The sequence below is a fragment of the Echiichthys vipera genome, assembly GCF_963691815.1.
Source record: "Echiichthys vipera genome assembly, chromosome: X".
NCBI classification, from domain to species: Eukaryota; Metazoa; Chordata; class Actinopteri; order Perciformes; family Trachinidae; genus Echiichthys; species Echiichthys vipera.
In genome coordinates, this window is record NC_139825.1 from 23,042,609 (window position 1) to 23,096,046 (window position 53,438).

Sequence of the window (53,438 nt, forward strand, 5' to 3'; positions counted from 1 at the left end):
CACACACACACACACACACAAAAAGGTTGTGTTCTGATTCGGCCCTAAACGTTGGCATGAATGTGATGAGACTCTGGCACTGAAGTGTGATGATGAAGGGAAAGAGAGGATTGTTGGAAGTGTGTTTGCTGATGAATAGTCTGGCCTTCCCCCCCTCTTCTCTACCTCTCTCATATCCCTTCCTTCTCTCTCCATCTGTCTATTCAATCCTGCATGCAGTGATTGTGCTGAACACTGGCTGCCATTGTTGGAGAGACACCTGGGCCAATCTTACTTTGATTTCATAATCCATGTCTCAAGCTCCAGATTAGGGCCCCCATGTAAAAGACACCTCTGGCTTTTTACTTAATTCACTGCTAAGAATAGAACTCTGACTCGCTCGCCTACTAGCTTACACCGTACACAGTATTTACTGTGGAGCCGCTCCTGCCTGTATGAGCATGCCTGCCTGCCTGCCTGCCCGCCTGCGTGAGTGCGTGAGTGCGTGAGTGCGTGAGTGCGCGCGCGTGTGTGTGTGTGTGTGTGTGTGTGTGTGTGTGTGTGTGTGTGTGTGTGTGTGTGTGTGTGTGTGTGTGTGTGTGTGTGTGTGTGTGTGTGTGTGTGTGTGTGTGTGTGTGTGTGTGTGTGTGTGTGTGTGTGTGTGTGTGTGTGTGTGTGTGTGTGTGTGTGTGTGTGTGTGTGTGTGTGTGTGTGTGTGTGTGTCTACCTTTTAGCGCATCTGTAGCTGTAAAAATGCACGTCTGTCATATGTTTGTGCATGCTTCTATGTACGAGGATGAGATGTGACTGGGTGTTTGTCTGTGACGGTGTGTGCTTGAGTGGGTGTCTTCACTCTGGGGACTCTGGGGTCTGCATAAACCACTGAGCAGTAGGTTTTGAAATCATCACACTTTATGGGTGAGTGGAGTAAAAATAGATTGCGGTGAGAGACTTAAGGCTAAAAGCCTGTTTTATGACTTCATTACACATAACATTTATATTTCTGTGGCGCGATGTTTTTGATTAGCATCGTAGGGCTGAGTTTGTAGACGATGTTTAAGCCTTCGGTCTTAGCTGCTCATTGAGTTCCCCTTCACACTAATGAACACTGGAGCCAAGCCCACACTGAGTGGAGGAAGGCTAGAGTTGCCTAATGAGCTTCTCTTACTACCCCCTATTCTCCTCTCCCTCAGCCTCACCCCTCTTCCTTGTACAGTGTTGCCTAGATTCAGCATTTGCGCTCTGCTTTTTTTAAAATTGCATTGTTTCTATCTCATTCTACCAGCTCAGGAGCCAAGCGTTATATTAACAGCTTAATGTGATCGCAAGCTCTCACTCCGCATGTGTGCGTCCTGGAGTTGTACCAGTGTGTTAGTCAGCGAGCAAATCAGTTAGAGCAGAAAAGGCATTCAAGGCTCCCTGGGTTTCCTTGCCTCCTCATGGCCTCTGTGGTAGCTCGCTGCACCTCAGCAGAAAGACAAGAAGCTTCAGTCAACTGCTGTTGCTGAGAGGCTGGGTGCTGGGCAGGGCCCGGCCAATCTGCCTGCCTGAAGGCTGCTGCCACTGCTGTCTCATTGTGCTGAGCACAGAGCCCACTCTGTTCCACTCACAGTGATGAGCAGAAGCCACCATGCTGCACTCAGTCATGGACGGACACACACAAACACATGCACACACACCAAGCAAGCAACACCATCAGTGCATTACTGCCATTCCTTTCTCACAATACAAAACTCAACACATGGACAATTCTCTGTGGGTATCATTATTATTCATTATCTGGATCGTTCTTCTAACTATTGTCTTAATTGTCTGACAGTGCACTTTATTTGGGAAGGGTGGGAGGGCTAAACCTTGTTAGACGATAATTAAGATTGTCATCCTGAAGTGCTTCGGCTAGTTTCGCTGCTATATTGAAAGGTCAGTGTCTCGGCTGCACTGAAATCCTTTGTTAGTTGTCCCAAACGGATTTGCGCTCGGTGAGCAGATGTGGCCGACATCGCCAGTAGTGTGACCTTTAGTGATAGGAATGTCTCAGCTGTCTCCAGACCCCTTCACACATTCAGCTTGAACCCCTTAGTGGCTGTGGTGGATGTTCAGCAGCACATTGTGTCTGATGCACACTCTCAATAAAATGAGAAAGCAGGTAGTCTTCTATTGTGACATGTCATTGCGTGCAGCATGCACACGCACGCTTTACATTTCCATACTAAATTCATTGTATGACTTTACACCAAAATTATTCAAATGAATGCTTACATGCTACACCATCAGTTTGCCTGTGTGAGTGTCTGAGAGAATAAGCTAATGTACATGTATGTGTTTCAGGTGGCGTTGTACAACACAGACCAGGAAGGGAGCGATAGTCCAAGAAGCAGCCTTAACAACAGCCTGTCCGATCAGAGTCTGGCCTCCGTCAATCTCAACAGTGTGGGCAGTGTGCACAGCTATACACCGGTAAGACCAAGGACCTCTCCTCTTCATCAATCTACACTTTGCACTAGTACAAAGACAGAACAAATAAGGTCCTGCTGTAGCCTCATCGTTGCCTTTCTGCAAATATACTGTTGCTTTGCCATTCCTTAAAGGACACAGGTAATTCTGGTTGTTGATGTTGCAGCTTAGCAATGTCTCTTACTTGTATATTTGTAACAAAGTATTTATATAAATGTGGTGTAGTTGATGATTTGTTTAGCACTGAGGCCAATTGATACATTCTCATTTTATCCACATTTTTCAAGCTGTGAGGGAGCCACAGTAAGAAAATGATTGAAAATGAAACACCGCCCGACTTGGAAAGTTTACTGTATCCCATATTTCATCTGATCAGAAAGCCCCAGGAGGCTTTCTTCAGAGGAGCCAGCCATAGACAGCAATAGACCGAGGTTCAGGGTGGACATGCTCTGGAGTACAACATCAGGAAGGGGGTTAAGGGAAACAGAGAGAAATGTGCATGCTCCTGGAAGCCAGACAAAGAAAAGCGCTTCCTCTGATGTCCTCCCACCAGAGATGCCCCCTCTTTGGTGTGGTCCTCCTGCATCCTAGAGCGCTCACTGCTCCAGGCGCTGGGCATCGATCGGCTCAGCCTGATGGATGTGCTCTCTCTCTCTCTCACAGCCAAACCAGCAGCTCACAGTAAACACTCTGGCTTTATTATCACCTCTTCACTCTTACCCAAGCCAGACTGTGAGCTGTGCACTTCAACAGCCTGCCCACTTCTTGGAAGAGGAAGATGTTATGATCAAAAATTGGATGTGACCTCTCTTGTAATTCTAGCCCCACTGAGTTGACTCTGGTCAGGTCTTGCTTTGTGAAGTAGTGATGGTTTTGCATCGCAGCCCTTGCTGTGTTGAATCTCGTAGACAAACCGGTTGCTGGGGGGAACGCTGCTTGCCGTCTCCCACCTCGGGTAGTGCATAACATTGACTGCCCACACAAATACATGGATGAAATGGCTGTTTATTTGTACAAGCTATTGCTATTGATTTTGTTTTAAATACATTTTGCTTGGCCACCCGAGTATTGGGTTTGTGTCCATTCGAGTTGGTCTCTTAATGTTATGTGAGCCAAGGAGGTACTAAGCACTGACCTAGATTATTATAGTCTGCATGATTGTTCACTACATGCTGTTTGACTGACACCTCTTCAGATAGAAACAACATTACAGCGGCTCCTCTTCAATAGACTCAAAACATTCCCATTAGGGTGGGGTTCAAAAAATCTATTTTCCGATTCAAATTGATCTTCATTGAAGGATCCGATATTGATTGATAAAATCCAAAAATCAATCTTTTAAGAGGCTGTAGCAGGCTCTGTTTTAAGCTAGAGGGAAAATGTGTGTATCATGTGAAACTAAATGACCTGAGGAATCCACTGGTAACAATCATGCTAGTTTGTGTGGAAGGAGGCTAAAGAACGCTCAAAAGTCAGGCTAAATTTTGTCGAGGGGGAAAAACTGGCATCTCCTTTTTCAGGATGCACTAAAGAAAGCACTTGGACAGTTTTTTTTGGTCACTCAATGCTCACTGATTGTAGAGTCTGTAGAGAATCAGGTAATCAGTGGCGATACCCAGCCCTAATCCTCATATTTTACCTGCTTGTTTACTGCGAACAATCACATAAACCATAAACTTTGCTTTGGATATTCGAGAGGTTTTTCTGTTTTCTGTTTTTGTGGCTCCACAACCAGATGATCAGGGCTGGTATCTTTTGAAAAGTATGTATTTGGTGTATGTTTATGTTTGATGATTATAGTGAGCTCCTCTTTAGATCAGTAGTTCCTGTACAGTAGTCTGTGATGTAGCAGAATTGTAGCCAGTGTACTTTCACAAAAATCTATCACAAATTAAAGATTAAACATGTTCTTATTTTGCACTCAATAGTGCTGTTAGCTTTTGTAAATCTTTAGCTTTTTTTTTTTAATCTCCTCATCTCTCCAGGTGACCAGTCACCCAGAGCCCGTGTCCCAGTCGATGAGCCTCCAGCAGCCCCCCCAGTCCCAGTACAACATGCCAGACAGGGACAAGCAGCTCCTGTTCTCTGAATTTGAAGATCTCAGTGCCTCCTTCCGCAGCCTTTACAAGTCTGTTTTTGAGCAGTCCTTCAGCCAACAAGGTGAGTGGGCTCATGGGAGTATCAAGTGGAAATCTAATAAAGAGCCTAAGCTTCATTTATCAAGAAACGATCAGAATGATTTTCCTAATGTTGGTTTGTTCTTACCAGCTGGGGCTATAGAGAGTCTTTAGGCACTAATTAGGTTTACAGAGAAGTGAGCAGGTATTCAACAGGCTGACTAGCCTTTACTGCAAATACAGACTAAGTATTATCATGGTCTTTTGCCAGAGTAACGTGTAGAAGGTCTCATTTCATATTCAGAAGCAGAGTCTGAGAGTTCACATCTTAAATATTTGATTAGAGGATGTAAGAGATGTTACTACATATATGTAATGCTTAATTTAAAATTGATACGCCATCGCTCTTGCTTCATCTTTTTCAAATTGCCTTCAAATGTTTTTTTGTGTCTTGTCAGTGTTTGAAATGTTTTCTCATGTAGACCTTGTTTCATCAGAGGAGTCGAGGACGTTGCAGGATGCCCAAGTCCTCAGTAAAGCTGTTGGATTTGAGGTTCATTTATCATAATGATTGGGAATTTGTATGATATTATATATAGTAGCGGATAAGGCACAGATTTCCAAAAGCTTGTGAGTCCCTGCAGAACAAAATGCATTTTTGCTTGTAATCTGATTGACTGATAAACAAAGAGCACTTGACAAGCGGGTTATGAGCAAAGTAGACGGAGCTTTCTGTGTATAACCTACTTTCAAAAATCAAATGCATTTCATGCTAATGTTTTCAAAGAGTTCCTCTCCTTTAATCTATCATCTATGTTTCATTATTTCAAAGTTGTTACCTTTTTTTATGCGCATAAAAGTGAAATCTCTTAGTCAGACAAGCTCTAGCAATTAAAAAGCGTAAATAATCGAGCTAGAGGATTTCACACTCAGCCACTGTAGACAGTGAGCTAATTCACTGGCTTTGATAATAGGTAATGAGGCCGCATTATTATTCTGGTGCCGCGTTAATTGCTTTCTGTATTTCCCTGGTTGGACAATGGGCTTTCTGTGCCGATAAGAGATGCACCTTTGTCACCCCTGCAGTGAGTGTTACGTGCCGATTGTGGAGGTGCAGGGCGAGAGTCAGCTCTAAAAGCACTCCAGTGAAATAGGTTTACTGTGCCAAAGCTGTGAAGGACAGGGCCTCTTAAGACCACTCCCTGCCACTCAGATGATTGCAGTTGGGTGTGCAGATGTTCATGCTCCAGTCATGTCTGTTAAAGAGCCGTGTAGCAGCACAATGAAATTGTCAAAGACAATCCAAAGCTGTGTAGCTGGAGTGGAGAGGCAACGGCAGCTCAGGCTTATGAACCTCAGAGACACAACTGATGCTGAGTCATTCCCTGATACAACAAAATGGCAGCTGGTCTGTCTCAAGTGTAGGACTACTTAAACACGGGAGGTGCAGATCCCATTATTGTAAGATGTTAAGATATATGTAAGTGGCTGTTTTTACACGAGACGAGCCTGGCTCTCTTTGCGTTTGTGCTGAAGTGCATTATATGATTACACCTCAAGCCGGAAACCGTGTGACTGACATTTGTGTTAGAATTTGATGTCTCATTTCACCAGCTACTGTAGGGCTTCAAGTAAAGATATTTTCAACATCAATCCATTTGTCAATTATTTTTTTTAGATTCAACGATTCCCAGAGCACAAGGTGACATCTGCAAATAGCTTTTTCTGTCCTAAGAAACAGTTTGAAACCCAAATATATTCAATTTACAATGAGAAGAAGATAAGAGAAAAACAGCAAATCCTCACAATTGGGACGCTGGAACTAGCAGATGTTGGCATACTTGCTTCATGAACGATTAGTCAATCTACAGAAAATTAATCTGCACCAATTTAAGAATGATTAATTGTTTGAGGCATTTTTCAAGCAAAAATGCCAAGCCATTAGCTTGTTACGGCTTCTTTTTTTGTTGATATGTTGTTCAGTTTTATATAATTGTAATTTGAATAATTTGGGGATTTTGGTTGGTAAGACAAAGAGTAAAGATGTAACCTGGGGCTCTTGGAAAATGTGATTGGTATTGACATTCATTTCTGACATTTTATAGACAAAGCAACTTATCTGTTAATTGGTAAAAAAAGTGCGAAATGAATCGATAATGAAATCTCTGATCTTTGATCATGCACACACACACACACACACACACACACACACACACACACACACACACACACACACACACACACACACACACACACACACACACACACACACTCACACACACACACTCACACTCACACAGAAACATGAAGATAAACAAACACTCAAAGACTTTGTACATGCATGCACACAGACACACCCATATAATTCTCCACATACATGCATATTTTGGCATGAATTGTGAAATATGCACACACACACACACACACACATATATATATATATATATATATATATATATATATATATATATATATATATATGTGTGTATATATATATATATATATATATATATATATATGCAACACATGTACAATGATTGAAGACCAGGGACAGAGGTTGCAAGTTAGCCTTGACTAGAAAGCCAATAGCAACACATCTGTATCATGTGATTTTAAGCTGTTTTCAATGTTTTTGATAAACAAACGTTGATCATTTTCTGTCGTCTCAGTACCGTTATGAAGTTTTGTGTTGGTGTGTTTTGTCTCGCAGGTCTGATGGGCATTCCGTCAGATTCCTCCCAGCAGACCCACACCTCCTGCTCCTATCAGCACTCCCCCGGGGGCAACATTAGCACTCAGAACAGCCTGTCAAACAACCAACCCAACAACCACCCCAACAGCCACCCCGCCAACAGTGGTCAGGTGCCCCTTTCCCATCCTGCCCAAGCCCACCCTGGCCACGGTTCGCCCCATGCACAGCACCTCCCGCAGCACGGCGGCCCTCACAACCAACACAGCCAACACGCCCAGCACAGCCAACACAGTCAGCACCCACAGCACCCCCAGCATGCTGCGCACTCCCAGCACGGGCAGCACCCATCGCAGCACCCGTCCCATGGCCAGCACCCGCAGCAACACACACCACACCCCTCCCAACACACGCAGCACAACCAGCACCCTTCTCAACACGGACAGCAGCATCAGAGCCTCGCCCACCAGCCCCATCCTACCCAGCAACAGATGGCCTGCAACACAGGTAAGACCCTCTGTCTGCCATCGTCTTCACCGTGTTGTTTTCTCCTCATCATGTTCATCACACAGACACGTCAACAAAGACAAACACTGTTACAGCTGAATATGTTCTGAACAGGTTTTGTCATAAAACATAGAAATTGTTGAAGGTGCTAAACGGTAAATCATCATCTGATTTATTATCTGCGCTGTTGTGAGAACAAAGCAGTGCTGTATCCAGTGACTTCAGCTGCTCTTACAGAGTCTACTGGCTCCTCCTAGTGGCCACAACGCAGAGTTGAACTGTTTAAAAGCCTGAGTGTTTTATTTGGTGCTACCTTCTCATTCATTTGACTCTACGACTGCCTGCACAGCTATAAAAATGTGACTACAGTAAAAATGCATCATCTGGCCTTATTACCTAACAAACAGTATAAAACAATTACAGCAGAAATTATTGTGCAGTTGTCCATAAATTTTGTAATTAGGACTAAATCTGTATTTGTCCCAGGGGTGAACTTAGTGTTAGAACTAGAATTACCTGTATCCTTCAAGTCTCTTATCTTGTAATGTTACAGATAGTATGCTGTGTGTGTTGCAGGTTTACTGTCTGACTGGTACCCAAATCTGGATGCACTGAAAGAAAGCTGTCGTATTGCTAGCAGCTATAACTGGGCTGATGTCGACCTTTCACCTTTTCAAGGTGCGGTTTTGGACACTACAAATAGATCTTATTGCATTTACAATTATTAAACAAATAATAGTCATGTAATGTATCTGATTAAGATTTTTTTAGATGATAGAGGAACCCAAACATTTAAAGGCAGGAGCTGATAGTACAGAACTGCCCCAGTTTTTGATTGAGTGCTGAAGTGTTGACACTGTGGAGTTGATTATGAGTTTAATTAAACTGAGCTCTTCAATTAAATAACACTGCCTTCAGGTTTAATTACCAAAACACAGAGCTCAGCAGGTCAGTTTATCCAATTACAGTCTAAGATTGCAAGGTAGGATGTTTTTTAAATAGCACCCACTGAAGGTTACTGATATAATGAATATATATTGCAGCCAAAGTTTTGCTTAGTGTCTGTAAATTAGTTTCTCATTTAAAAAATGTATATTCTTTTGACAGTTGGCTGGTGCAGTTTCATACATTTCATTGTCACAAAGGCATTTTAGTGCAGACAGAGACTGTCACTAGCTCTAATAGTAACTCTCGTTGTTCGGTCTATAAATTTGTGTTTCACGTCCCCAAGGATTGAGAGAGAGTATGAGACAAGCGGAGCTGAACAACTGGTCCCTGGAACCCACCCAGATCGCCGACCTCTGCTCGTCCATCAACCAGTTTTTTGCCCGCACCGGTGTAATCCAGCCACAAGGCGCGGTGCAGTCTCCTGTTTGTCATGGCTCCATGCTCCCCAATAAACCCAGCCAGCACCTCAACACAGGTTAAACACCCTCTCCTTAACCCTATCACCTTATTTATATCACAGATTGATTGACTTTGTGTAGTTTGAGTAGTTTTTGTTTTGACATGAGGATTGTTTCTGGACTCATTCCAAGGACCAGTAAGAATGTTTTTAAAGTGATATTATTGAAATTGGGAATTTGATGAACTTCAAAACATGTGCAGCCTTAACAATGATTTGTTTTCCTTGGTTTTATTTGCATAATTTTTCAGAGGCCTTAAGAGTTCAAATTAGGAAGAAAAAACAAAGCAAAAGATACGAGGAACATCTAAAAACATTAACACAATTTGGATAGCAGAATAAGTATTTTTCCTTTGCTCTCTAAACCTTTTGGGTTGACATGTTACTCACAAACTCCCAAATGCAGAAGTTACAAAGATTACTGTTTTAGGAGAGCCACGTGTATTTAAACAGCACAGTGTAGTTGAAAGCAGTTCAAACATTGATTTTGTCAGACAGCTAAGTGTCCAGCCGTGCAAATGGTAAGTGGACTGCATTTATATAGAGCTTTTCTAGATTCACCGACCACTCAAAGCATTTGACAACACACACACACACACACACATACAGATACACACACACACACACACACAGATACAGTGGTGGCACAGTCTACCATGCATGGTGCCAACTGCTCATCAGGAGAGCTAAACATTCAAACACGCACTCGCTTACAGTCTACCTCCAGAGAGCAGTGTATAAGTAATAGTAAGTATGACGTTTCACCTGTGGGCATTAACTATAATTTGGGATAATTATTCAGAGATGCTCCTGTAAAATGACAGTACAAAATCAAGGTTTTTTTGTGATTCTCTCCTCAGGAAATCTCTACATGGACACCAGACAGAGCATGTCCATGATGGGTCCTCCCGGATATCCCCACATGCCCCACAGTGCAGGGCCCACAATGACAGGTGACATGAAGCCACAGAAAAAAAACATGATTAAAATAATGACTTGCAGCTCATTATGAAACCTTATATTAATGTTTTTTTGTTATGAATAAACCAAACATTTGGTTGGATCTGACTTTCCCTCCGTCTCTTCTCTCCAGGCCACCATGCACAGATGAACCAGCAGCACATGATACCTACCAGAAACTTCCAGATGCATCGCATGCCAGCTGATGACATCCAGGATGACTTTGATTGGGACTCCATTGTCTAGCCCCTAGACCTCCTTGTGCAAAACAAAAGGGAGCGAATAGAGAGGAGGTGGAAGCCAGGCTGAGCTGAAGGCTGCAGGAGGAGGAGGAGGAGGAGGAGGAGGAGGAGGAGGAGGAGGAGGAGGAGGAGGCCACTGTGGCTGGGATGCAGAAGAACATTTGACAAGCTTTGGAGAAAGACAGACTTCAGTTTTCTGACATTTTTACAAAAAACAAAACATAACTAGAAAATGTTACTTTGAAGACAATCATATTTAGTCGGACATGTCAGTGATTGCTTATGTACTTGTCCAGAGACGAGTAGAACACATTCACGTCTAAACCACATGCTCCTCAGCTCCTCAGCCAGCCCCTCTACCCGTCCCTACCCAGCAGCCTTCCAAAGTCCACACCCGTCACCCTCCCTGTATACCCCCCCCCACCTCCCCCCCTGCTCCGTAACTGTTATGTGATTTGAGCGACGTGTTCAGCTTGTTATTCTTCTCGTGTTGACATTGGCCTCAGCTGCCTCTTGGATTAGTTTCTCTCTTTTTTTTTTTTTAAGAAAAAAATGTTTTTGTTTTTTTTGTTGTTGTTTTTAAGAAACACAGGCCGTCTCTGTGAGTAATGTGATGGTGCTCGTTGGTCACTTTTGGGAGAAAGTGGGCCCCACTGCAGCTGAATTGATGGTAAAGTTAGGTTTACAATAACTTTGAACAGGGTGTTAAATGTTTAAGTAGACTTGATATTGAACAAAGAAAGTGGAAGAGAGATCACAGTAAGTATCGTGATCCGTTTTCATAGCCAACCAATGTGATCAGGCACACTGCAGCAGACTTTGGGAGTACAGCGACTTTTTTTTTCTTAGTCTCAAGCACTTCAAGACGAATATGAAGTGTGAGAAGAAGGTGGAAGCAGGGAAGTCAATTTCTTTTTGTCTTTTTAAATTCATTCAACCCAAAGTAACCTGAGGTTTTGGTTCTCTGTGTGCATCATGTAGGTTAACAGTTGCTTAATGTGACATACTAAATAAATTCACAATTTCAAGCTAGTTTTAATAGTTCATCCGTTTTAGGTGAGTAACCTATTGATCATTAAACAAGCCACCATCATTCAGAGGCAATGAAGTGATTACATAGTCTGATATATTGGTGAGGCCGGTATTATCAGCTGTATTAACATATATGTCAGCTACATTGCTGTCCAGAAATCATCATATATAGATATATATTGTCATCTGATGCTATGCTTGTTATTTTACTCAACAATCCAGTATCAGATGGGCTATAATTTTCAAGACCTTTTTTGTTTACATGTTCTGTCCAAGTCACCAGGGTTTGGTTTTGTTAAAGGTATAGTCCGACATTTCGGCAATTGAGAAGATTGTATGGTAAATACAAAGTTACACTGCAGAAAGGGGGAAACAGCTAGTCTGGCTCTGTCTGAAGGTAAAAAAAAAAGTCTGCTACAGCTCGCTAATATACGTGTGATGTGTTTAATCTGAAAAAATAAAATTATAATACATGGTTTTATGGGGAGTTTTGTGCCAGACCATTTCTTGGGCTGGTTGCAGTGACTTCCTGGAGATGTAACATGTTTAAATAGTGAGCTTTAGAGGTGCTGAGAGGCTGATTTTGTTACCGTTGGACAGAGCCAAGCTCTCTGTTTCCAGTCTTTTGGGACATGAGAGTAGTGTATGAGCATATTTCCTAACGTGCCAATTTCTTTAATCATCTTTACCTCAAATTGAAACCCAGTTTTGATAACAGTAAAGTAAAGAGCCTGTATGCAATTTAACGGTTTCAAGCATCACAGACTTGAAACATCACTAGTAGACAAATAATGTGTTAAAATAAAAAATTGAATAGAAGGCTGTTAACACTTCTTAAATTGCCTAATATAATTGCCTAATTTGATTGATTAATGATCAATAGGATATGCATCAGATGTTTCCATTTTAAGAGGGTCAAAAAAGCATAGGTTTTACTGTGAGTTTCTTTGATTTGTAAAATAAGTTCCATCCAAATTCATGCCTTTTCCAGTTGTACAGAGAAGGGAGTTTTAGATGCCACACTCGGTGTTTATTGTCACTTCTGACATTTGAAATTAAGGAGATATAATTATCTTAACCACCCAATATTTTGTTGTGATAGTTCGATTTTGCTACTATACAATCATAACAGAAGGAGAAATGTGACTCACTGAGTGTGTTTGTGCGTGTGTATGTGTGGGTGCATTTTGGTTTTATTGTAATTTTAGGGCTGTGATTGATTGCTACAATCATCTCTATGCTGTCTATGAGCACAAAAGCAGAGATAAAACAGTAGATTCCAGGTGTGCTTTTTTTTTTTTTTATCTGGGCAGGTTATCAGAAGCACAGAACAGGGAGATCATCGGTTCTGGAAACCTGTCCTCTGTGTCCTGTAACAAGTGGCTCCTCAATCAGACAGGTGCTGAACTTTAGAGACACTTTGTTTGAAAAACAAAACAAAAACAAGGCCCTTTGCACACTTACGCCTGTTGATATTAAACGTTCTTTAGATGCAAAGCACCTCCTGGATCTCGAAAGCTAGTCGCTCTCATATTCATTCTTTCATACATTGTAAACATTTCCTCCTAGACAACTTTTCAGGCTTAATAATAATTTCATGCTTTAACCCCTGTACATGGCAGGATATTCAGTCTCTCGTCATTTATTCACTCACTCACAGTAAAACTAGCTGACCCCTAGAGGCAGTTATGAGGTATTGCCCACAGTTGACAAAGAACAAGGTTATTTCTCCTCTCTTCATTACTGCTTAACTGTGTGGTGCTTTGCATCTCTAACACAGTGCGTCCTTAAAGGAATAGTTCAACATTTTGGGATTTTTTTTTTTTTTTTTTGAAGCTACAGTCAGCATTAAGACATGAAACGGGGAAACAGCTAGCATGACTGTCCAAAGCAGAGCTTTGATTCACTGCCCCACCCTGATTGGGCCCTAACCGACCCATCGGTCTGGGCTTTACCCAGGCTTGAATCGCCAGGTTTGCTCGTACTTTGGTGTTTTTTACGCAAACTTTATAGTCTGTGTAATGTCATGAATAATTTATGGGGTGTACGCCATCTACGTACACACATTGGATGAAAAGGAAGTGGAACTTTTTGGGTTTCTTAACAGGCTCACGGTTCATGTAGGGTCGAGCCGGATCATAGCTGTAATCCAATGGTAACAAATCCACCTTCAAGCACCTCTAAAGCTCACTAATTAGCATGGTATATCTAGTTTGCTTATCTGTAAAAAAAACAAAAAAAAAACAATTTATTTCTTTTACTGAGGCTTGTGTGTCAGACTATTTCTTGGCCAGGCCCAGTCAATTCATGGAGGTATAACATGTCATTTATTGAGCTTAGTGGTGCTGAAAGGCTGATTTCTTTAAAAAAATGTTTTACTGTCAGACAGAGCCAGGCTAGCTGTGTCCAGTCTTTGTACCAAGCTAAACTAAATGTTTACTGGCTTTAGCTTCATATTTACTGTACATACATGATATCATCTAAGTCTCTGCAAGAAAGCAAATAAATGTATTTCCCAAAATGTCAAACTATTCCTTTTAAAGATAATGTATCAACTAGGGGACTCCAGTGGTCACCGTAATTTTGATTTCATATTTGGATGACAATCATGGATTATCTTTTATTCCAAAATATCTTTGTTATTATGAGAAATGGCACATTCAAGTCTCACATGGTGGTTTTATTGGATAACAGAACCAGACGTGTCTTTATTTGGACACAAAAAGGTTATTTTAGACTAAACCCCACCCAGTTTTATACTGTAGATCTTCTGTTAAACTGTCCACAGATGCGTTGTGAAGATGAAGAGTTCTCTTCTTTCAATCGATGATGCTGCCATTCATTTTTTTGTATTTTCCTGCCAACCGTATCTATCCACTCCTGCTTCTTTCTGCTATGTTCTGCCTGTCTGTGTGTATCAAATGTCCGCTGTATGTGGAGGATTTCCTCAACTGTGGATCACAACTTTGAGGTTTTTTTTTTAAAGTTTTGTTCAACTGCCAGAATTTCTTCATTAGTGCTCAGACAGAATACAGAGTCGGTTGAGTGACTCCTTTAGGTGAGTGTGGGCAAAAGGGCCGCAACAGAAGACAGCAGTGGAAAAAGAGCATCAATTTGTTTTCATTAGGACTGTGTGGACCTACAATAGAGGACATCCTGTGGCCGTTGTTTGGTGTGAAGGTGAAGTGTGTTCAGTTCTTCCAGGTGAAGACTGAAGACACAAGCTACTATTTGAGCACAGCAGCCCAATTGGGAGAAAAAAACTAAAAGATTTGAGCAAATGGATGTGGCTAAAAGGGAAAAAGGTGAAGACAATGACTGAATCACAATCACAATTTTACTTGTGTGTGTGTGTGTGTGTGTGTGTGTGTGTGTGTGTGTGTGTGTGTGTGTGTGTGTGTGTGTGTGTGTGTGTGTGTGTGTGTGTGTGTGTGTGTGTGTGTGTGTGTGTGTGTGTGTGTGTGTGTGTGTGTGTGTGTGTGTGTGTGTGTGTGTGTGTGTGTGTGTGTGTGTGTGTGTGTGTGTGTGTGTGTGTGTGTGTGTGTGTGTGTGTGTGTGTGTGTGTGTGTGTGTGTGTGTGTGTGTGAGTGAGTTATTTTTCAAAAGGCGATTTAAGTTTTTAAATACCGCTGGACATGTACCTGCCAGAGAGATTACTAATATTGGGAAAAAAATTAAAAGATAAAAAAAAAAGCCTTGTTACAATATGGGAGAGAACTGCCAATAAGTACTGCTGATTGGGGCCTATTTTATTCAGTGCTAGTGTGTTGTTGTGCTTGTACATATATGTCTTTTCAATCATCCCTTTTTTCCTCTTGGGGGTGGAGTATCAAGGCTGGGGGTGGGTCTTATTCACGAAAGACAGGAGCGAAAAGAATAGAGTATTTTGTTATTGTCCAATCAGAGGGTGACAGTATGTATATATCTATATTGTATATATGTGATGAAAATGCGTTGGCTTTTTGTGTGACACTACCTTTTACCTGTACTATGGTTCTACATTCAGTGTTTCAGTGTTGATAATATATATTTGGTTTGTGTTTTATTTTTCTGTTTTGTTTGATTTCGTCTTTGTCATTTCTTGTATTTTTTTCCTCCTATTTGTCCTTTTTTTGTTTATTGCACGGTTTATTACTTTTGTTGTCCAATGAGGTGACACAGCTACTCTTTGTATTCGTTTAGTGCTGTAAAATAACTCAAGTGTTATTAGAATTGTCGATACCACCGCCCACCCCACCCCCTTTCCCAATATGCATGAATGGCACTTAAAGAAATAAAATATGGTAACTTCACTGTGGAATAATGTGCTGTTGAGCTTTGTTCCTGATGACTTCCATCAATTTTGCATGAAGGCAAGGCAACTTTATTTGTATAGCACTTTTCATACATATGGCAGACTTCACAGCACAACATATCATTAAAATGCATTACAGAAAGACAAAGAGATTAAAAACAAAGACAATAATATAAACAGTGCAGACATTAAAAGGGCAAAGATTTAGCAGAAAGCTAAGGTGAACATAAAAGTTTTCAGTCTAGTTTTAAAAGTGGTCAGAGTGGGTGAAAGTCTCAAATCTTCAGGAAGTTTATTCCAGCTGTTTGTTGCCTAATGACTGAAAGATGCTTTCCCTTGATTTGAGTTTACTCTGCGAACCACTAACAGATTGGCCTCAGAGGATCTTAGTGATCTAGAAGGCTTATGTAGTGGGAGCATATCAGTGATATACCTCGGCCCTAGACCATGTAGTGATTTATATGTGAGCAGGAGGATTTTGAAATCACTTCTCTGACGTACAGGAAGCCAGTGTAATGATTTAAGAATTGGTGTAATGTGCTCACATTTTTTGGTCTTTGTTAGAACTCGAGCAGCAGCGTTCTGAACGAGCTGTAGCTGCCAGTTTTTTTGGGAAGACCTGCAAGGAGACCGTTACAGTAGTCTAGCCTACTGGTTATAAAGGCATGGACAAGTTTTTCTAAGTCTTGAGCTGACATGAGCCCTCTAAGTCTTGTTACATTTTTAAGGTGATAGTAGGCCGATTTTGTTACTGATTTGATGTGACTGTCGAAATGTAAATCAGAATCCATAATAACCCCAAGATTTCTGGCTTTATTTGAGGTTTTCAGGGACAGTGATTGAAGGTGCTGGATGACTTTAAACCTTTCTTTCTTAGCACCAAAAACAATTATCTCAGTTTTATCCTCATTTAGTTGAAGGAAATTTTGGCACATCCAGTGTTTGACTTGCTCAATGCACTGGCACAGAAGATCTATGGGGCGATAGTCATTTGGTGATAGCGCTACATAGATTTGGGTGTCATCGGCATAGCAATGGTGGTCAATGTTATTATTTTGCATGATTTGTCCTAGTGGGAGCATATAGATGTTTAATAAAGTCGGCCCCAAGATTGAACCTTGGGGGACTCCACACGTTACGTTGGTTTGTTCTGATACAAAGTCGCCAATGGAAACAAAATAGTTCCTATCTTGTAGATATGACTTGAACCAGTTTAAGACTGTGCCTGAGAGCCCCACCCAGTTTTCCAACCTGTCCAAACGTATTGAGTAGTCGACAGTGTCAAATGCAGCACTGAGGTACAATAGCATTAATACTGAAGTTTTGCCAGAGTCTGTGTTAAGTAGGGCTTAAAGTTCTCAGGCACCAGACGTAGCAGTTTTTAATCCTTAATTCAATACATTGTATTAATTTCCTCCTAGACAACTTTTCAGGCTCAATAATCATTTCTTGCTGTGACCCCTGTACATAGCAGGATAATTCAGTCTCTCGTCATCAGCAGATGTGGCCGTTCAAAGTATGGAGGTGGCTTTGTCAAAATATGAACAATAAGTTCTTTAAAAAACAAACAAGAAACACAGAGAGCACGCATTAAGGCAGATCATTCATGCATTTGTAAGTAAAACTTTTACTTCTTCTGCCACTTCAGACTACATTATCAAAGTTTCTAGTCCTTTTTGTTCAGCTGTTTTTTACAGTCTCTCTTCACTCTGTCATAGTAGTCATCATTTAGAAGGAGAACAGTCAGTAAGCAGCTAATATTATTACCTATTAGATATAGCCATGCCTACCACTTTTGACACATAGAAACTTCTTCATGCTCCAAAAATATTTGTAGTTTGAGATTAGGGTAAATACTTAATACTAGTATTCCAACTGGATGAGTGGGTAATAGATAGAGAAACAAAAAATAGGATTGTAAATCATAACTGTCTTTTTAATATTAGAAATTATTTAAAAAAAAGATCAGAGTGTAAATACTTCTACTGCAATATGCATCTTGATGTTGTGTCTAGAAACATTCAGTAGAATACACTGAGTGACTTCATAAATGTGTTTCTTTTTCAATGTTTTAAAGTATTCAAACAGTTGGACGTTTGATTAGGAACAGCTGTTGAAGTCTTATACTGTGGCAGAAGTTCATGTGATCCTATCCCACTGTAGGTTTCTCTTTTTACCCGCCCAGCCCTTAAAGGACCCTCCCAATATTTCCATATTGTGTGTCACTTCACAACATGTGTCCCCACTGACACTTGACACGTTTGCTTCACCCCTGGAGGATACTCCGTCACAGTGGGGGCACCGGTCTGACTGCTGTGTTGAAGTTACTGGAAATCGTTTGACTCTAATGAAAGGACTTGAACCAGACGGACATCATGTTCAAAGCTTGCTGTCTGCTACTGCTGACCCTGGTCCTACATGTACAGCTATGCTCATCAGCACCGATACGTAAGCCACACATTTCCTCTAAACTATTTTTAATTATTAAAAATGAAATGGTTCCAATTATTACACAGCTACTCATGTATTACCAAGGTATTATCTTTCTGGAAAATAATGTAGATAACACTATAGGCTGCTGATATTGTATATATGCATTTTGTTAAATCAGATTATAAATGTAACTCTATTTTACATACAGTATAATTGCAGTCCGAGTAAATCTAACTTATTGATTGAATTTGCACTATATTTTCTTAGTTATAATTAATAAGGCAAATTAAACAGAAAATGTTAGATTGTGACCGACTGCAAATCATCCATGTTTATACCTACATACATCTGTAATATCGGACATGTATCATTTTAATATAAGTATACAAACATGGTACTCTTGTTTATCCATGGACACTATAACACACATCAACTGATGTTTATTAAGGTAAAGCTGTGTTTGGTGTTGTATAATAGGTAGGCTATGAGTCAACAGAATATAAGACGGGTAAGTAATAAAAACAAACAAACATGTATTCGGTTTGTAAAATGACCTTTGTTACCCCTGTAAATCGAGTATATATGTGGACTTCTCAAAATACTTTCATTGCCTGTTCAATGACACACCTGCTCCTGTTAGCATGCTACCCTGTAACACATTTGAACTAAACTTGGATCGCTACACACCCTCCACGTTTGTGTCGGTCACTGGAGATCTTCTTAACTGTTACATAATCATCCATCATTCAGAGTGAAATTTTGGGTTTACTTTGTGAAAAACAGCTGCACTTATGCTTAACAATACCAAATAGTGTTTAAGTCCAAACTACTCTATACTGCATGGTATCAAAGCACAGTGGATTGCTATCTTTTCACCTTTTGAGCAATACAAAATAAATACAAAAATAAAAGTTTTAATGGGTAACTTTATTTAATTTTGCTGAAAAATTCAAAGTATAACTATAAAATACATAAAATTTTGCTCAAGTAACGTAAATATGATATGTCTCTACAACTGATGCACTGGAGAATTAGGTCAAGTTGTTGCTAAGCTTCTAACTTATATTGCAGCTGCCAAAGCTGTTCAGTCCTGTGGACCAGGGTCAAATGAACTTGCAACAAAACCTGAAGACCACAGTGACTTTATAGAGGAAAAAGAACCAGTTCAGGAGAAACTCATTCCAGTTGGTGCAGGTGAAGCATCTCCCGAGGAATCACTTGCTGAAGAAGACATTCCAGTTATTGCAAAAGAACCAGAACAAACTTTTATTGAAGTTCAGGTCTCTCATGACGCTGATGAATTTGATGAATCTCAGGAATCAGACCCTCAGGATCCTTTGGCTGCAGCTCCAGGAGAATCTACAGATGAAACTGAGAGAGCATCTCTAGATGAAACCATAGGAGATGTTGCCCTGGCTGTTGCTGCAGAGATTGAACAGCAATATGGGGAGGATCCAGCTCCAGAAGCACCAGCTTCAGAAGCTGAGGTTCCAGAGGAGAATGAAGAGGAAGAAACTTCTGTTGCTGTAGAAAATGCTCCCCTAGAACAGCATGATATGGAGGTTCTAGCTTTAGCAGCGCCAATCCCCATTATTGCTGATGAAGATGAAGCTTCAGATGTAAATGCAGCAGAAGAAGCTGCTCCAGATGAACCTGCACTTAAAGTCCCTGATGACAGTGCTGAAGTAGAACCTGCTGCTGTTCTGATGACAACAGAAAAAGAGAAATATGTTTTCCTTGTCCCTGCAGAACTTGAGACAGAGGAGGCAGGTCAAGTAGGACCTGCAGAAGATAAACCTGCTGCAGAGGAGTCAGCCCCGGAGGAACCTGCTGTTATTGTTCCTGTGGAACCTGATGAACAGAGGCAAGATCCAGAGGAACAGGAGGAAATCGTCTCTATAATTTCTTCAGAAACAAAAGAACAGGAAACTTTAGAGGAACATGCTAAAGAAGAAGAAGCAGCAGTTGCCCCAGTAGTCCTGGAAGTAAATGCTGAAGTGGACCCTGCTACAAATAAAGATCCTCTTCCCAGCATTTTAGGAGAAGAGGACGCTGTTGCCCTGGTAGTCAAAGAAGAAAATGCTGACGTGGACCCTGCTACCAAAGAAGAACCTCTTCCCAATATATTGGGGGAAGAGGAAGCTGTTGCCCTGGTAGTCCTGGAAGAAAATGCTGATGTGGACCCTGCTACTAAAGAAGAACCTCTTCCCAATACATTAGGGGAAGAGGAAGCAGTTGCCCTGGTAGTCCTGGAAGTAAATGCTGAAGTGGACCCTGCTACAAATAAAGAACCTCTTCCCAGCATCTTAGGAGAAGAGGACGCTGTTGCCCTGGTAGTCAAAGAAGAAAATGCTGACGTGGACCCTGCTACCAAAGAAGAACCTCTTCCCAATACATTGGGGGAAGAGGAAGCTGTTGCCCTGGTAGTCCTGGAAGAAAATGCTGACGTGGACCCTGCTACCAAAGAAGAACCTCTTCCCAATACATTGGGGGAAGAGGAAGCTGTTGCCCTGGTAGTCCTGGAAGAAAATGCTGATGTGGACCCTGCTACCAAAGAAGAACCTCTTCCCAATACATTAGGGGAAGAGGAAGCTGTTGCCCTGGTAGTCCTGGAAGAAAATGCTGATGTGGACCCAGCTACAAATAAAGAACCTCTTCACAATACATTAGGAGAAGAGGACGCTGTTGCCCTGGTAGTCAAAGAAGAAAATGCTGACATGGACACTGCTACCAACGAAGAACCTCTTCCCAGTACATTAGAAGAAGAGGACGCTGTTGTTCCTGTATTTCTGGAAGGAAAGGCTGACGTGAGCCTTGCTACAAATAAAGAACCTCTTCCCAATACATTAGGAGAAGAGGAAGCTGTTGCCCTGGTAGTCAAAGAAGAAAATGCTGATGTGGACCCTGCTACCAAGGAAGAACCTCTTCCCAATATGTTGGAAGAAGAAGCTGTTGCTCTGGTAGTCCTGGAAGAAAATGCTGACGTGGATCTTGCTACAAATGAAGAACCTCTTCCCAGTATGTTAGAAGAAGAGGAAGCTGTTGCCCTCTTTCATGTAGAGTTTGAGACCAAAGAGGAAGGTCAAGTGGAACCTGCTGCAGAGGATACAGCACCAGAGGATTCAACCCTTGATGAACCTGCAGTTATTATTCCCATGGAACCTGCGGAGCAGAAGCCAGATCAAGAGGAACAAGAGGAAACACTCCCTATCATTTCTTCAGAAACAAAAGAAGAAGCTCCAGAGGAACATACAAAAGAAGAAAAGGCATCAGTTGCCCCAGTAGTTCTAGAAGAAAAAGCTGAAGTGGACCCTGCTACGAATAAAGAACCTTTTCCCAGTACATCAGAAGAAGATGAATCTGTTTCTCTCTTTCCTGTAGAGCTTGAGACCAAAAAGGAAGGTCAAGTAGATCCTGATGCAGAGGAAACAGCACCAGAGAAGTCAGCCCCAGAAGATCCAGTTATCATTGTTCCTTTAGATCTTGCCGAACAGGAGTCGAAGCTACAAGTACACGTTATAGAAGAATCCATCCCCATAGTTTCCCCAGAAGCACCAGAAGAAGAAAAAGAAGCTCCAGTGGAATATACAGATGTAGAAGCTGCAGGGCTGCCTGTCCCAATAGTCCCAGAAGAAAATGCAGAAGAGGACCCTGCTACTAATGAAGAACCTCCTCATTGTGCACCGGAAGAAGAGAAATCAGTTGTCCTTGGCACAGGAGAGGAACAGACTGCAGAGGAAACAGCAACAGCCCTGGAAAAACCTGCTGTCATTATTTTTGTGGAACCCACCAGTGAGGAACCAGCTCCAGAAGACCCAACCCTCATCACCCCCCTGGAAGATCTAGAAGAGGATGCTCTAGAGGATAGAGTAATAGAAGAAGTTGTCCAATCAGATCCTCCCCCAACGGAAACAGCCCTGGCGGGCATAACATGTGACAGTGATGCAGAGATACCTGTCAAATCTGTCACCGAAACCCCATCTCAAATTGACACCATAGAGACTGCACTGGATCCAGGTGAGGAAGTCCCAGTAGTTGCAACAGAGGTTCATTCTGCAACAGAAATCTCAACTGAGGCCGCAATTGAACCTGTCAGGGCTACTCATGCCCCAGCAGTCTCTGAGGAAAAAAATGTCCCGGCTCCTCTGGAAGGTGGTGATGGTAACAGCATCAAGACACACAGAAAAGATTTTAAAGCTGCAGCTATATTGATAGAAGATGAACCTGTAGGTAAGAATCCAACACTGAGCTATTCTTAAAACCTATGTTTTAATCAATAATTCACTATGATGTAAATGTGTCTTTTTGTTACAAAAAAAAGGGTGTAATTATTGAATGAATGAATTAAGGAAAAACCTCAGCTAACCCTTGGGGGCACGGCCAGCATTTTGAAGACATGTTTATGTCTGTCTAAAAGCTCACAGTGAAAAAAGTTAAATATCAGTGCATTTAGAAATTACGGGTGTTGATTTCACTAATGATAGTTTTGGTCTCACAGTTCTGTTGAACAGAGGGACAGTGCTTGGTGCAGCATTTTTCACAGTGATGTCTTTTATTGTTATCGGGTTTGTTGGGACAGCTGTATCCAAGAAACTGCGCTGAATGCAAGTGAGTACAACAACGTCACTTCTCATAGCATGATCAACAACACTGTCTATAAACTTGCACTTACAATTATTTCTCCTGCTTTAGGACACTGAAGATCAGGGGAAAAATGAAGTATCTGTTTGATGAGCAACTGAAGCACTGAGCTGAACAAGTTTTTTTGCATCGGATCTTTGCTAGACAAGTCCACTGAAGGAAATTCTTGTTTTTCCAAGGTTTGGATAGCCAGAAAGTCACTATAATAATGGAAACCAGTGGTGGAGGAGTTATTAAGATGTTCTACTAAAAGAAGCAATACCTCAATACAAAAACACTCTACTAGTACAAGTCATGAATCTACTTAAGTAGAAATATAAACGTATTATCAGCAGAATATACTTAAAGGTAGCAGTATTTATTTGACCTCTGATGCATTAATATGTAAGCAGCATTTTCCTGCTGGTTGAGGTAGAGCCCATTGGCTATCGGTCTGGCGACGATTTAGCCTTTGGGCGCAACAGCCAATATTTCCGGGGTTCTGGTGTAGCCAGCGAATATCTGGGCCATGACTTCCTCTTCTGAGTACCAACCATTTTTTACAGTCATATTAGCAACTTGAGACACAATGAATGAGTTGTTATACATTTAAAAAAAAGTGAATAAACAGCTAAATCATTTTCAGACAAGAGCCAGTGGGTTCCAGGAATGCATTTCAGCCAATGTTTGGCTTCTTTTGCTCTCAACACGGACTGTTTACCTGCATGCAACGACAACAGAGTCAACTCAAATGTGGACATAGTCAAAACAATTCAAACTACAAACAGATTACAAATGGAAACCAGAACGCTTCCGATATCAAAACCTTGTCCCGTTGCGTATACTGATTCTGTATTCATATGCAGATATATGTTCATAGAGATTACGGTGGAGCTAACATTACCCAGGCCTACTTTATATATGGTACTTTTAGGTAGATTAAAGGCATCCTGTGGGGTTTTCTTGTAATCAAACAAAGTTTACATGATAGCAATCATCTTTTTCACTGCTCTTTTCTACTCTTCCTCACATGTTACTTTTGAATAACCCGAAACCAGTGGCAGGAATGAATGTTTATCATGTATCCTCACTCACAAACTCAACACAAACAAAACAGGGACCCACTGGTGAAAAGATTGCTCCATAGCACTACTAGTGGCCAAAAGCTCCGCTAGGTAGCTTTAATCTATGCAAATGTGTCATATTTTACATGCTGATCAGAACTTTTGTATGTAAAATTGTAAATATACATGTGGTAATACTAGATGTAGGGCGTAAATACATACAGCACTATCATGATGTATAGTATAATAGAACTACTTGTAGTAAAGTAAAGTATACCTGTAACTCCTACATGTTTAACACCTCTGATCTTAAAACTTTGTCTTGCCCTAATATAAACTGTTATGACTGCTATAAGTAGAGTTTTTAGCCACTTGATACGGTGATAACATGTACTGAGTAAGCATTTATACATGTTCTGATTCATCTTAGTGACAATGTTTTGATTTTGAAATTTATGGATGATAACTTTGATGCACTTGTAACTTTATTTGTTGAGTTGTTTTGATTGCTGATCATTAAAGAAAAGGTCAGTGCCAGTAAAGTCCGTGTTTTCTTTCTTGCAGTTGTTAAATAAAATAATATCCAGCCTTTAATCACAAAATGTTCTTTATGTACAGTATTTCCATTGGTCTCATGGCTCACACCTACAGTACATTTTACCACATGCATGAAAAAGCACACGCCTCTATACATGCTGTTTAACTGCCAAGTAGGCCTATCACTTTTCCTGTCCTGTCATGCAGCATGAGCTGTCCTATCAATCACACTTTGGCAAGCTGCAGTACCAGCTATATGACCATGGCTCATCCTACACGGTAAATATTTTTAGGATGGTAAAGGGGACATGATGTACAAAGTAAAAGCTTTAAACTGTGTACTGTATTTAAACTGCACCCAAGTACAGTAAACATATTCGATTCGACATGTACACTGCTGCTGCTGCTGCTGCTGCATAGTATTTACTGAATCTGAGTCTCCACATTCAGGCATCTGTTGAGTATTTGATGGTTATTTATTTGTGCTTTAGAACGTAACTCCTGTGAAACGATCAGAAAATAGTTTAATTTCTCTCACCCACCGTCTTTGTCATTCACAGCTCTTTGATGCTGTCTCTCTCTCGCTCGCCCGAGCTAGAAGCTCCACACACACTTCTGCAGTTTAGTGCCATTGCTTGATCACGCGATCTCTCTCATTTTCTCATTGTGTTAATCGAGAAGACAACAGCTTCGTTTTATAAACGAAGCAGCAGCACTTTGTGTGTTTGACCAATCAGCGACGGTCATCCCTGCAAATATACGTGTACTCTTAAATAATCCACCAACCCAAATTAATTATTTTCCCCGCTTTAGAGAACCACACCCACATAGACATTCACTGCACCTCTAACTGCAGTCCGCATCACTAGAAAGTACTAACCCCAGATCAGAGCCTTTTTCGGGGTTAAATAATGTCTCTGAACACGTCCCTGCGTTTGAAATGCACTGACCAAGTCCCTGGGGAAAGTTCATGTGTTAAAAAAAGGAGTTTTCCCTCGTTGAGTTCTTCGTGATGATTATATCTCCTAGTAGCTGAATAGATGAGGACTTTTTTCATTTCATTTTGGAATCTATATATTTCTGTTGTTAATACTTGTATGTTGTTAAAATGTAATAAAGGTTTATCTGAAGCTAATATGAGACCACTGCTACCAGAGTTGGACAAATCCAGTGGATGTCTTCCAAAAATTACAGTGTTGTTATTATCCCTCTACTGCAGCCCAGTAAGGAAACAAAAAGAGCAATGTGCTTTCAATTTACATGACAGGACAAAATTTACAGCCCTTGTTTTGTGCAATACTTAATTCCAAAGTTTGTCTGAAGCTAATAAGATGATTTAGCACTCTGAGTTAGTCAGATCAAGTGGATGTCTTCCAAAGTTACAGTCTAGTTACTATCCCTGCAGACCAGCAAGGAAACACAAACACAAGTACTAAAAAGACTAACTTTGGAAGACATCCACTTGATTTGACTAACTCAGACTGCTAAATCATCTTGTTAGCATCATATTAGTTTCAAATGAACTTTGGAATTTAGTTTTGCACAAAACAAGGGCTGTACATTGTGTCCCCTGTTAAATTGAAAGCATATTCATCTTTGTTGTGAGATTGTCAACATATATCCTTTAAGGGAACCTTGAAGTTCATGAACACTATTGTTGAAGGACATCCTAATATGGTAGACAAGGAGTCATAAAAACCAGGAGGACCTGTGACAGCTGTCAGCCTGAAGGTCATCAGGGTGGAGCAGGGGTGGAGGAATGTGGTATTGCTTGAGCAGTAGGGGTGAAAGCTTGTGAAAAGGGGGTCATGAATCAGCACATCTGGTTGAGAGATATTTTGAGGTTAAAGACAATAAAGACGCAGATGAGGTACATGACTGGTCCACAGTGTGATTGTGTAAGAGCATTACTGAGATATTTTGGAATTAGTACAAATGGAGAACTCCAAACAGGAGCTGCAATGAATATAATAACCCTGCCTGAGTACCCTCCGGTGTACTGAATGCCAGACTTGCAGAGTAAGAACTATGCGTCCTAATGTGACACGAGGTCCCAGACTTAAGAAGTAGCAACACAGATCCCTTTAGTAATCATTTTATTCCTGTAAGAATGCACTACTAAAACAGATGCAGGGGCACTTTGTTGCATGACAGCTCGGTTCACTGTGCAGAGAAGGTTTTAAATAAGAAAGATGAACAATCAAAACACATAGATCACATCCGCCCACATTTGTTGCAAGTCAGCCAATAGTTTCTTGTCAGCTGCTCTGTCAGATAAATTATTTGTGTATCACTCCTGTTCTAACTAGTTCACAAACCTCCATGCACAGGCTTTATTCTGAGGAGGATTCAACCCGCTTACAGTAGCACAGCGGCCTCTAGTGGCCTCAGTCTTTACCTGTAGATAGTGATAACAGTCATGATTACCTTGCATGCACTTTGAGAACCATTGTGGTCACAGTATGTGGGAAGTAACAACCGATTCAAACAGGAACTGTAGCTTATTCAGGTATCAACACCTGCACACTGCAGCTGAACAGAGGCCACACACACACACACACACACACACACACACACACACACACACACACACACACACACACACACACACACACACACACACACACACACACACACACACACACACACACACACACATTTTCTGTTTCTGTGAGGCCATCATGGACTATCTGCAGGCCTGTTTTATAACATTACTAGACTTAGATTTTTGCATCAACAGGATGAATGGCGTTAGTTTGACAGGTATTTAATTAACCAAAACAGGCATTCCTGCCTGCTTGTTTTACCAACTAACAGGTCTTGAATAGATTTTTAGAGAAAATGTAGACTAGAAGTGATACACTGTAAATCGATAATGTGATATAAAACACTGGAATTAAGTATTTTAATAATAATAATAGATCAATTTTATATAGCGCTTTTCTTAGTACTCAAAGATGCTTTTTTTAAGAGACTTTAGATGCCTTCTCATAATGGCTGAAGTTCATTCACTTTTGGTCTGAAAGGGCATCGATACACTCTAAAACTGATGCATTATACTGACGTTTTATGTATTATTTATTTTATTTTAAACAACTAACGAGTCCAGAAAAGAGTTATATAAAAAAAAATTACATTTATATTTGTCCATCACATACTGAATATACAATTGAGGGTAGACTAAATAACATAAGCACTTGTCTGTACAATGCAATACAGTTCAATAGCACAGACTACATCCCCCAAAAGTGATCGTACAGTTCAATCAGCACCTTTCTAAAACAAAAACCGAAAATTACCACCTTCATGAAGGGAAGATTAATTGCAGGACTTTGTAGTATTTGAAAAAAGTAACCCTGAAACGTTGGTATCATCTGCTCATGTGAAAGTAACTACATGCTGTGTGTAAGCCCACTGTTGGACTTCTTGAATCATGTGCTTACAAAATAGTTATGTTTAAGAAGACAGGTCATCTTTGCTTGTTATGTCAGAGACTGAATTCATGAACTGGGATCTGACAGCCAGTACACTTCAATCAATCCGACTACCAACGGTTTGACTTTTTCAATTGTCTTGATATTTGTTTTTTAATGTAGGCCTACCCAGGACTCACTGGGAAGCAGCTATCTAACATACAAGTGGATTATTCAGGTGAAATCAGAAGTGAATCATACCAAAATCCACTTATTTATTTTGAACTCCTAAATCACTCACTTTCAGTTATCAGTTGGCAGTTTGTTTTAGTATCACTTTAAAGAATATGAGGTGAAAAGTTATTCACCAATAAATAAAACACAGCAAAGGGGAAATAATTAAATTCAAAAATATAAAGTTTGTGGACAACACCTTCCGGGCAGCATTTGCCTGTTTTATTGAGTTATTCTTAGCTGTTCACCGCACAGATGGCATCAGCCTACAGGCCCATGATCACAGATGAAGCAAGGTACTTAGTTTGTATGGTTTCATGTTAGGCTGCGGTTTGGACTGGGCTAGAGCCACTGCCCGCGGGAGAGGACACCAGGGAGCCTTGTCGCCTTCAAAAGCCCTCCTTGCTGAACATTATATCCCCATCGCTGTGAGAGACTGTGCACGGGTCTGACAGGCTGCCTCCTCCCAACTACAACACACCACGATCCGAGTTACAGAAGAGGCTTTCGACTCATGCCTCCATCCATCCGCCATTTTCAGCAGACTGAAGACAGGTAGAGTACACAAATTACAAGTCCCCCGGTCACACAAAGCAGGTAAGTGCGCGTGTGAGTAGCCTCAACCTCCCAAAAACACCCTACGACAGGCGCCACACGATTTACATACCGTTCATTTTTTGTTGTCTTTGTGAACTTTTTTTTTTTTTATGTATAACGCATTAAAATTCGCTTTACGCGCACACACTCGCACGCACCCACGTTAAAATCTCTCCATTTGTTGCTTGAACTTCAGTTTGGGAGGGATTTAAAAATGTCTGATCACAACTCGAGCACCAGGGGATTATAGAGAGAGAGAGAGGGAGAGGGAGAGAGAGAGAGAGAGAGAGGCATGTTGTATGATTCGCTGTTGAACTATGTGGAATATATTTTTTTCTGAATTAATTCAGTGGTGTGTGCATGTGTGTGAGCAGCACCACAACACACGGGTCAGCTTATCGTGCTCCTGGACAATGGACTTATTGACACTTGGGACTGAAAAGCCAGTTGCTAAAGCATAAGCAAGCAGGGCAGCTGGAAGAAATTTTGAACAGGGGGCGCTGTGAAAAAAATCTTCGTTTTTTTTGGGATAAAAAACCTATAGGCCTATATAAAATACATTTAAAATAAATAGATTGAGATTCACTGCTTTATTGTCATATATACTTCAGTGCACACAGTCAGGGTCTTTAACACACATATGTCATCAGTACTCAGATGAATATGCGCTATTAATTAAACTTTATAATAAAGCTATAACAATGCAATAGACTTGGTCAGCTGGCATGAACCTGAGTCTCTGCACCATCTACATTTGTGTCACACGAGTCTATTCATCAATCGTCATTCAGGACGAATGCCCAGGGAGTTAAGAATGGTGTGGTCATGCATCAGTGAAAGGTGTGTGAGTTTTTTCGGTTCATGGTGCTGCATACCCATGTCTTCAAAAGACGCAAGGCGGAGAAAGTGCGCTTGGATGAGGCCACAGAGATGGGTAGGCAAAGACATAACTCGATTTTGTGTCTCTGAAAACACAGCTCTTGTTTGTGGCTGGAGCTTTGTCAAACACGATGCTATATCTTGGACTGTGACACACTTAGGCCCTCTGTCTTTTGTGAGATCTGCAGCTGGAGTTCCAAGTACCGAGCCGGTGCCACAGAACGTGAGAATGTTTCATTAGCACAACGCTGTGCAGGAAATCTGAAACTGGATGTCGGCTGGAAAGGCTCGTCTAATCCAATCATGCTAGGCTAGGTCGCGGGTGCTGGGTCTGCACAGTCTCCTCACCCCGGCTGCTCTATGTTGTTGTGGCTGCGGTACTAGTGTTCTTCTTCACTGGTAGTGGTTTTCCAAAAAAATCAGAAATGCATTTCTGTGCCATATTCCCTCCTCGTTCTGTCTGACTGTAAATTCACTAGTCTGCTGCTGCTATGGATGTTTGCTGATGGAACCAGCGGGAAACCTCTTTACTCAGCGACCATGAGCCTGCCTTATGTGACAACGTAACTTCTGTTAACCTGTGTTGATTAGACCTCAACAAATCCAAAATACACACACATTTTGAACAATCAGTCACTCCCTCCACTTTTCTGATAATGGACTCATCGTTTTAAACCATTTTCTCAGCAACATTCAGCAGTTCCGGCTTCTCGGATGTGAGGATTTGCTACTTATCTTTTGTATCCTGCCACTGTGGATGCAATATCACAAACATTTTCAACACTTGAATAAAGACAGTATGTCTTTGCGAGCTGTAAAACTATCGATATAATCTGGAATTCAGGACTGACATTTCAATAAATTACACAACATGTATTTAGCCAGAAATAAAAAACAAACTGCATGTCTGCAAGTCTTATTAAAGACTTTAGGATATTCAGTCCTTCCTGATGCTGCGATCACCTTATCTAAGGGCTGATTTGACAAAGCAAGCCGTTTGGAGAGCACTGTTTATTTTATAGATGATATTGATATTCTATTAAACTTTTGTCGACAATCATAATAATCTGTAAACTAATTCACAATGAAAGTAACCTTAAAATTCAGCCTGTATTAGTTATTTTTTGCTGTATTTCTAAAAGATGATTTGGCTAACTAAGGAGAGGGAAATATCTTCAGTATTCTGTCTGTGAGTTAAAATTGCATGTCAACTGTCATGATGTCCGCGTGTATCACTGTGAAGTCTGAAAATAAGACCTTAAAACTTTAAAGGAAAGTTGTATCAGACACTTGGTGTGTTGCTGTCACTAAGATGCAGTAATGAATCGTTTTCATATACGAACTTGAGAGCATCCATTCAGATGAGCTGCTACTTTTTAATCTCTTACTCTTATATAACATACATACTTATATTTACACTCCATGTGATAATGCTCCATTGAGCCCCGGTGTCTTGTGAAAACCCACTTGAACAGGTAAAAATATCTTGCAATCTATACAATTAGGATATCATCTACTGATGTTCGACATGCATAATTAGATTTGACCCTGTGTCTGCGTGGGTTTTCTCCGGGTTCTCCGGTTTCCTCCCACAGTCCAAAGACGTGCATGTGTTCGGTTAATTGATGACTCAAAAATTGCCCGTAGGTGTGAATGGTTTTCTGTGTCTGTTCGTCTCTATGTGCCCTGCGATAGACTGGCGCCCTGTCCAGGGTGTACCCCGCCTCACGCCCGATGTCAGCTGGGATCGGCTCCAGCCCGCCGCGACCCCGACAGTGACAAGCGGTTGAAGATGAATGAATGAATTAATTAATTTTCACAGGGTTTTGGTGCTTTTTGATGTAAAACATTTAATTTATCGTAGATCATGGCTATTACTGAAGGGACAGTGGAATCTCTAGATGAGATTCCGGCTCATGTGTGGAGAGGTTTGCCCGACTGTTTGAGTCTTGGACCTTCGGCTATAAATCAAAGCCGCGTTGGTGAGTACAAAGTGTATGTTCTGTTCTATATTACTGTATCTTCAACAACATCTTTGAACACCATGAACGTGTTGATTTATATATTTGAAACTTTGAAAACTACCTCCAGCAGCCAATTATAGTGGACCACAGTGAGACCAGACTGTGTTGGAAAATGGATAATTATTTAACACATTTGGGCATGATCAAATCTTGTAAACAAAAGTGTATCTGAATGCTAGTTATGTCAAAAGGCTTTCAACATATTACTCATAAGACTGTCTTTAGTCCATAATAAGCAAAAAAACTTCACTCCAAAGTAGATTATTATTATTATTACACATTATTATTTAAACAAACTTAGCAAGCTCATATAACTCCTTGATCATTAGATGTGTTTTTCAAATGCAACGGTGTTTGGACTAATAACATAGTGACATCTAATTAGTCACATTGATCTTCTGTCAAACATAGTACACTAGTCACCTACTTATATCTTATTTGAATATGGACAGACTTGTCCTGCACACAGGGCTAAGCTAAAATACATTTTCTCAAATGTAACAGGTATTTTTCTTTTTTCCAGGTGTATGGGCCACTCAGGTCATTCCTGAAGGCAAGAGGTTTGGCCCATTTGTTGGAGAGAAGAAAAAAAGGTCCCAGGTGACGAGTAATGTGTACATGTGGGAGGTATGCTTCAGACTGCTCTGTTGGCTTTGTTCCCTAAAATACTCTCCTCCACCTTTTGTGTTGTCACTGCGTTGCTAAAACAAGCCTGACTACATTCTGTGTCAAGTGTAGCACCTACTGTTCAGTTCAAATGTGTTTATATATTTTACATAATCTTTTGCCATATGTTAGTTGTATGATGAAATAATTAAAACATCCCAGGTATTCGAGGCACAGCTGTTGTTTTTGTAGGAAATACAAACAAACAGGCTTAGTTTCTTTTATTGCTATGACAAATGCTGATGATATTAGAGATATTATAACACTGTCTTTGTACCTGTGTCCTGTAGGTTTATTTCCCAGCACGCGGCTGGATGTGTGTTGACGCCACAGACCCCATGAAGGGGAACTGGCTGCGATATGTGAACTGGGCACGCTCCAGTGAAGAGCAGAACCTTTTCCCCCTGGAGATAAACCGAGCCATTTACTACAAAGTTTTAAGGGTAGGTCGAACACACATTTGTATAGTGTGTGTGTGTGTGTGTGTGTGTGTGTGTGAGGACCTACAAGCAGGGGTGCATTGACTGAAATATAGAGCATCAACAGATGAATGAAGATTATTCAAATAAAATGCTAATGCTAATTTAAGTTTTCTCAAGAATATATATGCATATGGTATCTCTTAAATCAGTTATGTCCAGCTGTGCCCAGTCTCGCAGCACACTAGTCTTCCTTGAGTGACATCAAGGAATAACAGCACTTAAAAACAAATACACAAGGAAACACACATGGTGTGATTCAGTGTTGAGTATTCAGTTTATTGTAGCCCATTGGTGTTGGGCTGAACTACACTGTATGTGTTTCAAATATCCTCCTCCCCCATGTTTGTAAATGAGGTAGGCAAATCATTAGAAACGCCTCTGAATATAATGTTCTCCAGCACAACAACAATGGAAACTACAACCCCAATAATAAACATATTTGTTAAATGAATTCTCTCTAACAGTGTATGATGCTGCTACTTTGTACTGCTAGTGTACTCTTAGTACTGTTTGTAATGACGTTAGCAGGGAGTGTGTGTCGATGATGCATTTACTGTACTTCATAAATCAAAATCCTTTTCTCACCCATATTACATAAGTTGCTTTTAATACTGTGTACCAATATTGGTGATTCTAGCCCTGATATTAAATTTTGCCACGACTAATTCGTGTGGATTTTCCTGGAAAATATGTCCCAAGTCCTTTTACATAGAAGTCAGTCCATAGGCTGTTTACAAGCAACCGAAAAAAGTTACACACAGAACCCTTAAATGAGCCGTGAGGACTTCTGTACGGCTGTGATGTTACAACTAAACTACTTACAGGTACAGTGTGCTGCTGCAGACCAATCAGAGCACACAGGGATTTTTAAGAAAAATAATGTTTTTTTGTTGTTATTTTTATATTACAAAATGTCCTAGTAGAATCTCAAAATGCAAGTATGAACATGAAAATTAGCACAATATGGTACCTTAAGTAAAGAATATGAATACTTCTTCCCCACTGGTTAAAACTGTTAAATATAGAGCATCCATTTGAAATAACCATGTGTGATGTGTTATATGAAGCTTAACACTTTCTTAAGATTCATGCAAATCTAAAAGAAAAAAACAGAGCTGTTACGTTCACCTAAGGTAACCACATCCCTGTAAAAATAAACATGAATTGTGCACCATTGGAGAATACACTGCAGACTATGGTGAAAGCCCTGTCAAATTCCACACCCCCTCTCTAGACAGATAAGATGCACAGTGGCCCAAATATCCCCCCTTACTTCTCAGCAAGCCGGGCTGTGATTGGTGGCCGACCTCATCTCTCATGTGTTGCAGCCTATAGGGCCGGGAGAGGAGCTGCTGGTGTGGTACACTGTGGAAGACAACCCCGAGATAACAGCTGCACTGGAGGAAGAAAGAGCCAGCAGCAGTCTGAGCAGGAAAAACTCACCCAGGGCGAAGCGAGGTGAGGCCTTTACTTACTTAACTCGGGTTTAATCTCCGATACGTTTGCTCAATAACATGCCACACTGAACTTTAGCCACGGATTGATTTGTGAACAGCTCTGTCGAAGTTGTATCAGACGAGCTAACAAGCGAGCTACAAATGAAGGGAAGGCTAGTTTGCACAGCTAACGTTAACGATGTGTGGGGCTTTTCTCTTACTTTCAAACCCGACCTGAAACGAGCAGATGAACCTGTAAACAACGACCAACCAGTCAACTCGTTCCCGTAAAATACCCCCGTTTAGCTGCTTAACGGTGCAACTTTTTAAACAGCCTTTTCCTCCTCCTCTGGGTCCTGACTGTGTCGAGGATGTGACCTTCCTTGAGTCCCATCCATCTGCGAGCCTCTTTACTTGATGATGGCCTTTAGCAGGTTTAGCTAACACACTAGCCAGCTGCCTTATCTAACGTCAACGGCTCATTAGAACGTACGTAATGGATGACATTCTAGAATATAGCCGTTATATCGTCGCGGCGAGTGTTTAAACTCATCTTTACGTCACTTTGGGTCCAGAATAACCAGTTCGTTCAGTGTCAGTTGGTGTTGGATGCTAAGCTAAACGGCTAGGTCCGCGCGCACGGGTATGTAAAGGGACAGATGGCAAACTATTATTATAAAAAAACATCATATTTATATGTTGGTAAGGCAGTTAACATGGTGACACTCGTTAAACTAGGTCTGCGTAGTGTTATAATAGCCTTGTCTGATAGCATTAACATTTCGTCACTTCAAGACATCCAAGTAAAAGCCTGATAATAACGCTACAGAAACGTCATTGCGTCATTCTTTATGACGTTTACAATAGATTAATGAAAACTGACAATCGTACAATATATAAATTAATTGTAAGACAGTCAACATGGCTGTTATGTGTCACAATTACATTTTTTTTCAGTATGAACTTTGGACATCTGTGTTTCCATGTTTTTTTGTATCATGTGGTTAATTCAATGCAGGGCCACAAAGAAGAGGGTAAATTGATATATTGAAAAATAGTAAATCTTGTCTGTGTGGTCTGATTTTGCTACTTTGATCTGTGTTAAATTATGTTTAATACGGAATACGGGGTGTAGTGTGTTGTAAAGAAATCCTATAGAAATATCATAATACAATACCTCAAGAATAGCTCTAAGTGTAATTTATATACTCTTGACTCTTTATTTAGTTTAAATCAAAATATAAATATAGGCAACAGGAAGTCAAATCCGTCCCCATAACTCCTGAATGTCTTTGAAATAAGGTAGAAAACAAAACACAAGGCCTATGAGCTACATGTCCAGGAGTTTCTATCTTTGAAACATCGTCATCCTTAATTGTAGAGTCTTGTTCAATGGGTTTTTGTGTCAGTTATTGTGTAACTGTACAGGAAATAGCCTTCAGCACATCATCTCTTTTATACTGCAGTATAGAGGCTTTTGGCAGCCTTGTACTGTACTGCAAAGTCAACCTTGATGAAGTTTGCCTACCTCTTCTGCTAGCTTCATCTGAATATCAAACACATGATGTACCCCAGAGTTGATGTGCAAGCTGATGTGCGAGCTTGTTGATGTGCTTGCTAGAGATTAGGCCCTTAAATGCTAGCTCAGTTAAATTATAACAATGTTTGGGCAGTAATGTTGCTGCTGTAGATGTAGCAGAATGCCTGTGACGATACAGGTCAGATGACTGATCTGCAGCATGTGTTTCTCTGGTATGAATTGGGCTTTGTAGGCCAGGTCAGGTGACATGTTGACACACTAATGAAGAGGAGGTGCCAGGGAAGCCTCTTGACTCAGAGAGGGGTTAGAATTTAAATTACTGGTACATGCAAGCCCATAATTATGAATGCTGCTTTATGTTTGAGCACATGAGGTCTGTTGATGATGTATTTTTGACATAGGTTTCATGGGTCTATTAATTACATCTTATACATTGTTTGATCTATTTTTAAGACTTAGCATTCCACCTGCTACTACTAGAATTGCAATACATAACCAAAGCCTGCTATTTAGCCAGAAATATATTGATTAGGCTATTCAGAAATAATAATGTTCAAATAAATACTTTTTAACACAGGAAATTATTTTTATTGGTGCAATATCAAGAAAGATTCTGCTTACTACTAATATTAGTTTTTAAACCTGTATTTGCCATTGATCAAGCCTGATGTAAAACATTGGTGTGTGTTTGTACTTGCAGCCAGAAGAAAGCTGCTGGAGAGAGCCAGAAAGGCGGGTTTGGGTGGATTTAAGAAAACAAGTGTAAGGAAACTTACTGTCAAGGAGATGTGGGATGGGGAAGAAGGTAGGTTAACATATTGTTCTGGATAATTTGAATATTTACATTCTTTCACCCACTCTTGCATTGAACATTGCATGCTGAAGAAACATAACTTGACACTCCTGATAAATTGTTTACAGGTCTGAAGGAGGAGGATGAGAGGCCATCAACCTTAGGGCCCTCACAGGAACTCCAGGAATCCTTTCCCATAGGAAGCACTGACCATAGAGATGTGGAGGACATGTCAGCAGTGATGATGGACAGGGGAAATGGGGAGGAGGAGGAGGAGGAGGAGGAGGAAGATGCTGATGATTTGGGGGAACCGAGTGAAGTACAGCAGCAAACTGCTCAACATTCATCTGCGGCTGAGTCAATGCAAAATAAGCAGCCTGGCTCTTTGCTGACCAGTGGTGAAGGAAGCCAAAAGGATTCGCAGAGAAAGTTGGAGTCTTTCTCGCTTTCAGGGCAAGAACCAGAGGTCGATCCTGATCCTGATCTTGACCCTGACCCTGATGGTGATCCCCATGGAGAGTCATATCCATGTCAGCACTGTGAGCGCCACTTCTCTACCAGACAGGGTCTGGAACGTCACATACACATTCATGCCATCACTAACCAGCACACGCAACTGTTTAAGTGCCGGTACTGCAGTAAATCCTTTGGCTCACAGGTGGGGCGGCGGCGGCATGAGAGAAGGCATGAAAGCGGGCTTAAGAAAAGACCTGGCTCTCTGGCAGGGACTGCCAATCTACTCAGTCCTGTGATGCAGGCGGATGGTTCAAGTCCCGACTGCACCAGCCCAACCAGTCACTATATAGCCATAGGATCCCAGTTTACTGGAGGACCACTGCACAACTCGGAGATGCAGAGAAAGGAGCTGGGGCCTTATGCTGACCGCCCCTTTATATTGGATGAAAATGGGGAGTCTAAAGAACTCCATCCCTGCAAGTACTGTAATAAAGCATTTGGCACACACACAAACATGCGCCGACACCAACGCAGAATACATGAACGGCACTTGTTACCAAAGGGAGTTCGCAGGAAAGGCATGCTGCTGCAAGAGGCATCGGTGCAACAAAAGCAGCAGCCTGATGAGTCCCCCAGCACCAGCCCGCCGCCCGTCTACGTGCCCAGTGTGGACACAGAAGATGAGGTAGACAGGGATGATTACGCAGTAGACATTTCCAAAAACATTTCTGAAAATTTGAGCTTCTACATTGATGGTAAGATTGTGTCCACCAGTTCAGTGAGCAGCTGTGAGGTGATAGAGGTGGACTCCAGATCTGCAGCTTTGTTTGGTCTGGACACTGTCATCATCAGCCCAAATCAAATCAGTCAGGCGCTGAAAGTGGAGGGTAGAACGAATGCTGCAAACCAAGTTTCCAACATTGGCAAGCCAGCAGCAAAAAGAAGAACATCTACTCCCCCATTTATTCCCAGCCTCAAGGTAGAGACAGAACCCACATCTTTCACAGCCTCTTCATCGTCCTCTACATCTTCCTCATCTAATTTGTTAGTGGGTGGACTGTTCCAACAAGCTGCTGATTCATCACCGTTTCAACGAGAGAAAACGGTCTATCTCTCACCTAAGCTCAAACAGCTCCTTCAGACACAAGACATTCAGAAATCAACCATTGCCCTGATAACAGAAAGCCATAGACTGGCCTCCCCATTGTCAGTCACGCCGCTGCCAGGGGCTTCAGGCAGGTTTAAACGAAGAACATCCTCTCCCCCCTCATCTCCACAACTCAGTCCTGCATGTAAAACAGAGAGCTGTAAAGCTGAAGTTGTGAGCTCATACCCCCTTAAGGTGCCAAAGCTGGAAAGCCACCCAGCGGCACTTCCTGGGAGCTTACTGGACAAGGAAGATGAAGACAGCCTAAGCCTTTCTGAAATTAATATGCAGGGCCAAACCTCATCTAGTAGCGGTGGAAATTCCTGTAATCAGCAGCCCTTGGATCTGTCAAACTCCATCAGTAGGAGGAGTGACAGCTTGAACAAGGTGCTTGGGGATTCAGCTCTTGATTTAAGCTTCCATCGGAAGAGCAATGCAGAGCCTGAATCAAAGGGAAGTCCAGCACCGCAGCCACTAATAAAAAAGAGAAAGCCTAACACCAGCATGCTTGAAAAGGTGCTGATGAATGAGTATTTAGGTCTACCTTTGCCAGCAGAAGAGGGCCCCTCAGCCTTAGCAAACTTAAGTTGTTTCCATTCTCGCTCTCCAAACGTTGCCCCAGAGTCTGCCCACCCCTCGCCGCCCTCTTTGACCCCTGTCACCATGAATCCCTCTTCCCCAGGTAATTCCAGTGTGACATCCCCAACACCGCCTCCCCCTCTACTACCCACCATACCTTCTCCGCCGGCGATGCCCAGCTCTCCTCTTTCTCAGCCTTCAGACTCCTCTGCACTGAGACCTCTCCCTGTCCTCTCGCCAAAAATGTCTCCAAGATCAGTTGAACTCAAGCCCCCGTCAGACTCGAAGGAGGATTTGTTTGCTAAAGAAAATGAAGACGAGGTAGAGAACCCTATCTCGGAACCTTTGGCCTCCCCGAGCACTCCATGTAAAGATCCCTTTAATTGTTCAGCACCATCAAGCCCTCCTGAGCCAACATCAGTAGATCTGTCCTCTACGGAAGATGTTTCTCTGGCTGCAGTTTACAACTGTCTGCTAAATGGCAAAATGAACCAAAACCTTGACTTGGTATCAGAGAAATCTCTTGATGAGGAAGATGATTCTGGCTGGGGTGAGAGAGCAGCATCTCCACCTCGTGCATCACATGACCCATCCCCAACACTGATTTCACAATCCTTCCCTGAGATTAAGATAAAAGAAGAGCCCCAGTACTGCGTAGATGAGCTGTCTATTATGAATCATGCACCTCAGAATGGTGATGACTCTTTTCCGCAGCCTGCTGCTCCCGATGAACCATCTGACAAAACCTCTGAGGCAGAGGAAGTCGACTCGACGTATTGCAAAACTTTTGTGTGTAATGTCTGCGAGGAGCCGTTTAATTCCATCAAAGAGCTCAGTGGACATATCGCAGAGCATGCTGCGGATTGGCCCTTCAAGTGTGAATTTTGCGTGCAGCTGTTTGGTGACGCTGCAGCCCTGCTGTCTCACCGGTCAACACTACACGGAGTTGGCAAGATCTTTGTGTGCTCTGTTTGTTCCAAGGAGTTTGCATTTCTCTGTAACCTCCAGCAGCACCAAAAGGATCAGCATCCAAACGAGACATGTTCACATAGCACTGTGGAGAGTGGCAAGCTTAGGCCACAAAACTACACGGATCCGCTCAGAGCCACAGAGAACAGCAGTCCCTCAACACCAGCACCAGGGATGGCTGATGAAGCTGCTCCACACAGTGACATTAGTTTAGAAAAAGAAGAGCCTGGTTTTAATGGTAATCATGCAGAGGATGGGGCAGAGGACCCCAATGAGGAGCTGTACACTACAATAAAGATCATGGCCTCAGAGGGAGGAAAGCCTCACGGCCCAGATGTTCGCCTTGGCATTAACCAACACTACCCCAGTTACAAACCACCCCCTTTTCCTTATCATAGCCGTTCCCATGCTAGCACGGTGGCATCGGCTACCAACTTCACCACCCACAACATACCACAAACTTTCAGCACTGCCATACGCTGCACCAAGTGTGGCAACAGCTTTGACAACATGCCTGAACTGCACAAGCACATTTTGGCCTGTGCCAATGCCAGTGATAAGAAGCGTTACACTCCCAAGAAAAATCCCATACCCCTCAAGGAAATTGTTAAGAGTCCGAATGGAGTGGTGTCACCCTCAGCAGCCACTGCAGGCCAGAGTCCTTTTCGTAGAATGGGCCAGCCAAAGAGACTTAACTTTAATCAAGATACTGGTAAAACAAAAATGAGTGTCTTCAATAAGAAGAAAAACCAGCTCATTCAGAAGGAAATTTCACAGAAAAATAAAGCTGCCACTACTGCAAAGAAGGCTATTGTTAAAGTTGAAGAAGAGCCGGCCTCCAATGTTTGCCCCCACTGCAGTCGGGAGTTTACTTATCCTGCGAGTCTCAGTAAACATATGGCAGTCAGCTGTCCCATGAAGCCTGTTGTTAAAAGGGGCAAAAAAGGTCTTGCAGAGGTGAAAAAAGAGGCGGTGTCTGTGGCAGATAAAAACATGAGTCTTCGAAAGAAAGCTTCAGACTGTGAAATACCGCAGACCGAGCCAGAGCCTAAACCCCTGGGCAAGACCAGAGCTCGTAGCACTGGTGCAGCAGACCTTGAACCTTCCCAGGCAGGAAAAGGAAAAAACGCTGCCACACTGGGAAAACTAAAGAGGCCTGCCTCGTTCCCAGCACCAGTTTCCACTAGCAAAAAAATTAAGAAGGGCCAATTTCAGTCTCTACCTCCAACCCCTTCAGCCTCGGACACTCCCAGTGATACTGCACAACAACGGCCAGCCATGAGGATGCAGCGTATGGGCAAAGAGGCAGCACCCAAGAGATTAGCAGAAGCCAAATCACCACCACCGCAACCGCTCAAGAAAGAGGAGCGGTTCTCCCTTCGAACAAGGGAGAGGATAGGGGGTCCAGTCACCAGGAGCTTACAGATGGTCAGCACACCTTCTGTTGAGGTGAAAACAGAGGAATCACCAATTCAAGAGCCAAAAGCAACTCAGGTAAGAATTATCAACAACCCGAAAAGCACATGAATAGTTAACATTGTCAATAAACATGTAGCCACATAGATATTTTTATAAAAATCTTAAATAATAAAGGTATATCGTATTTTATCTTAAATATAAGTATCAACCTTAAAATTAAGTTTTTGGCCGGTCTGTCATCTTAACATCCTGTTTCTCAAAGGGGGTGTTGGACATCCTGAATTTTCTATTCAATTCAATTTTATTAATAGTGCCAAATCATAACAAAAGTTATCTCAGGACCCTTTACAGAGTAGGTATAGACCACACTCTATGACTTATTTATGATTTACATAGACCCAACAATTCCCCCGTAGAGTACGGTGGCAACGGAAACCGTAAAAAGAAAATTTGAATGCATACACAAACTATTAAAGCACTCATGCCGTCTGTTATAAGTTTGTGATCATGTCCACTCAGCTCTGTGTTGATAAACTTTGTTCATCTCGTGTGTTGCAGGACGTGCTGATGAAGTGAGCCGTGTGGTCACTGTTGAGCTCCTCCTGAGTATATGGTGCTCACCTCTCAGGCTACGCTCTGGACTCAATAAGGCACTGACAACACTGAGGTCGACCTCTGCGGTGGGCTTATTCACTCAAAACAATTGAACTCTGCTTCTCTCAACTGCCTTTGCTGGATTTAAGGAGGGAACTCTTTATCTTCCATTTATCTTACAAACTGAACTGAGCCTCGGGTTTAGCCAGCCTTGCAAAAAAAGGAAAATGAAACTGTAAATGACAATGAGTTAATATATACAGTGAGTCATTACTTGACCCAAAACAGTAACGTTAGGGCTCTGTTATGTTGGAAAGCTGATATATTGCAAATGGCAATCATGTATCAGTTAGGGTTAGGAAAACTTGTTTATTCTTTTGTTCCGTTTCCCCATTTCGTTGGTTAGATTGTTTCCAGAGTCTCTTAATGCATGTGCAGAATAGAGTATAAACTAGATTAAGCCAATTTCCATGTCTCTCCCAACTGGCACCTACATCAGTTTATACATGATTTTTCAAAGTATGTATGTTTGATTTAAATTTCTTTAGTCATTATTAGGGGTGTAACGATACACATATTTGTACCGAACTGTGACTTTAGTGAATCATTACACCTCTAGTCATTATATTGTACAATATATCTTATTGGCATATTTTTGTTTGGGAAACAAAAATGAAAATGGCAGTTGTTTACTGCAACAATTGGTCCTCAGGAACACTGTATATGTGTGTGGCAAGTATGTGTATGGTGATAGTTGGATGTGTGGCTCGACAGCTATTCCATTTGGATAAATCTCAAGTATGTCTTGTGTTTTTACTTGCCTTCTCATACTCTGGCGGTTAATTCCAGTTGTAAAAATGATGGGAATTATTTCTCATTAAATTAAAGTTCGTCTTGAAAATATATTTTTTAAAATCAGTCATTCAACCCAGTGTTTCTTATAGCACTTTAAAACAAACTGCCAAAATGTATAGCTGGATCAGTAAGATTGGCTTAATTAAAGGTGAAATGGAATGTATTCAGGTCTGTTGCACTTTACAGACACTGCAGACACCAAATTGGTGCAAATCATTCATCTAATTTCAAATACCATTTTTGCAGCCAACAAATATCTAAATTAGATGTCTCCTTTAAGCTATTGGAAACATGAAAATGACACACGAACCAACTTTTCTATGCCAAAATGCACAATGGTAACTCAAATCCTCTAAGTTGAACGCAACAGTTGTTTTTTTGTGGGGGGTCTGCCCCCAACCAAGGATTTTCTTGGTTGACCAGTGGTCATCATTCAGAGCGATTAGTTGACTAATCGACGCACGCAATAATAAGATGTATTCATCTCTGCTTTCAAACTTAATGTAGCTAGGCTAATGTCACATGTTAAAATGGGAGGTCAGGTTCGTCATGGCCGAGTGATAGACAAAGTTTGCATGTGACCTTCTTGGGGTCACCCTTTTTAGGCAAGCCACCAGTCACATAGATTTTCACTTAATTTTGACTAGACATGGCTCCAAATGTTTTTTTTTGTTTTTTTTCATGCGGCCAATAGACGAATAGAACTTTGGCCAGCTTATGATTTTTTTGGTTAACCAGTGCTTGGTCGACTATTTGGGGGCAGCCCTAGTTTTTGTTTTATTTTTGTCCGTTGTAAGTGGATGAGTGAAAAGTTGTTTCATGTGTCACAGTACCATAAATATTTTTTTTCTAAGGACATTTTTGTTTCTGTCACCTATGGTCATGAAAGCTGGGTCATGACCAAGAGAACGAGGGTACTAGCGGCCGAAATGGGTTTTCTCAGGAGGGTGGCTGGAGTCTCCCTTAGAGTTAGGGTGAGAAGTTCAGCCATCCGTGAGGAACTCGGAGTAGAGCCGCTGCTCCTTTGCGTTGAAAGGAGCCCGTTGCGGTGGTTCGGGCATCTAGTAAGGATGCCCCCTGGGCGTCTCCCTAGGGAGGTGTTCCAGGCATGCCCAGCTGGGAGGGGGCCTCAGGGAAGACCCAGGACTAGGTGGAGAGATTATATCTCCACACTGGCCTGGGAACGCCCCGGGATCCCCCAGTTAGAGCTGGTTAATGTGGCCCGGGAAAGGGAAGTTTGGGGTCCCCTGCTGGAGCTGCAGCCCCGTGACCCGACCCCGGATAAGCGGTTGAAGATGAGTGAGTGAGTGAGTGATTATATTTGGTAAGTCTTTACAAATGAGAAGCGTGTTATTTTTGTTTATACTGTCCAGTGCAAGCCCCATTTTGTCACTCTTGACCATATCCAGTTGTACCGCAGAGACAGCAGACACAGGCAGTGCTTAAATGCTTGTAGCATGTTATGGGAAAATAAATTGAACAATATGATTTGAAGCTAATTTATATTTCCAAGAGAATAAATCTTTATGTTTGCCTTTCAGCATCAAGATTATGTAAGGATGAACAAAGACAAAAATCCTGAATGACCTCAAGTAAAAATTGCTGTAATTGACATAATAAAAAAAAGTTTTCAATTGTGTTAAGCTTTTATTGTTTTGTGTGGTTCCCAGTTATACCCAGTGTTGCGAGGTGTGACTGTAAACAGATAGAAAATGAATCGGTGGAAATGGTCTTCTAATATTGATCTGGGTCCATTTCACCAACTAAAGTGAGTTGAGTTCGTGATTTAATGTGTAATTTCTACATGATTGTAATTTACTGGTTGTATAAAAATCAAGAATGACTTAAAGGTTGTATAGAGAGAACATGATTAACTGCACTTATAAGTGACTCTGACTCCTTTAAGGCTTTTTTAGTCACCAAGACCTTTTTTCATCTTTTTATTTTAATTTTAATTTAATAGATGTCCATGCCATTGCAGCTGTAAAAAAGTTTTCCAGATTACATTTGCTGATTGCCTTCTCCACTAACGGCCTGTCAGGGACCTGCCAGATTATGAAAAAGGAATTATGGTCTCAGTTTTATTTGAATTCAATAGAAGGTAGCAGGCTACTTCACATAAATCCATTTTGTAGTCTCTGCGTTTACTCTGCAGATCGGCAAGCTGTTACTGGGGGGCCATGGCCATCGTCTGCTTGCTAGTTGCTGTGAGATTTGTATCTACTTTGAAGGCAGTGCACTTTTCAGGGAGGGTAAATTCTTACCTCTGCTGTGTGACTTCACTTTGTGTAAATAGAAAAGGAAACAAATTATGCAAAAGTAGTTTGTTCCTGGCAGAAGATTGCCTTAAGAGATTTATAAGCATATTAAAGGGGCAGTTTTTATTGAATTGCGTCAGTTATGCTTGTTATACACAGTGTTCTGTAAATATGAGCCTGGTTATCTCCCACCTCACCATTTTGTATCTTAAGTGGCCAATTAGGACTTAATGTGCTGTATTATGCACACAATCACTAATTATTCCAAATATATCAGTGTGCCCTTTTTGATACTCTGTGACAACAGCACATTTAATGTGTTTTTCATTAAGAGAAGCACAAAAAAAACCACCAACCATGTGAAAAAAACAATATAATGAAATCAGACTTAAAAGCATATTGCATTAAAGTCTAACAACATGAGAAATAAACTGAACATAAAAAAGAATACTAAACCCTAAGTATCACCTACATATTAATGTGGAAAACTGGGAAATGAACAGTCTCTCAAGGAAAGTAATAGAAGCTACTGTACCAATAAAAAGCACACTTTTTCCAACCTTAAAGATGTTTTGTGGTATAATTTATCTTTGAAATGAATCCAAATAAAGTAACGTATGAGAAACCTTCTGAATCGATCCATAGTCACGAGGTGCACCCGAGCAGCTTTTAAGATGAACCTTTTCCCTTGGAAAATAATGAAGTTAAAAAATATAAGTCTGTGTTTCTGGAACATCACCCAGTATTTGAAAAAAGAAAGTGGTTTATCAACCTGGTTAGACGCATTTGTCGCCATGAATACCTTTAACAGAAATGTGCCTCTGACACAGGGAGCAAACTAAGAGAACTGGGGTGTCTTGTGGACGGGATCTTCACGTGAAGTTATGTTGATGGATGTAGTTATCAATGAAATGCAATCTGTGTGTTGGATTTGATCCACAGGCTGGATTTTCTTTTATTCAGAGGGGTGGAGAGACATGTTTATTTGCCCCAGTGTCATGATGGTATAGTTTATGGCTGGATCTAGTTTATGTGTGTGTGTGTGTGTGTGTGTGTGTGTGTGTGTGTGTGTGTGTGTGTGTGTGTGTGTGTGTGTGTGTGTGTGTGTGTGTGTGTGTGTGTGTGTGTGTGTGTGTGTGTGTGTGTGTGTGTGTGTGTGTGTGTGTGTGTGTGTGTGTGTGTGTGTGTGTGTGTGTGTGTGTGTGTGTGTGTGTGTGTGTGTGTGTGTGTGTGTGTGTTTGTGTGTGTGTGAGAGAGAGAGAGAGAGAGAGGGCTCTTGGAAGAGTGCTGCACCATACTCATGTTGTCAGGGTGAAATATCACTGCACTCTCTCTTGATTGCTGTGTACGGTGCTTCAGCCCTATTCATAAAAATGCAATTCCATGCAGCTCTGTGTCTGGCTTGACAAAATAAACTACGATACACCAGAGAGGCAGATTTAAGACGTAGAAGAGGCTGCTTGGTGGTCGATTAACACGTAGAAAGTTCAGGACAAGCATATAACTGTATTTTGGGGGTGTCATTTTTAGTTTTACAAAATATTGCTGTTCAGAGAAAATGTTTCTTCTCTTCAAATTATGATATTTTTTAAATGTTAAATAACATGTTAAAAAGTAGTGATTTGTTTCACCTCTGACCACAACAACCAGGATCACGGATAGACGTGGTGTTGTTGTGGTCAGATGGTCGTGTCTAGATGCTAACACTGGATTTGCGAAGATTCTCAAAAACTCTCACAAGATTCGCTTCCTGACCACCTATACTAACCTTAACCATTCAAGGTCAATGCCTAACCTTAACCATATAACTTTAACCATTCAAACCATTCAAGGTCAGTGTCTAACCTTAATCATCTCACAAGACTTTCGCAAATCTTGGTTAACCATCTGGACACGACCTGGTCAGATTGAGCCTGTAACCACACACAAAAAGGGATGTCACCAGGTCTTGAAGTACATCTTGGGTGCGTTCAGCTCGACAAAACGTAGCAAAATGCCTACACCCGGTTGTTGTTACAGAAGTGTTGCAACTACATCAGCTGAGCAGGCCGTTCTCTGTGTTCTTTTCAAACCCATCCAGAATAGCAGAGAACATCCCAGTGGAGTGGAGGAGTATATGGAAACTGGTTCCTAATTATCCCGATCCAACATTTTCCTCACATATCAAGAAGACAAAGGCCACATTTCAGGTGAAGGATAATCTACTTCTTACTTTTAAGCTTGTTAAGGTCTACATGAGCTGATTATTTTTATTTTGAGTATTAGGCTGCTCATTATTGCTGAGCACTGTTGTTGTGATACAATATTGTAACCAATATATATCAGAGTAAAGGTAGAAAAGTTTATGCATGGCAATCTACATAGCAAAATAGCAAAATGTGTATTTAAACATATTGCGTACCAGAAGTGGGTAGGGCCTATGTCTTTTAAATATAGGCTAAAGGATATATACGTGTAGTGCTTATAGAAATTAATGATGCCCTTTTGAAATAGTCACTTTTTTTTGTTTTACAGCCTGAAATGATAATACATTTATTATCCAGCGTGATTTACACATTTGCCTTACAACATTCAAGTGAAAATTAATAAAAATAAATAAAAAAACAGAATAGCAGGGTTGGAAAAGTGATGGGTCTCTTTAGAATAATCATTATAAACATTAAGGTATAACCAATCACCTTCCAGATCACACACCAAGTTAACTGGCCTCCATCTGACATCAACTGTGGTGTTTCTGATTTTACTTCAGAAAAAAATCAGCTGTTCTTTGAGGATTTCACTCTTAGTAGTGCACACTAACAAATAATTCACTATGGTTGGAAAGATGCTTTCCAAAGAGCTCAGGATAAAGTTGTGGATAGGCACAAGTTAGGACAAGGATATAAAACGATTTCAAAGGCTTTAACTATCCCTCTGAGCACAGTTCAGAGTATTGTCCTGAAGTGGAAGGCATATGGCTCCATCCTTGCCTAAATTGGACCGCCCCTCCAAACTCGAAGACCGAGCCAGGAGAAGATTGATCAGGGAAGCTGCCAAGAGGTCCATGGGGACCTTGAAAGAGTTACAAATCTAAATGGCAGAGGTTGGTTGATCTGTGCGTGAGACAACCATTTCACAAGTTCTACATGTATGGCAGAGAAGCCTCTTCTGAAAAAATGTCACACTGAGTCTCGTTTACAGCATGTCACAAAACATATTGAAGATTCTGATGCCATGTGGCAAAAGGTTCTGTGGTCAGATGGGACCAAAACTGAACTTTTTGGGCTGAACTCCAAGCGTCATGTTTGGCAGAAACCAAACACAGCACACCACCATAAACACACCACCCAAACCTACAGTGAAGCCTGGTGGTGGCAGCTTTAAGTTGTGTGCTTGTTTCTCTTCAGCAGGGACTGGGCGGTTGGTCGGTATTGAAGGAAAATGGATGCAGCCAAGTCCACCAAAATCCTTGAGGAAAACCTGCAGCCCTCTGTTAGACACTTGGGGCAGGTGGTTCACCTTCAGTACAACAACGACCCAAAACACACCTCCATAAAAACAACTCAGTGGCTAAAGGACAGGAAGGTGAATGTCCTAGAGTGTCTGTGACAGAAATTACAATTTACATGTTTTGGGTTTTAAAACACAGGACAAAACACATTCTCTATCTCCTTGTGCTGCAGAATTCATTTATCTGGGCATACAATGTTCAGCCCTGTATATCTTTTAAGATACCCTTTATCCTGTGATATAAGTATGACGAAGTTTATGATATGAATGGGACTAATGTTACTGCATTATCTGGTATGTCACCCAGCTAAAAGTAGACGTGTCATGTGTTCATGATCTGTATAAAATGAGAACTACCCTCAGAATAAAACCAGAATGAAAAGACAAAACTTGTTTGGTGTCTAATCTTTGTTGAAAGACTCTTCCCATAACAGTGGCCTAATCTGAGCCCTGACCTGAATCCTACAGAACATCTGTATATATATATATATATATATATATATACACTCACTCACTCATCTTCAACCGCTTATCCGGGGTCGGGTCACGGGGGCCGCAGCTCTAGCAGGGGACCCCAAACTTCTAACTGGGGGATCCTGAGGCGTTCCCAGGCCAGTGTGGAGATATAATCTCTCCACCTAGTCCTGGGTCTTCCCTGAGGCCTCCTCCCAGCTATATATATATACATATACATATATATACTTTATATACAATATATATATATATATATATATATATATATATATATATATATATATATACTGTATATACAGTATATATATATATATATATATACTGTATATAAATTATATATATGTATTTAAGTTGAACAAACTGAAAACATATTTTTTTGACCTGAACATCAGCATGTCACAGAATCGTGTTGGCTAATTATGAACTTCATTGGCTAATCCACTCAAGACTAGTCTGGGTCTGTTTGATGGAGAAGGTTGCCTTTGCCTTGTTTTTACAGAGTAAGTGTTTGTGTTTTCTTCATTTTGCTCAAAATATCTTCTCCTTGAACAAAAACTCTGGAGTAGCCTGGGCCTTATCTGGAAGTGTTTGAAAAAAAAACCTTGCATTTTCTCAGTTTCTCAAAGTTGACTGCAACAAAGACGACCTTTTCCCCGTACATTGTTTTTTCTCATTCTAGAAATTGGTGAGTTATTTTTCATGTTAAACTGATGGAAATAAAATATTGTATTTCCTATGAAGCTCAAGTCAACTTTAAAAATGTAGTTTGGTGTTTGGTGTGTACATTTGAGTTCAACTATGAAAATGGCATTATTGCTGTATTAGAATGTTAATTGTTAACTTGGCCATTTTAAGCCTTTTCTGTTTCACACTGTTTGGCAGAGGCAGTTAACAATACAACTGATTTAATTGTACTTTTATGGGCCCTAGAGCTAATGTCAGTTTCTGTTTGTCATGGAAGCTGATAGACACCTACTCTAAGACAGAATATTTTTCTCATCTGCAGACTATTCACTTAAAACTTACCACACCACAAAGTAAATTATCCTGTGACTGTCAGAGCAGTGCCAGCTCCACTTACAAATCACACATATTTACAGACAAGTTGTAATTGAATCAATGTCTTTTTGTCTCTCAAACTCTAGGGTCTTCATGATGCAGACTCCTTGGACATTCCAGTCAGCGTCCTCTGCTTTGAGGAAAGCCAGCAGCCCCTCAACTGACCCCCTCAAGAGTTCAACATGGTGTCTTCACCTGTAAATCTGTCAGCAGAATAGGCCATCAAATGTGAAATAAATATGAACTGTTTCACAGTGACTTTTGTGACTTTGCAACAAAATGAGCTGAATTTTGTGTTATATTTTATGAGTACAAGTCAATATTTTGGTGGTGAATTTATTTGTAAGTTTTAACAATTTAAAATTGTACGTTAATGAATGATAAACTAAACTGAATGAAAAAATGAGTCGTTGTCACTCAAAATGCTGAGTTGAATGATTGGAAAGGGGAGTTGATTTTACAGGATATTTTAAGTGCAAATGATTTGCCTTTTAGTGTGTTCAACTTAAATAGTTAGGTCTTAGCCTACTTAAACAAATTAAGTATCCATTGCTTAAATGGTTTAAGTGAAATCTCATGCCTCATTTTTTAAAGTAAAGTCAACTTATCTGGGCTTACAGTGTAGTATTTTTAGATTGTTTTTATTTCAAAATTAAGAACAAGGCATCTGTAATTTCTAGCTCCACCTCAACTAGATGCATCAGTATTTGCCTCTGAAGTGTAGTGGAGTAGAAGTATAACGTATGTCAGAACTTGAGCAAATGTACGTAGTTACTTTACACCACTGCTGTTTATTCCTTCTTTTAAAAGAAATCAACCCAAAATAAACATTTTAATAAACACACACGAAAGGGTGAATCTGAAAAACTGTATTTAGTGGAATGTAAGCAGTTGTATAAAGTACTGGCATGATTACTTGCGTAACAGTAAAGATATCTTACTTGAAAATCACTGCTTTACTTATGGGTAAAAATTACCATCATAAAATTTTAAATTTAAAGTAGCTTACATCAAATGTAAAAGTATTTTTTCTCATGAGTACTTTCAAACAGAACGCGATTATTACACAGCGAAAAAGATCAATTGCTTTTCCATCCATACCAGATGTTAACAGGGAATTTTACACAATGAATTTTGCATTTGACTAATAATTTTGAGCAAGTTGAAAATATATTGGTGGAATTTTATACATTGAATCTGGTATATCTATTTTTTTTACGTTGAATTTTTGAAAACTGGAAAATAAAGGTGAAAATAAGTTGTAGAAAAATTTGAAGCGTCAAATTCAGAGGCAAAAAAATTTAGGTACATCATTTTAAAACAAACATATTCAGTGCCAGAAATTCAATGGCTTTTTAATCTAAAAATCCAATGAAAGATTTACTTCCACTTTACTTTCAACCTGGACACAGGCAGCACAGATAGCTCCACTTCTTCCATTCTTCTCTTTCACAATAAGAGCTGTGGACACACTGCGTAATTAATTGTTTACCAGAGGGACCCATAGATTGTATAAAAATTGACGTAGCCTCAGGGTCTGTTCTCTCAACTTGATCCAATTGTACCCGCCTACAGGAGTCGATATCTTGTCAGACTTTGACTCCGCCTCATTCTCTCTTACCAAAAACGGGCATTGATGCGATGGTGGGGGGAAAGAGATACCTCCTAGGAGTAGTGAGGGCCAGCGGCTAGCTGTCACTCAAGAGGCCACGCTCCTAATTATTCATAAACTTTAACCTCCAATAAAATAAAAACTAGCCTGTTACGAAAAGATTCACCCCCCTCAGTGTTATCATGGAGATATGACCTAAACATACAGACTAGAATAGATTTTTGTACTAGTCTTTAAACAGGTTTAATTATGCCTCGAAATCGGCCTGTTTAACATGGGGATCAATGAGAGATTGCTCTATTGTGCAAACTACTGCAGTTTTTGGATCAACCAGGAAGTCGCTTTGGTGGGGCCTTGGAGGGAACTCAAATTCATCCAGAGCATTTCAATTAAATATCTTAAGTGTTTGCTCATTGTTTGCTTCAGCTTCCTGACTATGGTCAGAAATCACATCAGGAGACACTTTCATTTTGTAGCGATAGTCATAGTGTCCTATGATAATGTAGCGGAGTATTTCTCCTATTGACATTGATTTATTACTAAAAAGCACTTCCTTTCTAACCCATTCTCAATCCTGTATTACAAAATGTTTATCTTGGATTACAATGCTTTGTACCATTTTTTTCTTTTTTTTGCGATATATGAATAGAATTGTTGCCATATGTGCTTTTGTACATTTTCAGTAAAGTTTTAAAAAAAGGATGTCTTTTTTTTATAATGTAGTTAAGTTAAAGTTGAAATAAATATAAAAACTCAAGTTTTCACTTGAGTGAAAAAAAACCAGTAATAAATAAAAAGTAGAGTAACCCTATTTCACATAAAAGGCCACGCCCCCTCAACGGTGAAAAAAAAAAACGGACCCGGGGAGGGGAGTAATATTTCGAGAGAAATTGTGCAGATTTATGAGATTAAAGTGGCAAATCTACGAGAAAATAAAGTTGCAGTTTTATGAGTTTAAAAACTAGCAAATCTACAAGAAAAAAACTTCCAAATTTTGAGTTTAAAAACTAGCTAATCTACGGGGGAAAAAAATTGCAGATTTACAAGTTTAAAAACTAGCTAAACTACTAGAAAAAAGTCGAACCTTTATTAAATTCAAAGTTAGAAAAATAGTGTTTTATTTTTCTCCTCCAGTGTTTTGTTTTGTACCTTTTTGGTCCGTGTATTATGATCACAAAAACCAAAATCACTTAAAGAAAAAAACAACTTTTTTCATGTTCTCCGACCTGAAGTTTCCATTTCCACAGTAAAGCAGCTGTGAGGACGATGCTGTGTCGGAGAGGAATTTATGCTTCTTATTTGATATTTTAACCTGTGACAATACATTGTTAAGGTCCTGAGGGGTTTGACTGTTGGTAGTTGTGATTAGCTTTGTTCAAAAGTGCCAAATTCTATCTTTATAAAAAAAAGTTTTTTTTTTCTTTTAGTGAATTTATTTTTTGTGGTCATAATACATGGACCCAAAAGATACACGTACCGTAAAACAAAACACTGCAGGAGAAAGATAAAACGCTTTTTCCCCCGACTTTGAATTTGATAGATTTTCGACTTTTTTCTAGTAGATTAGCTATTCTTTAATCTTGTAAATCTGGAAGTTTTTTTCTCATTTGCTAGTTTTTAAACTCGTAAATCTGAGACTTTATTTTCTAGTAGATTTGTCACTTTAATCTCATAAATCTGTGACATTTTCCCCAAAATATTACTCCCTCCTCCAGGTCAGTATTTTTTTTTTTCATTCTTAGCCCTAATACGCTATCGAAGCGGAGTGAGTACTCAGTTGATAAAAATAAATCTGGTTACATTTAAAGAAATACAAGTAACATTTACATATTTGTTGATAGAATGATGGCAGAAAGATGACATTGAGTGTGTGTGTAAGAGAGAGAAAGATTTTCACCCTTATTTAACCTTAGGTGGACAAAGCCTTGGCTGTTTGTTTTGTTTCACACAGCCTACTAAAACAACAGTATTAACGACAGAGAAAGTGATCGTTGTCATAGGCCTGCATTACCTGGTGATTCAATGAGGTAGGAACATAAATGTGTGGGTGTCTCACCTCTGGACACTGAGTGGGCTCATTTACCCACTTCTCCTCCAGTAAGTATGGAAAAATATTCCTTAACTCTTTGA

The 53,438-nt window shown here is 40.7% G+C and overlaps 2 protein-coding genes across 2 annotated transcripts in view; both read left to right on the forward strand.

Annotated features, from left to right (window-relative positions):
• foxj3 (forkhead box J3) overlaps window positions 1–10,376 on the forward strand; it is a 71,016-nt gene extending 60,640 nt beyond the window's left edge. The window contains exons 5-11 of the mRNA XM_083938942.1: window positions 2,308–2,436; window positions 4,419–4,593; window positions 7,261–7,746; window positions 8,323–8,424; window positions 8,978–9,169; window positions 10,012–10,104; window positions 10,245–10,376. Of these exons, the coding sequence (XP_083795068.1) occupies window positions 2,308–2,436; window positions 4,419–4,593; window positions 7,261–7,746; window positions 8,323–8,424; window positions 8,978–9,169; window positions 10,012–10,104; window positions 10,245–10,357 (1,290 nt within the window). The 3' untranslated portion in view covers window positions 10,358–10,376. The remainder of the gene's footprint in view (window positions 1–2,307; window positions 2,437–4,418; window positions 4,594–7,260; window positions 7,747–8,322; window positions 8,425–8,977; window positions 9,170–10,011; window positions 10,105–10,244) is intronic.
• A 23,630-nt stretch (window positions 10,377–34,006) lies between these two features.
• On the forward strand, window positions 34,007–44,055 carry prdm2b (PR domain containing 2, with ZNF domain b). Its single transcript, XM_083939180.1, has 4 exons — window positions 34,007–34,086; window positions 36,305–36,409; window positions 36,526–41,042; window positions 41,526–44,055. The coding sequence occupies exons 2-4, from the start codon at window positions 36,391–36,393 to the stop codon at window positions 41,541–41,543; spliced, it is 4,554 nt and encodes a 1,517-aa protein (XP_083795306.1). The 5' UTR covers window positions 34,007–34,086; window positions 36,305–36,390; the 3' UTR covers window positions 41,544–44,055.
• The last annotated feature ends 9,383 nt before the right edge of the window (window positions 44,056–53,438 follow it).